Source organism: Molothrus aeneus, chromosome 32 (assembly GCF_037042795.1).
Source record: "Molothrus aeneus isolate 106 chromosome 32, BPBGC_Maene_1.0, whole genome shotgun sequence".
NCBI classification, from domain to species: Eukaryota; Metazoa; Chordata; class Aves; order Passeriformes; family Icteridae; genus Molothrus; species Molothrus aeneus.
The window spans coordinates 939,639-1,011,061 of NC_089677.1; the positions used below are offsets into that span (position 1 = coordinate 939,639).

Below are 71,423 nucleotides of genomic sequence, written 5' to 3' on the forward strand. Positions count from 1 at the left end.
AGCTACACACATCATCAACACATTTCCACAATGCTGCATACAATAATGTCTAACAGGTGAGTGTGAGGGTAGGAGTCAGGATCCTGTTTTATGGAAAACAGGAATCCTGGAGGAATAACTGAACTCCTGTGTTGGAGAGGTTGTCCTGCTGCTTCACAAGGAGAATCACAGTCTAAAGATAAAATTCATTCCCTCCGCTCTTTCTTTTCAGAATTATGTTTTGCTCACAAACCAAAGAAATACTTAATGGAGAATAATAACTTTTCTCTTTTTTTTTTTAAATTACACAATCTTAAATCACTACATACTCAGATAGAGTGGTTATTAGAAATGAAAGGACTCAGTTTCCAGTAAAGCCTTCATTAAATTTGGCTCATCTCAGTTTCCCTCTGAAATGGATAGCAAAAATTACGGAAGCTAAAAGAGCCCAGGTGATAAAGAGAGGCATTGGCACAGATCATAAACCAACTGAAAATGGTCCCTTCAAACCCACTGTGAGGTGACTGCCAAGGGATAAAAATCAGACCATTGGTCACCCTTTTGTGACATTTTAAATTGGCTACTTGCATCACTTTCATTGACTTTCTTTTCGGGTGCCATCACCCCCACTGATTCACTAAGTGTCATTAATTCAGGGAATGAGGTTTGGCTGCAAAAAGACCCACCTCAGAAACAGATTAGTCATGAGAATTTGCAGGAAATAACCGCAGGAAGGAACAACCCAATAAAAGGCAAAGGAAAATTACATTGTGAGACATAAACTTTAAAGAATTTAGGGATTTTAAAGGAGCTGAGGTTTTAGTTAGAGATAAGCTTTATTGGAGTTAATCAAAATAAATGGGTAGGTCGTGATGAAGTTAAGAGTAGTTAACTAATAATTGACTGCTTGTCAACATAATGTTTGGTTAGCTGGGTTTATAATGAAGAATATAGAAACTGATAAATAGCTTTTAGGAACATAAGACAATTGTAGGCCTCCTCTGTTCTGAAACTACTGAAGATGGGGAATGGGAGTTCTACCAATGGGTTTATTTGTCATATTTGCATTGAAAAGGTAGAATGGCCAGAACTAGGAAGACTTCATTTACTTCCTCATTTTGGGACCCCTCCCCATGAAAGGGACCACTGACCCATTTCAAGGAACAAACTATGCATGCTTAATAGCTTTTGAACTAATTTCCATATGAAGCGGGGAATGGGATGTACCAAAATTATGAATATGTATTTGTATTTTGGGTATTCAATACTTGTATAGATAAAAGGACTCTGTAATCACCTGTAAATCACAGTGTGTATCTGGGAGCTATCCCACACGCTGCCTGGCATTGCAATAAACATACACTTTCTAATTTTGAACTGTTAGAGTCTTTGTCCATCACAGTTGGATACGGTACTAGATCAATATCCATATTTTTAATAAATCAATTGCACACTGACTCTGGGTGTACAAAACTATGCAAATCTATCTAATGCAGTGGCTGTTGGTCACATAGGAGCCTTAACTCCCCTAAGACCATTAACTTTTGCATGTACATTTGATAAGGAAAGATTTATTTTTAAACAGTTTTAATCACTGACATTTGTTTCATTTTTATGATATAATTTAGGAAGTGCAGAGAAAAGGTTCCTAATATAGATGTTTTTCTATTAAAACATGTCCATCAAGATCTTCCATCCTGCCAACTGCTACTTTTGTAGCAATTAGTCCTAGTGATTTCCTAGCAGTAAAGGAAATCACTTCAAAATATGTACATACCAGAGCATATGTAGTTAAAATATTAATAAGCAATATATTATTGTAATTATTGCATATAATAAATATATGCCAATAATAGAATGTGTATAAAGATATGATATGCAAGATCCCCAGAGGGAACAGATAGAATTATTTTCCTTGATTTTGAATTCCTAGATTTCACATTTCATAATACAGATATTAGATAATTATGATAAAGAGCATCTGGTCAAATTGCAACAAATTTCCTTTTCATTTCTTTGGGAAATATTAAAAATCACAACTAGGACAGCAAGCAAAGAAACTTGGCCTAAAATAATGTATTTTAGCTAAAACTAAGATCAACTTTTCAACAGAATCTGGAAATTAAAATAATGTAATCTAAATGATTAAAAACAAATAAAAAGCAAAAAGGCAAAAGAGAAATATGTTTCTTTCCCTTTCGGCCTAGTAAAACCAGCCATGGGTTGTTCCAGAACTAGACAAGGGGAAGATGAACCCAGATATGTCTTTGCTTTTATTTGAGCAAAACTCAAGAGAAAGTTACTTTTTGTTAGCAGAGGTGATTTTCCTAGGCTGTATTCCTCCACAGACTCTGAAACACCCAAAATCTGGCTGCAAATTTGGAAGAGAATTACAAACTTTCTTGGAAAGACCACCAGACTTTGAGACTTGCTGACAGTGGACACTAGAATTCCAGAAATAAAACCCATTGATAAAACTTCCAAATCCTACCCAGTGTTAGGGTGGAAAATGAAGCTTCTTTGTTATGCTGTTCCACAGGGTGTCCTGCCAAGCTCTTCCAGCTTAATGCCACTGACAACTCTAAGTAAAATATGAGGATTGAGCAGGAATGACAAGTGGCATTCACAGGGCACTGCCTCCTACTCCAGACACTGCCCACTTCGACCTTCAGAAGTCTACTGGAGTTGTCCTTATCTACAGCAGCTAAGTCCTCTTACGTGCTATTTAAATAGCAATAAAATCCCTTTTTTCACATTTTGCATTTATCCCAAGGAAAGAAATCACAGTTGATTAAAAAAAAAATCAACAAAACAATGAAAACCACATGGAAATATGCTAGGAGTTTCCTCATCCTCGAAACTTGACAATAAGCATATTTGAAACACTCATGTTGTTGCTGGGAAGGAAAGAGTGGTTTAGCCAATATTAAAGAAATGTTTCAAATCTGAACAGAATAAAGAGGGTTTGTAGCCATGGTAACTTCCACAATCATTTATTAAAAAACTATAATATCCCTGAAGAGTTGTGACATGATGCAGCAACCATGTCACATTGTGTGGGCTGATGTTACGTCTTGAAAGCCTGAATGACTTCATGTGACCTGGCATGATGCTATGGATATTTGAAATTTTTCAAGGGAAATTCCAGTTCTAGTGGTAGGTAGAAAGAAACAAATTTTCACAGGGGGTTGGAAAAGGACACACACAAATGACAATCATAAATTATTCCTTAAAATTTGTGCACTTGCAGAGTAATTTCACAACATGGAAAGTGAAGGATAACAGAACATTGTGGCTACACAGGAAAAACTTCTTATCTGGAGTAAGTAGGCAGTGTCTTATTTTTGGTAAGCATAAAGACACCGTTACTATAAAAGTGTATTACAAATTCAAATGTAACCACTGGAAAGAGATTATACTTTGGATTGTTTTTTCTATTTAGACAGTGACATTTGGAACTTTAGAGCACTAATTTAAAATCACAGCATAAAATCTTTGTGCTTTGACATATTTTTCCTATTTTGAATGAAAATTAAGACTTGAAAATAATTTTTGAGCATCTGATCATAAAAAAAAAATCCTTTCTGCCATTATTACAGCTTCAGACAGTGGATCAGACTGTTCTTTTAATGTTCAGAACAAGCACAATATGTGAGATCAGGTGATTGCCACTTGAAAAAGTGGATAAAGTTCAGGACTGATCTGACGCCAGTAGGAGAGGAAGAGGATTCCATGGATTATTACACTCATGCATTGCAATGAGACATCTCTGACAGAGATGTAGTATTCCCAAAATAGCATTTGTCACCACATCAGAGCAGGCAATGGCTTGGTGCAGAACACTTTCTTTTAACTTAGTATTTTTTAAGTTGCCTGAGAAGTATCAAGGAATGTGAGATCATTTGAAGCCAGTGTACTTATTAACAAAATAGTGGTGAAAATCAAAAACATTGCTGCAGCACTCTCAGAACAGCTTTCTCTCCCTAAATAGAGGTACATCAGTTTTAAGAGGACTGTTTTATAAGAGAGCTCCAAGAAACTCCCCTTGAAATCTGTCTTTCTTAGAAATTTCTGTCTTAGCAAAAGTTTGACAAAATATATTTAGAAAAGCATTCTGCATGGAAGAGTCTTCACTGGCTCTGAAAGGATAATGATGATTTATTCCTTGGAGAGGTATGACTTTGAGAGTGTGTATCTATCAAATAACGGTTAGGAAAGATCATCCACTGCAGTATTGTTGGACTGGGTCCCAAAGGCCTGAGTTATCTCCATCACATCCAGGGACATTATTCTCTCTGCCCCTGAGATGAGCTCCCGGCCTGTGCAATGTGTTCTCTTCATTGCAAACAGGCTGCAGAGCCAGAGCAGCTGGAAGTCACAATAAACTTTATTTCTCTTATGGACAAGTTGCCTTGTCCCAGATACTTGTCACCAGAATCACTTATGAATGTTCAATGTAGCTCAATCCATATTTGTGCTCTGGACCACCATGGGCTCATGCACAACTGGTTGGAGAATGGTGAATGAACTAATGAGTCTTTTCTTCTTTCACAAACCTCAGTCACAGTGATTTCTCTCAGGATCTGCCAGAAAATGTTTAGATCACCCACTGGCAATCGGCTCTGCCTTAACTGTCTAAGCGCTTGACCACTCCATAAACTAAAGGCAGATTTCCACTCAATAGACTTTAATAGCTAATATTTGCTTGGAGACCTTTTGTCTGCCCTCCACACACAGGACCTGCTTCGTTTTGGAGATAAGTCATAAAGAGATGAGCCATAACTGAGACAGAATCTGTCCATTTAAATTTCTTCTCTTCAACATGCGGAACTGTCTAGAACATGCCACATGCTCACAGACACTGACAGAGATTTGAAACCCAGAAAGATGAAGAGAGAATATTGGCCTGGCTTGGAAGGACCTTAAAGATCATCTTGTCCCAACCTCCTGCTGTGGGCAAGGACAACTTTCACATCCTGGCCTTGGACAATTCCCGGGATGGAGCAGCCACAGCTTCTCTGAGAAACTTGTTCCAAGGCCTCGCCACCCTCACAGGAAACAATTTCTTCCGAATATCCAATCTAAATCTCCTCTGTCAGTGTGAAGCCATTGCCCCTTGTCCTGTCACTCTAGGCCCTTGCCAAGAGTCTCTCTTCCTCTTTCCTGTGGGCTCCCTTCAGGCATCAGAAGGCCACAGTGAGGTCACCCCAAAGCCTTCTCTTCTCCAGGCTGAACAATCCCAATTCCCTCAGCCTTTCCTCCCAGCAGAGCTGCTCCATCCCTCTGATCCCCTTGGTGTCCCTGCTCTGGCCTGGCTCCAGCAGCTCCCTGTCCTTCCTGTGCTGGGCCCAGGGCTGGTTACAGCTCTGCAGGTTACAGCAGAGAGGGGCAAAGAGACAGAATCACATCCCTTGATCCCCTAACTCTTCACCTACTGTGTACTGAACCAACTCACTCATCTGACTGCAGCGCTGTTTCACCATTTTAAAACCAATAAATGTTTATTCTACTGTATTTTGTTTGATCTGGTTTGCAACAAATAAACCAGTTAAGTTTTATGATATGCCCTTTGAGATGTTATTTTTCTTTGGAACCTAAATTTAATGTAAATCAGTCTCTGGTCCCACCAATGACAAATATTTAAAAATGCTGCCAGCCATGCCTTTTAGACTGTTGTCTCCCCTTTATAATTATTGATGTTGGCATTATACCAAGAACCCTTTTCTTGGTGTTTCAATAGAGTTGTGTTTATTTTGACATTTTACTTGCTGAATAAAAAACTGGTCTCAGTCACGGCATAAGTTTCAATGGGTGCTTTCAAGCATCAGAATCCAGCATTTCTGTGCTTTAACAGCATTTTATTTCCCTGATATCATTTAGAAAATCATTCAATAATTCTACACTAAATGATATCCAGGAGGCAGGAGCTTATTTGCAATAGAGCACATTACACTGAAAGGCTGTGTCAGGTGCATGAAGGAAATGTCCTCACCCCTATCACTGGGCTAATGAGAAGGGGAGTGCTATCCCTGTAGGAAACTACACCCTCCTGACCTTTAAACGTTTTGGCCTCATAGCCCTGCTGTCTTCCCCAGGGCCTGCTCCACACCAAGCTGCTTCCAGATGCTGTAAGTTACTGAACCCCGATGAAAATTAGGCTTTCAGTCTTGTTCTTATCTGAATGCACACCTTAAAGTGTGAGATAAATGTCTGGTTTTGTCTCATGTATGGTGATGCAGTCTTTCTGCCACAGCCACCTTCAGGACATGAATTATTCACTAGAAATAATAAGAAGACTGTTACTCAATAAAAACTTGTCAGGTTTCCAGGTCCCATTCAGAGGCTAACACTAGCTTTCATCTTACAAATAATACATATTCAAATTCATTTGCTAACCTGTTATTCGGCAAAGGAACCACAGGTCACATTACAGTTAATTTATGAAATCACTTAAGTGAAACCCTACACCTGCCTTTACCTTTCACTTCTGCAGAACATTAGCAGGTTGTATCACATATCATTGCAAATGTTTTTCATTAGAACCAGCAACAAAGGTGTCTAAAGTGAAGCATAACAGCTGGATTTAAGAAAAGTAAGTCTTGGTCAACTTAATTGCAAAGGCCTTTGAAATTGGACTTTGCCATCTCAGCGCTAATTCCAGAGTCATGGTGTGTGCATTTGCATGGTGTGTGCATTTGCATGTTAGAAACCTGCTTGGAAGGCATTGCAATACCTCATCATATCAAATATTGAAGAAACATGATCAGCTTGTGCTGCAGCATGGCCGTACCACTGAACTAACCAATTCCTCCTGTTATCTGTTTGTATTAAAATCAGGAGGCTGGAAATGTGGAAGTGTTTCTCTAAAACAATAACCACAACTTTCCTGAAGTTCATGATCATGTTCAGTCAACGTGTAAGGAAATATGAACAGGCTCCTGTGACCACAGAGACCTGCATACTCTCATTATTCCTGCACACATAGTGAAAAGTCAGAAACATCCTCAGAAAAAAAGACTGTCAAAATAGAGCAGAAAATTTGCTCTGATTTTCCTCAGCATAGCTTTCATATTTCCATTAAGTGGGTAGACAGGCAAGAACTGACAGTTTGCAAGTATTTTTAACTTCCCCTTCTGTTTCTACATTTGCTGAGGGAAATTTGTCACTTTCCCCCTTTTAAGATTTTTACCTCCAGCTTTGGCAAGCTTCAAGTATAGAAAGAGGGTTTTTTTCCCTCTTCATTCAAGGGAGTTCCAGATATTTATGGGCTTTCATGCTTCTCCTAGGGTCGTAGACAGTTAGTACTCATGAAAGAGGTTAGGATCATTCTACGTTATTAGATATGTCATATTTATCAGCAAAGTTACCTGCACACTCTTCTTCTTGCTGATGTCCAACCTGAAACTCTCCTGGCACAGCTCTCGTCCTGTCCCCTGTTCCCCGGGAGCAGAGCCCAATCCCCCCCAGCTGTCCCCTCCTGTCAGGGAGTTGTGCAGAGCCAGAAGGGCCCCCCTGAGCCTCCTTTTCTCCAGGCTGAGCCCCCCCAGCTCCCTCAGCCCCTCCTGCTGCTCCAGCCCCTTCCCCAGCTCCGTTCCCTTCTCTGGACACACTCCAGCCCCTCAATGTCCATTTCTTGTCCTGAGGTTCCCAGAAGTGCCCCAGGATCTGAGGAGTGGCCCCAGCAGTGCCAGCCCAGGGGACAGTCACCGCCCTGGCCCTGCTGCCACACCATGGCTGGCACAGCCCAGGTGCCATTGGCCTCCTGCCCCCCTGGGCACACCTGGCTCCTGTCCAGCCGCTGTCCCCAGCACCCCCAGGGCCTTTCCCAGCTTTCCAGACCCTCTGCCCCAGCCCGGAGCTGCAAGGGGTTGGTGTGACCCAAGGCAGGACCGGGCCCTTGGCCTTGTGGAATCTCAGAGCACTGGCCTGGGCCCATGGATCCAGCCTATAAATCTCAAAATAAATTTACACCTGATGATGACATTGCTGGTAGTGACCAAAAGCCCACCATGCTGTGCCTTTCAGTAGCAGAAACATCACTACTAACCTGTCCCATATTTGAAATATCTCTGAGTTACCTTTTGGCCTCCAAACTGTCACTCAATCTCCCATGGCACAATAACATGAAGTGATCTGTGATACTTTGTGCTGCCTCACCCTAAAGAATTCTGAGGACCAGTACATGACTGAGAAAGGCTCATGTGTCCTCTCAGATCCACTGCCACAGGTTCAGTGTCTCCACCTACACTGCTCACTAATTCTGAACAGAGAATTAAAAAAAATTGGGAGGTAGAATGCCTCCTTTGGTGCTTTCTCAGCAAGTACAGATTGCTTGCTTTTCACAAGGCAAATACAACCCTAAGGTTCCCTAATTTCTGGCCAGTTTTCTATTTCTTGATCTAAAGTTGAATTTGCTCTCCAATTTTAAATGATTGCCAAGCCTGGAATGGGCTGCCCAGAGGGTGGTGGAGTCCCCATCCCTGGAGGTGTTCAAGAACGGACTGGATGTGGCAGTCTGTGCTCTGGTTTAGTTGACAAGGTCAGAAGTTGGCCTTGATATCTTGGAGGTCTTTTCCAACCTTAATGATTCCATGATTCTCTGGTTCTGTGGAGGGGACCTTAAGGACGGTTCTTTAAAGAAGTCATGTATCAAAATGCCAAACCAAACCAACCACAACCAAATTACCAACCAAAACCCCACCACTAACCCAAAACTCAGGAAACAGAGAAAAGTCTCACTCAGGAAAGTCTCCCTGTAGGGTCACTGGAAGTCTGATACTGTACTTGTACAATATTAGATTAAACATTAAGTAATAATAAATATATTAGACACAAAGTAATCCATAATTGACTGATTTCTTCAGATACACATTTTCTCTGAAATTTTCTCCAAACTTTCTTTAGATACACATTTAATTCTGAAAGTCTTTCCTCTCAAGTGCACAAAAGAAGAAGAATGAGACTAAATCCCAGATGAAAATCTGCCTTCCTCACCCTGAAGTGAAGAACACTTTGGTAGTGAACCACAGTAGAACTTGCAGCAGAGACAACATTGCTTTGTCACAGTGCAACCCAGATGAAATTGGGAAGAGAGAAGATGGCTACAAAGAGGTTGTGCAATAGAGAACTGTTAAAACAAGCTGTTAATATTCTGGAAAAGCAATAGCAATGTGCCTGTGAATTACTTATCCATAAAAAGAGATATAATTTTAAGTAAATCTACTTGAAGTGATTTTTGTTGAATATTCTCTCCCAGGAGAAGAATTCACCCTGCCTCAACTCCACTTCCCAAACCTTAATTTTCTGAAACATACAGGAAGATTAGTGCATAAAGGAGAGACCATCTGTTTCCTTTCATCACTAAACTAAAGATGGTTTCCTCTGTGCAGAAGATTGCAGCCCGTAAAATCTTGAGACTGAAAGCGTTTGTATTTAAACGCAAGCAAGGCAGGAATCCAACAGGTCATTATTTCCTTTTAAAATGAGGGAGGGAAGTTGCATCATCAATCATTATCTCACATTATTTCAGTCTTATCTCTTTTCTGGCTTTAAGAGGCAACCTCAGGCACATGGCCAGCAGTTCAGTTTCAACCAGGATTTTGTTTTGTTTTCCTCCTGGAATACCTGGGTGACTCCTGGTATTGAGACACATTTTTAACAGACACACATGGGAACCACTGGAAAAATCCTGTTGGAAGCAAATCTGTGTTTGGTACATACTATTATGTACCAAATAACCATACATACTATTTATATGGTTGCAGATGATGAGCTCTTTCCTTTCCATGGGATTGGTGCTGTTAGAATAGATAATTAACACACACTCAGGAGCTAGTCTCCTTGAGATTTGATGTTCTCAACTCTCACACTACTTAATTTCATCTACAAGAAATAATGGGGTTTTGTCTCCTTGGATTGATCCATTTTTATGGCCAACATGTTTTGTAGACATGGGAAAGGCTTTTAAACATGGGCAAGCAGAAGTTGGAGCTGTCCCTCTCATGGATTGATTTCTGCAGCTGGGGAGTTGAAGGTGCTCAATGCCTAAAGTGTATGATTGAACCCATGTATCCAAGGTCCATTGAAATTTATGATGTCACTATCTGGAATTCACTGCTTCAGCCCAGAAAATAATATTTCCCTTCTTATCCATAGCTATCCCAGAACCACCAAAACTGTTTTACACATTGAAACATTGCAAATTTGAAAAGCTACACCTGAGGCCTACATGTAATATAATTTTGTCTTCAAAATCCATCCAAATCAGGGGACTTGGAGGAGGAAGGAATGATATGACTCCACATGGGCCAAAAAAGTCTGCTTACAGTGACCTGATTGCAAGCTAAAGTCTCAGAGGAAAATAAGCAGAACCATCTTACATTCCAGCTATTGCTACTGGGTACCCATTTTACAAAGTGAATTTGGCAACTATTTATAACAAAAAAAGCCTCAAAAATACCCCAAAACCAGTCACCAGACTATTAGAAAGATATCAGTCCAGCTGTATGCTTAGCCTGATTGCAGGTTCCTTTCTTTACACTCAGCTGGACACTCTGAGAATGATGAGCACCTCTGTGATTACAGCTCTCCCGTGTGTTTTCCACCTATTTCACTGAGGAATAAAAACACTACAAGTGAGTCATTCCAGATTTCCTATCATTATGTTATCTGACTATCATGCCTCTTCCTAATAATTATTTTTGTATCCTGTACCCATGCAGATCTTCCTTTCAGTGGCATCCCTGAAGTCTCAGAGAGCAGAAGTCAATGTCCCTCATCCTCTTATTTTTGTCTGCCTTTCTCATTGTATTCCCAACTTTGCACCCTTCCTATTTATCTCATGTACCCATTAGGGTCTGTATTCCCTCCATCCACTTTCAGATTAATAATATTTTAACTATTTATCTCCCAGGATTATACAGAACCTTCCTTCTCCAGCCCACGGCTGCCCTCATGGTGGGGATTTCACCCTCACAGAGGAAACCAAATAAAAAAGGAGTGTTGCCTTTGCCAAGAGCCACTTCTGCAGATACCATTTGGAGGGCCCTGCTATCCCACAGAACTTAAATTGGAAGCTCATTGGAACCTTTCAGCAGCTCATGATTTTACTTGAAAGAGAAGAAAAAAAAAAAACAACACAGAGCTGTTGAGAGAAGTTTCCCAAGTGAAACTCAAGTCTCAGAAGGCAAGGAAAGGAGGTTCATTTTAAAACATAAACTGCTATAAACTATAGCACTATAAACTGCTGCTCTGGAATTGGGATAAATTTAGTATGGATTCATCACTGAGAAGTAACTTCTCCTGGTATGTGAGTTATCTGTGATCTTCTGAAGCTGTCTTCACTGGACTTTACAGAGGAATAAACAGGCTGGCAAATCTCACTGTGTACATGCTCTTGCATGGGAAAATCCAATTTAATCCCTGGAATTTCAGCTTTCCCTGTTCTGTTCTTAGCCAGGCAGCTGCTTTTAGGAAAATCTTTTATCTTCAGCAAGACAAGGAGCAAACAGTATGGACTGCATGTGATTAGAAGCAAAATTTCTACTGCAAACACAACTGCTTTGAGCTGTTTCAAACACCTGACTTATGCTAAAGAGTGTTGTGGGAGCAAAGGACAGCAGACAAGACAAAAAGGAATCAGAAATTAGAGGGCTAATTAGAGATCTAATAATAACCTAATAATAACCTTTTTTTTTTGGTCACAAATTCTTAAAAAGTTATTTTGGTTTTCAAGTTTGAAGACCCCATATAGGAAAAAACATCTCCTTTGGGAGATCAACTCAGTGAGTCAAGAACTTTATATTTGCAATTTTTGTTTCCCATCTTTCAGTACTCTGCTGGCTGTCAAAGCAATGCACATTTCACGGAGCATGAAGAGAATCACTGTAGAGAAAGGGGAAAGAGCCACTGAGGTCACTGATGTGAGGGCAGATTTTGGGGTTGTAAGGTCAAGCTTTCATCATGTGGTGAGTGGTTCAATCTCTTTGGCCTGGAATCTTCTCCCACTCACCTGATGTGAACTGAGTGGACTTATCTGTAGACCAGCACTTAAACTTCTCTAAGTGTGACAAATGAAGAAAAAAGTCCTTACTTTTGCACTTTGATTGAGTGAAATTTTGTGGTCTTTCACACTCATCTTGCATTTGCATATCATCAGATAAGTGTTAGGGTGGAGAACAGTCTAAATTTAAAATGTGTGGGGAAAAAAAAAAAAAAAAAGAACTGTTGGGCCACCTTAAGCACCAGACATTAGAAGGGAACCGGGATCATTCAATCTAACTTTTACAGCCAGAGATGGAAAGATTAATTTCCTAAACTTCTGATCAAATAAAGAACAATCCACAGAGACAGAGGCTCTTCATGGGACACAATAATCTGGCAAAGTACTCAATCAGATAAAAAAAATATATTTTTCTTATATTTTAAGAAGAAAGGATAAGTAGTTACAACCAAGAGAAAAAAATCCCATATTTTGAAGGACATTAGGAAGGGTGAGGCCAGAATATCTTACCAATTTACCCAAGTTCAGAGACTAGGTTTTTGGGAAAGTTGGAGGTTTGGGAGATGATGGAGCTTTCGTAAAAAACGTTCACTATCAGAGGTCTGCCCTGGTGCCAGGCTGTTTAAACCTTAAACTACCTAAAGGAATGAGATTCAATCATACAATTTTATCTTAATTTATCTATAGCAAAGGCATTTCTGTGCCTCATTTTGTGACTAAGATAAATTCTCTGACTTGTTGCAACTCCAAATAACATGAGATCCAAACTGGATCAATGCTACTGAAAGAAAATTGTATTATTTCCCTGAGTTATGTTCTGTGGAATCTGAGATATCAAAATAAAATTTCAAGTACTGATAAAAACCTTAATCTCGGTTAAGCTTTTCTGGCAACAGAGAAACAAACACAAGGCCTGTAGCACCAGGCTGAAGCACAACAGAGCTGTTACCTCAGTAGGGCTGGTATTTTTAAAATCCTATTCATTGTTCTTAAGTCTCTCACAAGCATCAGCTGCTCCATACTTTTCTTCCTTGTATGATTAAATTGACAAACACACTTTGAGATATGGGCTCTCATTTCAGGTATGTGAAAAACAACTGCTCACTTTGAAAATTTGAAAAGGTTTATTAAACCTTAACAAAAATAGAACAAAAGGACTACATAATGAAAAATTTGCAATGCAGGGAACTGGCCTCATGGCCGGTTCATCTTCAACATGGATGCTCAGTGTTTTATACCCCTGGGCGGTGCATCAGCCAGCCCTGGCCCCTCCCAAAGTCTGTCAGTCAGCTCTTCTTTGCCATTTATCAGTGGAGACTGCTTTCTTGTAACTTGGTTGGAGGTCAGGTGTTGCCATACTGCCCCCCCAGGCACCAAGTTTTTCCATTCCCAGCTGCACCATGCAAGGGACACATGTGCAGCCTTCTTTGTACCTGTCCTAGACAACCCAGGCTGTCTGATGGCAACAATACAGGGGGGGGAAAGGGAACCATGGGGAGAACAGAGGACATCTAAACTACAATAACATAACTATACACCACTAAAGCTTTTCTTAATATTCACACAATAGTTTTCCCTCAATTACAAGAGCAAATAATCTCATTATCCAACTATAACAGGTATATCTGGAAGGAAGATTGTCATTTCAAGAATGGAGATTAGAAATATAAAACTACCCTCCTCACAGATTATTCTTCATATTTTCACATCACTCTTTCAGCACAGGGTTGTGTTTAGTGCAGGACCTGTTTTCCCACAGCTTCCAATGGATTGCTAGAGGTGTTTTGGGAGTACAAGGACAGAGACAAGCTCACAAACAGGCTGATGGGAATCCTGGATGGGAGCCACAGAACCATGACCACATACATCAGACCAGATCATCCTCTACAGTCAGATAAATTCACACTTTATTTATTGTCAGTTTTTATCTTGATCACCAATGTGGTTTTCTCAGCCTTTAACTCCCTGGAAAATGGGAAGTGTCTAATGGATTTTGAGCAAAAATGGAGCTAGTGGATAAAGTTATAAGAATGTTATGCTGGATAACATGGTTTAGGTGACTGGAAACATCTCATCCAGAGCAATAAAGATTTGTTTCACCTTCTTGTCTGTTTTCTATGACACTTTCTACAAATAATATTATTCAGAGGTAACCATAATTTCCTATATATTCTATTCATGGCACTCTGTGCCATTTCAGCTAGGACAAAAATTGCTGGTTTATGAAACATTTCAGTTTGAGCTTTTGAAATTTTCAGTTATTTCCATTAAGTACTTTTACTTCTAAATTTGGGACAAAATGTAAGGGGGAAAATAGAAAAAAGAGAACTAGAAAAAACAGAAATTCTTCCTTCAACATTAAAAAAAATTTTTTTAAGTGTTGGAACAAGTGACAATCTATAAACTGCTCTTATGCATCAAGCTACATCAAGAGAAAGCCAGAAGTATTTCTGAAAACAGTTTGTGTTTTATGTCGCACACACTTTGGTGTGCCTCACAATCATAAATTTATGTTGGAACAGAGCTGAGGTCTTTGTATTATTTCTAGACTCTTTTAAAAAGTGGTTACACTGCTAATGTGGCCTTTGAGTGAAGTTGATTTATTGACATTTCTTTCAGAAATGTCACAAAAACTGCTCTCATGCCATGGCTACCTGAGACAAAAGAGGGATGGAAATTTCCTGCACATCCTGCAGCTTTTTCACTGGAGATATTACCATCAGAATCCTGTTTAGAGATATCACCATCACTTCAGTCAGGCCCTTTAGTGAAAGGAAAAGCCTGATGAAATCACTTCACCCCATGAAAGAAAGATAACACTGTGCTGGCATCAGCCTGTTAAAATTCACTGGGATCAGTAGCCATGGAATCAATTGGTCACCGAATCCTAGTCGTTGCAGATTTTCCTTCTTTTCCCTTTTCTTATGTGCAGTTGTTCTGTGACTAACAGAGACACATTTCCAGCACAAAGCAGATAGGATAATGGTGAAGGAGCAGAAATGGGGAGTGATTTTCACTTCATCCCATCCTCATATCTTGGGAGGTTTAAGCTGGTCACCAAGGGCTGTTCTCACTTGCTTGAGTACTCTCTTCGGGAGAATAATTTCACTGAATTTTTGGAGCTTCAGGGTTTGGTATTTTTCCTAAGCCATTCCCTATTACTTTCTTCCCTCCTGTACAACCTTCTTTCCCAAAGCCTTTCATACCTTCCTTATAAGGCTGTTCGCAGCCTATTCCTTTAGGAATTTGGTACATTTATTGGCTAAGATCGATCTTTGGGGCTGACTTGTACACAGAGGAAGAGAGGTTGTGTAGCCTGGAAACAACTTCCACTTAATCAAAGCACCTTCCTGTGTCCAAGGGGAGAATAAGAGAATAATCTTACCTTATTTTCACATGATTCACCTGCTTATCAGCAATTCCATCTTCTTGGCCTGGAGCCATGGCAAAAGAATTCATTATTTTTCCATGTCCCATCCATTCTCTTATAGTGTTTCTGCTTTTCCTTGGACTATATCTCTCCAGAGAATGATTTCCTCTCATGCCTATCCTCAAACTATGGGTACCATAAAAAAGATGAACATTCTTTCACCACACAACCACTTGTAAAGACCCTTCTAGGCTTGAGGTTTTTTTTTTGAGGGTGAGTCAGGAGATACTTAGCTAGGTTTTATTCTTAGAACCTTCTTATATCATGAATAAAGTAAGTTGTGAGAAGAAATTTTTATTCAGATTCATATCAGTGCAAACACAGAGAATGGCAAAGCTTACCATGGAGTTCTGAAGTGCTCATCTCAGGGAAGGGAAGTTTTACCAACAATTCATATGGACAGAGCCAGGGAAATCAGAGTTTTAGCTGTCACATTTACTCAGCTCCACTAGTCTGGATGGTCAGTTTTAAAAACTGCCATTAACTGTTGCCTGTCCCTTTCTTTTTTCCACCAGCTCTTGCTCATATTCCTCACAGAAAACCTATTAGATGATCAAAGGTAAGTGATAAAAGCTGCCTTTCTGCACTGCATTCTGGTGTATCAAAGTGCTTTAAACACACCTTATTAAAAAAAAAGAAAAAGAAAAAAAAATTATTTTATATTAGAGTTTTTTCTTCCAGAATCTCAAACCTTGCCTAGCAAAACACCAATTTAAGTGAAGAAAAGTTGGGACAGCGATGGACTCTTGGACTCATTCCCTTCATAGTTATTTGTACTTCAAAGCTTTTCAGTATGGGCTTTATTTGTGGCAATTTCCCAATGAGGCTGAGCAGGGAGTGCCACTTTGGCAAAACAGGGCAAAAAAAGCTACTGAGGAAACAATGTCCTTCACATTTAAAGATCTGTACTCTTCCTTCTATGTCTAACAAATATGTGCTGGGAGCAGCCTGGTTTTTTGTCACACTAATGAGCACAAAAAGAATGGAAAAATCAAGGAAAGTTAAAGCAACCCAGAAATTACCCTGGGTGTGGTGTTGAGCCCGGAAAATCTCCACCTCTCCACCTGCATAGCCAGGCAGTGCCAGTGGGGCTCAGGGATGCATGATAAAGGATGAAGAATGGCATTGGGAAGGCTCTGAAAGGAGAATTTTGATCTCTAGTCCATCATTCTCCTAGCATAAGAGCAAAGTATACCTGAGCAAAGGTAGCAATTTCTGTAAACAGACAGGAAGGGGTTTGCTCTTACACCCTATTCGCCTGTCAGCCTGAGCTGTGCAGGGTCAATGAGAGAAAGAGTTGAAAGAAACTTGCTCAGAGATGTTTCTGTGGCTGCCCCATCCCAGGAAAAGTCCAACGCCAGGTTAGATAGGGCTCTGAGCAACCTAGTGGAAAGTGTCCCCCATGGCAGGGGGTTGGAACTGGATGGGCTTTAAGGCTTCCAACCAAAGCCATCCCATGATTCTGTGAAACTCATGGAATACCAGGGTATGGAATAGCAATCAGGAGGTTTTGTGCAAATTCTTCACTGACAGATGGGATTTCTTTTCCCCCACAGTCTTGTTTGTGACTCTCTGCTGAGGTGCTCACACGGGTATCTTGGTTCCACACTGTTGGAGTGAGTTGTCCTGTTTAAGCCAATCCAAATAATTGGTTATCCTCCAGAGAGGTTTGTAACCTCCAAGCAGATGAGGGATGATAGCTGTGCTCCATTTATAAAATAGTCCTTAGCCAACACACAAACTGCACTAAGGCTGCTGGTGCCCCTTCCGTCCCCAAAGGCTGCTCCGCTCATTCCTCACCCTCTGACACTTCTCCTTCCCTGAGCGTTAGAATCCCTGTTCAGATGTCCTGGAGGATGGCCTGTGGCAGAGAAAGGAGCACTCTGCTGTGCTTCCTGAGCAAGAAGAGAAGCAGTCACACCTCATTAGCTACTGAAGCACACATCTGTGCCCAGCTTCCACACTGGCATCCATCTCATCAATGGACAGGAATGAGGCAGACCTCAGAGTGAGCAGAGGAAAATTAATTTGTGCCTTCTATCCCATCTTCTTCCCAAAAGCTGCTTTGAGCTTTGCTCTTTAATGACAGAAACTACTGGCCCTTGACTCAGCCAGGATTCAGCATGGTTTAATAAGGTCACAGAATGGTTTGGATTGGAATGGACCTTAAAGACCACCTCATTCCAACCTCCTGGCCTGAGCAGGGACACCTTCCACCAGACCAGGTTGCTCAAGATACTTATTCCTTCCTTCTCCTGGTTTGCAGAGAGGGGATAAGGGAATACTCTCCCTAGATGACCCCTCAGTAGCAGCACTGATCCTGACACTGCTAAAGAGACTGATTTTGGCCAGTCATGTGCAAAAAAGCTCCCACCCAGCCACATTCCCCCCAGCATATTAACTTAGCCTCACTCCGAACACCAGGTTCAACTCTGGCCTGAAAGGCACTTTTATACCCAGAAGCACATGAGCACAGAGCTCCTCTGCCCTGGCTTTGTGTGTGAGGCAGGTTCAGGGCCTGGTTGAAAGATTTGACTACACCTGAAGTTGAAGCAGGATGCTCACTGCAGCACTGGACCTGCTAATCTCTGCCACTAGGAAAATCTGCCTGACCCTGTCTAGAATCTATTCAATATTTTCTTCCTTTGCCTTCTGCAAATTGCATAAGTGGGGAGCCCCTTGGAAGCAGAAAAGAGGGGCTGTGGTGGCAGCTGCTGCTCCCTAGGAAGGAAAGAAAAGGGAGCAGTGAGTGGAAAGGGACTGTCACAACCAGAGTGGCTTTCCTGCAAGTAAAGGCTCTCCAGCTGGGACTGCGTGGGAGGGAGCAGAGATTCTGCCAGCAAGCAGAAAGGTGGAGGATTTGTCTTGATGTGATTATGTTGGTTTTTTTTAAGCACGAACTAGTTTTATTTCTCCTGTGGCCCCTTCCTCCTGCAGAGCTCTCGAAGGTAAGAGTTCACAGCTCTTGAGACAGACTGGGCAGACAGGGCTTGCATCAACAACCGAGAATTTTAAACCAAGAGCAAAGAATCCAGCCAAAAGTATCCCCTCTCTATCACCAACAAAACATTTTTGGTTATTATCAGATTTCTCATCTTACGACAGCTCTTGTGTCCTATCCACAGAGACAAGTGTGTGTGGGTCCATGCATGAGAGACAGCAAAATGACAGCTGAGATCCTTTGAAAGTTGTCAAAATCCAACATAATTTCAAAACGATGTTTTGGGGGGAAAGAATAATAAAAATACCCCTAACAAGTTGAACTCTTCGTGCTTCTTTCCCACCGTCAGTTTGTCAGCACTCTGAACAGGGTGAGAACAGCTCTCTCAGAGCACATAATTAATATTTTCTGCCTGCATCTGCTGTACCCAGGCAAAAACTGCTTCCAGCCCTGCTCCAGCCTCACATCTCCCAGTGCAGTTAATGTGCTGAGAGGCACTGTTTTGCCCTAGTAATCTTGTTTACACATTTCCTCTGCATTTTATTTTCTGTAATCTCATTTGCCAGCCTGAAAAGTAAAAACAAACAGAATGAGCTACTAAGAACAAAAAAGAAAAGGAAGGAGGCTTTCAGGAATGCCCCAGCTCATCTCACGTAGGCAGGAATGTGCTTTTCCACTGCTGCCATGTGAGGAATGGCACCTCTGTCTCAGTGTTCCTGGGTCCTGCCTGAATTCCCGAGTGGGCAGCACAAAGTGCAGGGATTTGCGGGCAGTTAATTCAGATAATTGTATTTTCCTGCTGCCTGTGGAACGGAAACACCGGAGCTCTGGGGGCAGAGGATTCCACGTGCGCTCGCCTGCCGTATGTAGTGCACCAAATGCCTGCAGCTGCCCTCCCCTGATCCCATCTGTTGGAGATTGATGTTGATTTTGCTCATCTTGCGTCCTGAAAAGCCAGCAATAATAATGAATGAACTCAGCATTCAGCAGAGTGTTGACAGACAAATCAGGCTGATGGCAGGCACATTCTCTGCAAGGTTCTTTTGCTGCAAACATGCTCACAAGGGGATGGGACTGGATCCTGGGATTAAGAATCCGGTCCTAGACAGATTTTTGCACCACCTTCACCTTGGTGGATTTCAGTCCATCACTCATCATTAGGTGGCTTCTGTTGTGTTTACCTTGGATCTTTTTTCCTGTAACTACAGGCACAAAGTTCAAGCACAGAGCTAGGTGCTGGTTAAGAACAGTCAACTTCTAAGCAAAATCCCCTTTTCAGGTTGAAGATATTTTCATCTAAATTTAATCTTTTATTGCAAATTAAAAGCTGATAAATAGAATAAAAATTATTTGATTAGCCTAGTCTGAAACTCAAGCTTATTAAACCATTGACTTGCTTCCTATGCTCTAATAATAACAAGGAGAAGCTGAAAAGAAATTAATGAATGTGCTTTTGGCAAAACAGCAGCAGTAGCTCACCTAAAGAAGATGCCTTATTAATAGAAACCTTAATTAGAAGCCAGCCCCAGCTGTTTGTTTACAGGAACAAATCTTGTTTCTGATTGGAGATGTCTAGATGTGTATACTATGCCTCCAGGATGAGAGAGGAATCAGGAGCTGTCATTCTGGTGGACATGAGAAAATAGAGCTCCACTCAGTTCAGTGATGGAGGTGTAGGTAGGTCAGAGAAGCCACCTGTCCCCATCACCACTGTCACCACTCACAATCCTCAGGCTTCTCCCAGGAGGTCCTATTGCCCGTTCCCTGTGTTAAATAGCCCACAGCTTGAGTTGGTTCAGCCTTTGTTCTATTTAAATTGGACATTTTGCAATTTGTATGATGTAAAATCCTGAACAGAGGCTTGGCATACAGCATTAAACAGACAAGGACCAGAAATGTCCTTCTCTCTTTGCTTTGTAAACAGTTGTATTTGATGGAGTCTTACTTGCAGCAAGGACATGTTCCCAACACACTGAAAATGACAGAAAATTTCCCACTGACTTCACTAAACCTTTGAGACCCAAAGGAATATTGCAGTAATAAAAAACCAGCATTGTACAATGGTCTCAAGTTTCTACTGGCACTGAATGTCTTTTCCAAAGAAAAAGCCAAAAAAAGCTGAATCTCCCCAAAGCAGGAGAGGCACTGAATGGTTTCATGCCCTTGCTCTGAGGGACTTTAATGTCCATGAATGCTCAGAGCACTCAGAATTTTGATAAGTTGACTCTAAGATCAAAGCCTGTTTCCAGACTCAGAAATCTCCTCATTAAAGCCTCAGTCCTGCATCCATTTGTGCATCTGTTCACGTCAGTCAAGACTATGCCTCAGCACAGAACTGAGCACCTCACTGGATCTATCCAGCAAAAGAAAATCAGGGGAGTTGCAAGGAATGGGAAGATCCACATGACAAGGATGAAGTTCTCTAGTTAAAGGCCTAAGGCTTCCATCAGCCCACAGATCTCCCAGGTCATGGTACTCTTTTCCTGAGTAGAGAGGGTTAAAAAAAAACCCAAACAAATTCCTTTAAAAAGTTTGTGATTCACAGAAACAAGTTGCATTTAAATGCAGGTAAACTCTGAGGCGTTCAGTGAGCAAAACCAGAAGATCTCCACTAATGTCAAGGAAATGAGGCTTGTTCATGCCAGCTGGGAATCTGCCTAAAGGACTCTCACAAGGCAGGGCCAGGTCCTACAGCATCCAGTTCCAAGAGCTGCACAGGGAAGTACTGGTGAAATGGGTGACACTCCACTGATTCATGTAATATCAGTTCTAAATTTAGCCATGGATGAGAACTGAAATAAAGAAGATAAACCTTTATGGAGCAGGAAAATCTACCTTTCAAGTCCAAAAAGACTTATGAAGAATTATTCCTGAGCTGAGCTTACCACTTGCTGGTAATTTTTCACCGTCTCAAATCCCACATCAGAAGATTTTCAGGCTGTGACAGACACATATAGACATAGAAATAGATATAAATATAGATTAGCACATTTAAAATTATCAGTCATTATTATTCAGAAACTGTTATCACTGTCACGCACACGGGGCATGGTTCTGAAGAATGCGGACATTATTTTATTGAGTTAGAGAGATGGGAAACAGGCATAAAGAATTCAGGTAATGAACATATTTGAAATAGCAATATAAACATAAACAGAAAAATGTTCAAGTCAAAGTCACATGAAAAATTAGACTAATCTTCAGATGCATTCTAGACTTGTATGTACAGCATTTTTATGGTAAAAGTAGAAATACAAACTCCAGAGATGCAGCACATCTCAAGAATACAAAATAAATAAAGATGAGCGCCAATAAAAGAAAGAGAACAAACACTTGAATCTTCTTCCAGAATTATGAGAAAGTTTGATATGTAAGAAGCAGGGGATAAGATGCCCAATCTATGACAAGAACTCAATTTATTTCCAAACAAAAGCTCAAATGATAAAGTCTTGTGCCTAGGAGTGAGTCCTAAAGCATTTAAACTTTTCTCACTCCTGTTGTGAAGCTGAAGTATTCTTCTATGAGAGAAACTTTGGAGCAGACCAGTGTTTCAGCAATCCCAGTGAAGGAATCCAATTCTGGGGATGATGGGGACATCACAGTTATTTATCCAGAAGGAAGTTTTTCAGCAGCTTCTAACCCAAGATGACTTGAGAACAAGGAATAGGCTGGTTTGGTTTCAGACTCTGCAGCAGTGTCTTCCTAATGGTCAGTGTCTGCAGGAGGAAGGCAATCAGGACAGTGTCATGCAAAAAGCTGCATTGATTAAGGAGGAAAAACCATTAGGCTCTACACTGGACACAAAATTATGGCTTAGAACAAAGTGGAAGGTGTCCTTTCCCATGGTGGGGGGTTGGAACTAGAGGATCTTTAAGGTCCTTTCCCACCCAGGCCATTCCATGATTCTCCGATTCTCTGAAAGATTCACCATTATTTCACTTCCCTTTCAAGAGTGTTACAATTAATTGAGTGACACTGAGCACCATCAACAGTTTTCCTGCTGGAAGTTTCTCCCTCATCAATTTGTTTGCATAACCAAATATCCTAGAGACAAAAAAAAACCAGCCCTGTTTCCACTCCCACAATCCTTGCAAATTAGATTTTTATGGTAGATTTTTCCTCTCCAGAAAAATAGGTCAGTTCCCCTGCAGTAATGCACACAGTCTGAGGCCCATGTTTCTGCTTGGAATGAGCACACATGGAATGCAAGTGCCCCTTGAAGCTGGGCATCTGCACATGCCACCCTCTCCTTTAACTGGTCAAGTAACTATTTGCAGATTTCCCCTGCCTTCAGAGCTGAAGCAAGGCCTAAATACTTAAGCCTTTTTCTACTTCCAATCTCCCTCCCTGAAAATATGGACCATAAATATCCTCTCCCAGGAGATTAGTCCTGGAACCTTATTGGGCTTAAAGTTACATTTGAACAATGTCCTAATAAAAACAAATAGTAAATAAAGTGTGTTCCAAGGACATCAAATCATGATTACAATGACTTCCATTTTTGTAGAACTTCCAAAATAAATCTTTCTTTCTTTATGCCTTGGAAAATAAAAAAGACTTGGTATGCGGGAATAAGTTAAATAGATGGAAATATAAAGTAAAAAATAACAGGAGATTGCTTAAGAAGAATATTTAAGAAAAGTTATTCCCAAGCAGCTTCCCAGGCAGCTTCTGTAAGACAAAATAGAAAAGAAAGAAGTAGAAACAAAGGGATTTTTCAGCTCAGTGGGATGAAAGAAGTTGGTTTCAATGGGGTCTGAAAGGGAGCAAGGACAACTGTGGCCATAACTGCACACCTGAACCACATGATTTTACACATACACACATCCCCCTTAAATCCATCATAATTGAACAGTGACTTCTTTCAGCGTGTGTGCAAACACTTCACTTCATAAAGCATCCCTGAAAGGGCAAAGAGGAGAGAGAGCCCTACAAATATTGGTCATTCACCCTGTGGGTCCTGCAGCATGGGGACCACACAGCCACATCCCTGCCTGTCTCAGAAGGCTGTTCCCCAGTTTTGGTAAAGTTTTACAGTCTTGAAAGTGAACTTAAGCCCAAAGGTGACATACATGAAAAAAAAAGAAACAACAACAACAAAAAAAAAAGCAGCAAAACTAAATCCTTTGGAAAGGTTTTGAAGTGAATCTGTGTGAAATGAAATAAACAGTTCTCCCCACTCTGAAATACCAAAGGCAGTTTCTGTCAGAAGAGCTCCCCACATGTTAATCTGCAGTGAAGCCTCAGTGCCAGAGTTGGCACCCTTTGAAGTTAAAGGAAAAGCTCCTCCTGTCTTTATGGTGCCCAGATTCCTTGCTGGATTGAAAAATATCAGAGGTTTCCTAGGCTCCCAAGAGCTCTCTGAAGATCACTGTCCAGTGATTAGAGGAAATGTCAAGGGGACTGGGTTAGAAATCTCACAGTGGCTGAGCTGGAAATGCTCCCTAGAAGGGATCCTGATTTGGTTGTGAATGATCTCGGAACTAGGCTTATCAAATCTGATGGCAGATTTGAGTAGAAAAAGAGAGATTCACATCTCAAAATAAAATATTTGGTGCTTTCTTTTTTTAATTTTATTTTACCAATTCTACTTTTCTTCCTTTTTTCCCCCTACTGATTTATGTTAGCTAGAATCAAACTTGAGTATTATGTGGGTTTTTCATGGTATTTTCATACTCTTCTCCTTTCTTTTCTCCTTTTGAAGGAAGAAGGAGAGGAAAAAAAAAGGTTGGAAAATGAAATGGACTTCAGTAATTTAAATTTTGAATAAATAATTTTTTTCAGGTGATGTCAAACTAACTGAAATTGACATTTAATTAACTGAAATTTACATTTCCATGTAAACATGAAAAATATGAATGTAGCGTTTTGACGCTCTTTGATTACGTATTTTCTACAGCAGGAAAGGAATGTCGTGATTAAGAATTTTCAGCCAACTTGAGGCACGAGTATTAGGAGTCCCTGCAATCTGGCATCCTGAGCCATAATCTTTCTGAGTAGCACAGAGGGATCTGTTTTGAGCAGCAGAGCATCTACACTACAGCGGAGTGCTGCCTGTAATACAAGCGAGGATAACACAGGGCAGGAGATTAATATTCTGCATCACACTGGGCTCTGTTATTTTTATCCTGCTGTTTCCTTCACTCACCATCTCATGACTCACACCCTCCCCACACTGGAATTTCTGCCTCAATCTCGTGGCTCACTGGTGTCTTAGGGAAGCCGTGGAGAGCTGTCTGGAGAACATCATTACTGCCTGAGCTCCAGGTCACTCTGGAGAACACAGAGAGGCAGCAGAATTTACTGGTTTATCACACACCTCCTCTGGCTGTTGCAAACTGTCTTCAGCACTTGTAAGGGTTGCAGTTCTTCCTTGTTTTTACAGCCTTAGTGACATGTCTGGATGCAAGTCCCAGTTCCAGACATTCTCATGGATAGCTGGCACTGCACTAGCCTTTAGTAAAAGTTCAGGACTCAACCTGTGAGGGGGGAAAGGGCTCTTGAGAGACAGGTGAATGTAATTCAAGATGAGTAAAAGAGCTGCTCCTTACATGTTTCTTGGTTATCACCTCAGGGATATGGTCCTCGATGCCACACTAGCAGGGTTGATGCTTCCTGAGGCAAAACCACAATTCCCTGATGTGGGATGGGAAGGCCAGGTCACAGGAGGAACTGGATGTTGAAATCCTTACTAGTTGCACATACAGCTATGGTGATCCCAAATGCAGAATATCAAAACCCCAGTGCAGTCTCCTGCTGTAGAATCCTGCACTCTCATTTCCCAGGGGATTCAGTTCCCCAGGTGCCTGGACTCTGGCTTCTCTTTAAATCCAGAAGTAACACGGAGTTTGCCAGTTAGGAACCTAAATTCTACCTCCTCCCAGAAATGAGGCTGATCAGAGAAAGCATAATTATTTTTTCTTACCTCCTCATGGAGTGATGACAGCCCCTGCTCAAGAATCCAAATTCCCTCCTTTCCCTCTATCTGAACTTCCATCTCTATCTTCCTGAGGGCATTTCCAAACCAGTTGGAAGCCAACAGCACAGAAGGTTCGCTCTTTATGTGAACAAGCAAATATTCTCTAGGCTAGAGGGAGTACTTCAAGCAGCAATTGGACACCATATCATTCTTCAAAAAAAAAAATTCATACTAGAAAATAACAGACAAATCTCACTCTAAATGTTTCTTCCTCTTTTGCCCTGCCACTTTCAAAAAATGAGCTTTATTGAAAGGTGCCAAAGAAGCCTTGTCCACAGAATATTTACAAAAAAAAAGGCATTTATCTGGGGAAAGGGGAATAAAATCCTAACTCAGCTGTGGAAATTCTACTCAGTAGCAAGATTCCCTTCACACAGGTACTGAAGCAATGGGCTCTCCAGTACCTTTGAGTGTATCTAGCCAAAGTAATGCCCTTTTTTGCTGAGAAGGTAGGTAGGTATCAGCCTGGTTCTAGAGTCAGTTTAGCAGAAGGATCATTTGTGATCCATAGTGTTATTCCAGCTTTCCCAGGAAAAGGTAGCAAAGGATGTCAAAGAGCCCTTTCTCACAAGCTTTTAGATCCCCTGGCCTCCTGCTTTTTCTTTTTGCTCCCATCTGGCTCTCCAGGTAACACTGGAAAACATAAAGCATGTTTTATTTCTGTGGATGTTTTGTTCTCCAGATTTGTCCTGGGGCAAACTTCCTACCCCCTCACATCAACTCAAGTCCTTCTCGTGGACTGTTGATGATGACTCAGAACAGTCAATGAGCCTTTTGTTGGTGACACAGCCTCATCCGGCAGAGACTTTGTTGCTCAGAACCCAAACACCAGCTCAAGTCACCCATCACATGCCCTGCCCTCTCCTCTTGTCCCTCCCCAGCATAACTGGCTGCCCGGAGGGGGACAGATGAGCATGATGGAGCAGGAAGGCTGACAGCTTGCACACCCACACCACATCCAAATGCCAGGTCTCCCCAGAATCCAAAGGGCAGAAGCTTCCCTCAGTCCACCCTCAGTCTAGAAATGTGACCGCAACACAACAGTCATGCCCTTCCTCTCAGACAATTCTTCCAGCTGGAGGATGATCAATGTGAGAGCCCCAGGAGAGGCTGAGGAGGATGTGATTACTGACCTGAAATGAAGCCTGTGCACACTGCAGGAGAAGCTTCCACTAAAATCTCTTCCACTGGAACACTGGAATCAGCACCTCAGGACAACAAATGCTGCTGCAGTTTGAAAGATGATTACCAAAAAAAAAAAAAGCTAAAGGGAATTGGAGCAGCCAGAGAAAATCTTGTTAATGCAGCAGTATCCTGCTGTGAGCTTTCTGTTTAACAGAGAGGCTCCTTGGTACTAAAGTTTTTGCTGTCAAACACCTGTCAGCAGTCCTTTAAAGTAAGGTTTGTCCTGAGCTGCAACCTCCTGTCTTGAACCTGTCTTTGTCTGCAGCTGTTCTAAGCAGACTCTATGAATCCAGAGAAACCCTTTCCATATCTTACTTCTCAGCTCTGTCTTATCACCTGAGGTGCACAGAAGGTCAGGAAAGGACGTAAAAATATCTCAAAGAGGATGTCAAGAGGACGGTGCCAGGCTCTCTTCAGTGGTGCTCAATGACAGGACAGGGAGCAATGGCCATAAACTAAACACAAGTTCCAACTCAGCAGAAGGAAGAATTTCTTTCCACTGAGGGTGGCAGAGCACTGGAACAGCTGCCCAGGAAGGGCCTGGAGTTCCCCCTCTGGAGACATTCCCAACCTGCCTGGATGTGTTCCTATGTCGCCTGCTCTGGGTGACCCTGCCTGGGCAGGGGGGTTGGACTGGATGAGCTCCAGACGTCCCTTCCAGCCCTAAGGATTCTGTGAAAGACATCACTCAGAACAGTCGGGAAATGACTTGCAAAGAGCAGCTTTTCATTCACGTGGAGCTGGTCTCTGCACTTCCTCCCAGTCTTTTCCAAACACAAGGAAAAGAATATGCAGGGACACTTTTGTCAAATGGAATAGAGCAAAGCAAGGGACTTTCTCCATTAACTGTTTTTTTCTGGAGGGTGTTAGGTGCTTGGAAGATACATTTTTCATGGAAACATTTCTGATTCAATCCTGAGTTCTCTGGCAGAGGTTTCCTCAATCATATGGGAGATGAACTCTTTGCCACCTCTCACAGATGGTAACCTGCACTTCCTACAAGCTAGAGCAGGGGGGTTCATTTTAAACAAGATTTTTAATATTTCAGGAAAAAAAAAACCAACAAACTAGTGTGATTTCCTTCTAATGATTCAGAAGAAGGGTTCTGCAATCCAGAGGGTAAACTAACTACTAAAATGCATATAATCACTATGATTTCCAGAGAGCAATGATCAAAATTGCCTCACATCTATACACTGCATTCCTGGAACTCAATCTTCATGGCAAATGAATGCCTACCATTGGATAAAAATGTCATCTGGCACTGAAAACAACAAAGAAGGATGGTAGTTCCTCGCTCAGAGCATCACTGAAAAGCACTTAAAATTATTGATGTAAGATTAAAGCCTTAAAAATAAAACCACATCATTAGAGAGCAGGAATTTTGCCTTGAACACAACGTGTCACCAGTTTCAAGACAAGTATAGTTCTATATTTAGAACAAGAATCAATGGGAAAGGAATCTGAAAAACCAAAATATCACTACTCGATATTTTGTCATAAGAAACATGTGAGATGTTTCTCCATCTCACAAAGAGTTTCTGTCCTAAGAGGAAAGGTTCACAGTTTGCTTTTTCAAGAAACTACAAATTTTGTACTTTCTAGTATTAACTGATTTATGCAAATTTTATACTTATCCTGTCCATAAATTAATGAGTTGCCAATCTTGCTGTATTTTAAGTCAGATCAGCACCAGATGGAGAGCAGAATTGCTTAATAAGGGGTTTTATCAAAAGAGTAATTAAGCAAATATACATCTGAAATCCAGTGTCAATACTGACAAGTCTAACAAACTTTCCTAAGGAACTACCTGATTCTGTGGTGGCTGGATTTAGTTTTAAGTTCTTGGCAGAGATCAGTATCCTACACTTGAACTATGCTATCCAAAATGTCTAAACTGAGCCCTGAGCTCAGTTCTGACCCCTGTGAAAAAGAAAAAATAAGAGACCACCAACCAAGTGTTTTCTACTGTGTCAGGACTGGGACTTACTGGTTTTGAGTAAGATATTGGCAAATACCTAAAGTGCACCCTTTGGCTGCCATGGCAAGGCCTAGATTAACTCTTTCACCTCCAGCTTAATTAGACCAGCCTTGGTATGTTCAGCAGTATCAGAGCAATGTTTCTGTGGCATTGTCTTTCCTCTGTTCCTACTCCCACACAGGCTGTGTGAGCACAGACTTTTGCTCTGTGAACTAGGAATGTAGACCAGGAGCACCTTGCCATCAGAAAAACACAGGCTTTATTGAAACAACAGCAACTCCCCTCATGAAATGCAGCATCGGGTCGGGTTTGCCTATGACAAAGGCAAATTTAGGCTGGCACAAGGCAGTGTTGAGTCTGACAGTGTGTGACTTCCACAGGTGCTGCTAGAGCTTGTGGGAGGTGTTGCTGTGACTCATGGAGGCTAGCAGAACTAACAGGGCAGCATGGTGAGACAGCCTTGTTAATGACTCTGGTGGCTGTAGGAAGAACCAGGCCATTCACAAACTGAAAAGGGACAAAAGATTTTTCAGGAAAGTGCATGGGAGCAGCCACAGCTTCTATGGGCAACTGTGCCAGGGCCTCACCATCCTCACAGGCAACAATTTCTTCCTAACAGCCAATCTAAACCTGCTCTCTGTCAGTGTGAAGCCATTTTCCCTTGTTCTGACACTACATATGTAAAAAATTTCTCTCCATCTTTGTCCCTTCATGTACTGGAACAGATTTGTTCCTGTGAAGCCTGCAACTGCTTCAAGAAAGGCTGAATGTCCCCTCTCTGTGACACACCTGGTGTAATCATGGTAGAAGACCAGGCAAGTCCCCCTGGTGCTTGTGTTCCACTGAATATTTTAATTTTCTTTGGAAAGATAGAAATGAGACAAAGTAGTCTACCAATGATCAATTCATTTACAGTAGTTAGGATAAAAGGAATGTTGAGATTCTTCAGAGAAAGAGGAAAAAGCTGGGTGAACATGCAGCAAAACGGCCAGTTGAATTTGCAGCTGCATAACCTGTTAGAAAAAATCCTCACATATATCACAGAGATCTAAATTTTTGTCTGAGTTCTGAACAAACACATTCTGGGTATTTATAGTGATGCTGGTTAAAAAGAAGCCAGCCCAGATTTAAATCTGAATCAGGCTAAAACTTAACCAACAGTGAATATTCAAGAGACCTGGCTGCCACCACTTAGAATTTAGAGTCAGTGCTCTAAATTCCACCTATGAGAGACCACCAGTAAAGAGTTTCACTACCTGCAAAGTGAAGGCTTGAGTTCACTACACAGGGTGCAGTCACAGCTGTAATGGTGACAGGATGCATGAGAAAAAGAGAGTGAAAGTGAAAATATCATCTTTACAGTAATCTGTGGATCAGCCCATTTTAGGATCCAGCTTTAGGTGCTGGAGCTTAAAGCTGGCTAAGAAGCCTTACAGGAGATGTGTGAATGATCCACAGCAGAAAATTTAAAAGCAGGTAAAGGAATTACTTTCTAACAAAAGATGTAATTAGGCTACGGAACTTAGTGACAGAGGTAATCAGAGAAGCCAAAAACTGAACTGGATTCCAAAGGGCCAGGACACTGAAGGAAATATGCAGATTATAAATTACAAAAAATAAAAACATGGAATAGATTGCTATTCCAGATATCTTTTCAAATAGTAAGCACTAATCTGGCATGCCGTGAATCTACAGAAGGTCTTTACGCGTCAGTTCAGCACTTGCAACCCTTTCCTTAAGGAAAGTACAAAAGTGCCATTTGCCTAGATTGTTTCCACCTTCTCCAGCTCCATTTTTCCCAGTTTAAGCATTATGGACTGGCAGTGATACCCAGCCTTATATAAGAGACCACAGAAACAGATTGATTCATAATTTAGGCTCCAAGCTGACAGTGGGGAATAACTGCCTCATCCTGATCCTTTTCAAAAGTGATTTTTGCCACCAGTTCAAAAAACAGGGCTCAGACAAACCCTTGCTCCATCCAACCAGCAGTGGGAAAGTTTACCAAAATCAGTACCAGTGCTATTTCATCCTCTCTCTGTCTGCTGAAGCCAGTTGCAAAACATCCATTCAATTCTACAGCAGATTAGGTCTTCAGAGTCGAAACACAATTTGAATCAAGTAAGGGTGGAGTGGGCATCTCTCTGGCCCAAATTCCAGTCACAGAATCACAGAATGGTTTGGGTTGGTAAAGATCATCCAGTTCCAACCCCCTGCCATGGGCAGGGACTCCTTCCACTAGCCCAGGTTGCTCCAAACCCCACCCAGCCTGTCCTTGAACACTTCCAGGGATGGGGCAGCCACAGTTTCTTCTCTGGGAAATTTGTGCCAGGGCCTCACCATCTTCACAGGGAACAATTTTTTCCCGATATCCAATCTAAACCTGCTCTCTGCCAGTGTGAACCCATTGTCCCTTGTCCTGTCAGTCCAGGCCCTTGTCAAGAGTCTCTCTCCATCTTTCCTGTGGGCTTCCTTCAGGTCCTGGAAGGCCACAGTGAGGTCACCCCAAAGCCTTCTCTTCTCCAGGCTGAACAACCCCAATTTTCTCAGCCTTTTTGTATGGATGTTAATCATCCCCCTACTGGATTGATCCCAGGGGTTAGTGCTCTGCAGTTAAGAATGGGAAAGGTTTTTTCATCCCTTCAAGGATTAAGTTATTCTTCATTCAATGCCTATGAAATTTGGCAACAGCTATGAAACAAGTGGTGTTGAGCAGCACAGGTCACTCTCAGTGCCACCTGTACTTCACCATGGGTGATACCAATGGCCCTCAACACTCACAGCTGATAAAAGGAATGCAGCTCATCAAAAAAATGTTGCTCAGCACCTTGTTGAAGTGTTCCCTTGTGCGGACAACAAATCATGGAGATGGCATGTCTGTTTGCAATGACTTCAGTGTCCTCCCTGACTTCTGAGATGACATTTAAAAATGGGGACTGTCTACCAAGGAAAAAGCCATGTTTGCCCTGGTTAGTCCCTGCACAGCAATTCTTCTTTAAAATAATAGAGATTAAATTTGTTTTGGTATTCCAAAGTGGACTAAGTTACACATAAATCAGGCCTACCCTTATTCCACATGTGATTATCCACAAAGGTGTGTGCAACATTTTGAGTCATTGTAATTAACAACTATATTTTTCTGATTCCCATTCAGATCATGCTTCCCAAGTGTTCCCATCTAGGTGAAGCCTTATGAATTTAGAAAAAAAAAACCTCTCCAATCTCCGGTCATTCTCTAGAGAAGAAAAATTGCTGCAAATTCTTGCCTGTACAATCTGAAGAGCCACAGTAATGTCCCTTTTACATTCACTGCAATTTCCACAAACAAATGTAGCAGGAGCAAAATAGGTCAAAATTCTGCAACAGGAACTACAAGATGATTTTCAGAACATACATGTGTTGTGGCAAAGCCCCAGATACACTTCTGTTCCCAAATTTGATTTATCATGTAGTTATAACAAAAGGTAAGGCTCAGTTATGGTGGATTTTGCCTTTTCTTTTTTCTATTTTCTTTTTTTTTCCATTTCCTTTTTTTTTTCTTTTTATTTTTTTTTCCTTTTCTGGAAGATATGCTTTTGTAAGACATTTCTTGCTTTTAGCCTGTGTTCTTATAGCATTATTTTGAAAAGCCACTGGGCAGATGGTCCCCAAATGTGAGTTAATCACTTGTAGGTAGCTTTTGGGGAAGCTTTTTGAAATCCCTTCATGCAAAATGATTTCACAAACTGCCTGCATGCCATTCTTTAGCTATTTGAACCGACTATTTCAAAATGGTCAAGATAAAAATGGAAGATTACATTCTATTTGTTTTGCAGCAGGTGGCTACACTTATTTCACCATGGTGAAAGAACATAAAGGGAAAATAAAGCACATACATGGCTTTCACTGAACATTTTTCTAGATGTGTAAGCCATGACAGACTTCAAGGTGAGGATGTTTGGGCCTCTGCCTCTCTTCTGCAGCAGTTCCCACCTTTCAAAATCAGGTTGGTTTTTGAGAGAGGCTGAATGTTCAACACAGGCTGAGTGTTCAACAGTCATGACTCAGACTGCACAGCATTGTAAGAATAATGTAAAAATCGGATTTCAAACAGGATGCTCTTCTTCTTCCCCACTGATTTGGTACAGAAACCGTGTGCTTTGCATAACATAAAGTCAGAAGTGTTGATTTTTTCTGGTCTAGTGAGCATTTCATCACTGGTTTTGAACAGATTTCACCAGAAATCCATCACTGACAAAATTCTGCAGCCTTTCTTAACAATGGCAGCAAATCAAATGCCTTCTGATCCTCACCCAGATTTGCCTGTGTGTGAACCAATCAAGGATGACTGCCCCTCTCTCCAGGGTGATTCATAGCTTTAAAAAATAGAACAAAAAATAGACTATTTTCAGTTGGAAAGGCCCAACTATCTGAGCACTCCTCTCCCAGTGTATATTGCCCAGCATTCCCCTGTTCCAGGCACAGAATCCAGCATTTGTTATTGTTAAATTTCACCCCATGGCTCACAGACCAAATTTCCAACCTCTCAAAGCCTCCTGGCCCTGTAGAAAGTCAATAGCACCTTCCAGTTTGGTGCCACCAGCAAATTTCTCATGGTGTGTTCAAATGCTGCATCCAGGTCACTGATAAATAACTGAACAGGACTGGCCCTAGACTTGAGCCCTCAAGAAACAAGGCCCAAGGTATAAAAAGCCATCAGCTCAGAGCCCCAAACTGATACTTAAAGCAATTGGTGTTTTTCCCTCAAGCACAGCAAACCCTCACACCTTAAGGGACCAGGAAGTGACACTTCCTTCAGGGGCCAAAGTTTTGAGGACAAAGGACAGCTCTGAGATGCACTTTCCTTTCAGAAGTCACACATTGCTCATAGATATGCACCTATATTTTCTTTTTAAAACACCCATCTGCTTCACTGCTCACAGAGAGAAAATACATGAGGGCTACGAGCCACGTTTTATATGACATCACTGGAAGGGTCTAATCCAGAAACTCCATGATGGCCACAGCCTAAAAATGTAAACAAAGATCCATTCTTATGAACTCTTCCCTGGAAAAGCCTCCCCTCTCTTCCTCCTGCCCCTTCAAGCTTACCACTGCAGTGCAGCAGAAAAGGATACGAGCTTTAAGCACAAGGTTTTCTTTCCTCAACATTTAAAGGATGGAGGGAAGGAAGGAGGGAGGAAGGAAGTGTCGGAAGGAAATGTTGGAACGAAGTGTCGGAAGGAAGGAAGGAAGGAAGGAAGGAAGGAAGGAAGGAAGGAAGGAAGGAAGGAAGGAAGGAAGGAAGGAAGGAAGGAAGGAAGGAAGGAAGGAAGGAAGGAAGGAAGGAAGGAAGGAAGGAAGGAAGGAAGGAAGGAAGGAAGGAAGGAAGGAAGGAAGGAAGGAAGGAAGGAAGGAAGGAAGGAAGGAAGGAAGGAAGGAAGGAAGGAAGGAAGGAAGGAAGGAAGGAAGGAAGGAAGGAACTCTTCCTCAAGATACAAGGCACCGTTTGCCTTATTTCTCAGCACAACTCTGCTTCTTGCTGTTACCCTGTAAATCCCATCTAATTGGCATTTGTAGCACTTCAGAGAAGTCTGTGAACATACCATGGTCTCTCCTGTGTTGAGAGAGCAACAGTTTAGGACAGGTCATGCCACAGCTTTTTCCTAAGAGAAGCAGTTTTAATTCCAGTCTTTCTTTCCCCAAGCAGCCAGCTACCTTTTCAAAAGCTGTAAAAAGAAGAAGCCTTAGCTTCTTCAAGGCCAGTGTCCTTTTGTCAAAGCTGGTTGCAAGTGGCTAACAAGTCCAAAAGCTACTGAACAAAAGAGTGACTAAAAACCCACCAAACCCTTCTCCACACCAAACCCAGCTCAGTCCACTGCTGTCTGCAGAGCTGATATAAACTTATTTCTGCAGTGTTCCGCAGAGCCAACTGTATGTGAAAATAGCTGTACCCAAATTTGCTGCTAAGGCCACCACTAAGCCACGGTGTCCTTGTGTGGGGAACTGTCCCCAGCACAAGCCAAGCCTGGGAGCCCTACTGGGGCCAGAACATGTACTCCATGGCACATACTGGCATCACCAGCAACCCTGCTGAAGGGTGCTTTCAACTCTTGCATCCAGGTGGTTGATAAATATGTTGAAGACGACTGTTCAATAAGGAGCACCAGGCACAGCCCCATCCACTCAGCCTGGAGCATGGAAATCAGCAGGGAGATGATGATGAGGCAGAGCCTGCTGAGCCTGCAGAAGAGAGAAAGGGATGTGTGCTGGGATGACTTTATGATGCTCATATTCCCATTTGTCTGTTTAGCCCAGAAATGAGTTTTGCACCTTTTAGACTGATTCTGAGAGCAAAGGGGGAAGAGAAGAAGTGCATAGTTTGTTTTCAGGAACTGCACTTGCTCCCCTGCATCCTTCTCCTGGACTGTGCAGCACGGACAGACAGCAGGACAGAGCTCTCCTTTGCTTTTAGTTAGTGTTTAGCTAGCTGAGGCAGAGAAGTTCCCTGGACTGTTCTTGGGAACTGTTCTTGGAACTGTTTAAACCTGCTCTGGACTGAAAACCCAGAAGAGCACTGGCAGCTCGCACCTGTGGCCCATGGGGCCAGGCTGAGCCATGGCATTTCCAGCACCGGAGGGACTGATAAGAGACTGAGTGAGCTGAGCTACAGCCCACCAAAGGGGACTGTCTGAGTTTGTCATGTCTTCAGATTGGCAAGATGTTTTATTTTTTAATATTGTACAGGTTTTTTTGTGCTGGTGAATGCTTTGCCTGTTAAAAAAACAGAGTTCTTCCACTTTTCTCCAAGGAAATATTTTCCTGAACTGTCTGGACAAGTGGCTGCTTGAATTTGCTTTCTAGAAGAACCCCCTTGGACGTTTCCTCGCAAATTTGCCCTAAACCAGGACAGGATGGGAGAAGGATGGTGTGCACAAAAGCATCCTGCCACTGTCCTTGGGATGGCTGATGTGCCCACCAAGCTGGAGGAGAGCTGTGCTGGCTCTCTGGAGCACCCAGCCAGGGCTACCTCAGCACATTCTGATCCTGCCAGGCAGCAGGGCAGGCTCAGCACAGAGCTGCTCCCTGAGCACTGGCCTCAGCGGAGAGCAGCAGCTCCAGGCTCCCACCGAGACCCAGAGCCAGCAGCTCAGTGGGGGCTGCCTGCAGCCCTGGCTGGAGATGGAGCCGTCTGTCTGCAGCGAGCTGATGCTGCGCCCTCAGTGCCCGCCCTGCACTGCCCTAGCCCCTGTGCCACCCCCTGCTAGCTCAGTGTGAGCCTGCCACCTGCCAACAAGGCATTTGCTCTGATGAGGCAGCAAACACCAGCCCTCCACAAAGCCTATAAAAATTGCTGACATTCGCAGCACCACGAATCAGCTGCACTCATCCTCCAAATTCCACCAGCTCACCAGGAATTAGAAAGCTGCAGGTTTGGCTCACAGCAAGCCAGCTCAGCTCTAAGCTGTCCTGTCCCAGTCATGTCAGTACCAAACTAGAAGGAACAGCCACAGGTCAAGCAGATTTGTTTGCACCACTTCACAGCTCAACCTTGGAAAATCCATTTTTTGCCAGGAACTTCTCTGGTCATTGTACCTCCCTCTGGGAAAGATGCTAACTGGCTGTTTGTCATCTGATCAGAAAGGGGAATTGAATATTGCCTGGCTGAGTCACAGCCTGCTGAAATTAATTTCTGCCCTCTCTTTAAATTGAGAAGGCATGTCTGGCACACACCTGAGCAAGACACTTTATGAGCAAGGCTTCTTTTCAGTACAGGTACCTGGCTCATGGTTCCTCTCCAACAGAGACTAAGACTTCACAAAATCAGCCATTGGCAGCACTCCCAGGATATTTTTCCATTCGCACATATTTCTAAAAATGTCAACTCCAGTCTAACCATTCTCATCTGGGGAGTCTGACATCAGATGTACATTAGCCCAGGAAAAAAATTACCCAAAATGCAAGCCCCTTCTAAAAAGGAAAACAAATTCTAAATATGTTATACTGGCTCCTCCTCTGGGCTCTCTGCAAATGAGAGGAGGAAATTTTACAGTGTGATTTTACAGCCATGATGATTCAATTAGAAAATCAGACAAGGGAATGGGGATGGATTTTACAGGGATGAGAAGTGGATGATATGTGATATTCCTGTTCAGGCCTGACTTCCTGTTTATTTGGGTTTGCTACCCAACATCAGACAAAAAAAGTCTCAGGCAGGACCTTAAGAGCCACGTGCAGTCCTGGAATGAAATCCAGACTGCTAAGCAACACTGCATCTGGCTGTGGGAGAGCTTCCCTAGGGAGAAAGCATTTTGGCTTGAGCATTTTGTTCCAGTCATCAGTCTCTGATTATTTTCTCTTCCAAATTTGGACCCTTCACACCCCTCCCCAGCATCACCTGCCTTGCCTGAGGGACGAATGTAGCCAGGACATCATGCTGCAATTTGGCCACACTGAGGCCAGGCAAGAAGTGATATTGTTTCCACACTGTGCCCACAGCACGGTGGAATGCCGTCAGCATTCCCTCACTGCTAAGAGAGATCTCTGTTTAATTTGGGCTGTCAGGAGTCAAGGAAAACAAAGGATGTGACTGCAGAGCTCAAGTCTATCTGAGCAGGATTCCTGGAATGGAATCCAGTTGCCTTCAGTAGGACTAATCTGCAGCTACAGAGTGAACAGAGTGCAGGGTGTGCTTCTGAGATATTTCAAATAAAAGTTTTGATGAATGCTGCAAAAATGGCTTTGCAACTGCTGTACTTCTGGGAAATAATTAGAAAGCCCTCCTCTCTTTACTGGCTCTGATGATGATTGCATCTGCTCGCCTCCAGGATGTGCTTGGCATCCGAATTACACTTTTGCTTTCTTGCAAATCTTCATGTTTTCTACATACACATTTTCACCATGTGTCCTGTCTCTAAATATTAACACATAAATACAATAAACAGAGTTTTCAGCCTTACTTGATGAAACAGACCTCAAGGAGTGATTCCCTGGCACAAAAAGTTCCATCACTTTTTCTAGGTGGTGTACCTCAGCATTCTAACCTCCACATTCTGTTGGTCTTTTCTATATCACACCCACACTAAACCATGTGCCCACATATCCGCTGAAGGAAAAATCCCATCAATAAGTTCACTTGTCCTTAGTGGTCCCTTCAGAGTGATTTACTTCTCAACATCTTCTTAGGGTGGTTGACAGCACTGACATCTTAAACTATTGTAGTTAGAGCTGTCAAGACCCAAGAATACAGGAAAGATTTTAAATGGAAGTTTATTTCTACTTTAGCAGAAGGAATTAGGAACTTTGCTTTTTCTTCTCCCTCTGACTGAATTAGACTCATGTTTCATTCTCTGGGGACCACTGGCATGTAGGCTCACCTTGAAGCCACAGAAGAATTCTAATGCTGGCCCACTTTCTGCCTGTGCTGAGTGGTCCTTGGTTTCTTCAGCACTAGAATGCAGAGTGTCCCCACCCTTTTTTGTTTGTTTGTTTGTTTGTTTTTTAATTTCCAGTAATTTTGTGATGCACCCTGCTGGACAGCAAGACCAGGGGATATGCATGGCCACCAGGGCCTCAACTGGAATGCTAAGCAGAGTTAGAAGATGCAGTGACTGAAAAACAAGATGCAGCCTACACTAGGGCCAGGCAAACAGGAAAATCCGCCAAAAACCAAAGCAACAGTATCCCATTCCCACTGTCAGATCCACTTGTGCTCCTCTGTGTGTGTCTGGAATAGTGTGGTGATTTTTAGTTAAAGTTGCATATAGACGAGTGCAGGTGGAAGCAGAATTAGAGAGAAAAGATTTTGGCAGGAATAGCTGTTCTCAGTGAATAGAGACTGATTATTGTTTAAGAATGTGCCAATAGGGGGAAATGTGTAAAGCTTTTAAGTTACCCCAAAAATTACCTGAGGGCAAGAGGCATCAAAGCAGGGCTGTATTTACACCTGCCACCTCCAGAGTTTGAGGGAATGTTCCCAAGCAATTAATCACAATCAACTACACTTCAAGGCTCCTGGCCATGCTGGTAAGTCTGTACCCAAGCACTCTCTTGGGTAGTGCTTGGGTACAGACTTATACTTCCTAGGCACGATGTGGGCATGAGCAGAGGTCAGGAAGGGAGCCCAGCAGGCTGAGTGCCGAACACCTTGTTTCAGAGTGAGCCTCTGGCAGCAGGAGCTCAGCCTGTCTCCTGCCAGCTGGCCTCAGTGCCAGGGAATGGTCCTGGGCACATTTCGTTTTCTAATATAGATGTAGTCAGGATGTCTATGAGAATTTGTATCTCCCCCTCAGTGGAATATCCAGCTTCCTTTTTAAGAACAGAGCTACTCCGTTTTCCACTAGCAAGAAGCAGTGCAAATGCTATTTTGAAATACCCAGCGTTTCCAAGCTTTCCAGAGAGACTTCTCTCTCGTGCTTCAGAATTCTGCACTTCTCAGACTCTGCTCCATTGTATGGATGTATCACTGAGATGGAGATACTCTGGGAGACAAGTGGGAATCTGACCCAAATTTTGTTGGTCACTGGAATTTACTCTGCCAGGCCTGCAGGAAGATGCCAGTGCCTGCCTTAGATCCACACTTCAGCACATTCTCCTGAAGGCAGGTACCTGTATCCTTTCAATGAACTGGGCAGACTTTTAAAACATGATCCTGAGAGATACTGTGCAGGTATTTTGCCCAGTGGCTGAAATCTCTCCCCCAGAAACAACTGTGGGAGCCAGTCAAATGTTTGCATAGCTCAGCTGTGGATTCCTGCTATTCCTTTTGCTTCCTCTGTGGCTAAAGGAACGCTCTCTCCTTCAGAGCACAGAGGCTAAGCTTAAACTAGAGGGCATTCCTTCCCAGAACAAGCTTTGTCACCCTCCAGACTCCCTGCTTCTTTGCACCATTCCCTTGCATAATAAAACACCATATATTTTCACAATAGCCCCCTTGTGCAGCACTGCCTTGAAAATTACTGTTTTCTGAACTGAGAAACTCATGCAATTTGCTCTGCAAATTCCTGTTAAATGAATCGCATTCAATCACACCCCATTAGATTTTCAAATAATTTTAAACAAGACAGAAAAAAGAATTATAAGTTTATGTTGCTTAAATAATTCAAATAATTTTTCACCTTTCCAATCACAGGCATTTCTACCTATACTTAAGCAGGGAGGAGGAAGAGGAAGAATTTTTAAATGTGTTGAACTTGCTTGAGAGCATTAAGTATGGTATAATGTAACCAATCTCTACTGACTGAAGAGAGCAAAGCAAGCCCTGGTATGGATTTTGTGATATTTTGTAGGGGGATTACTGTGTGCTAGGACACCATCACTGGAGTGAAATCATGCAAAGGAAGAAATTTTACCTGCTTCTTGTACATATTACACCCTCAGACCAATGTAGTCCATTTAAATCCCATCTTTTCCTCCAGCATCTTCATGGAAACATCAACCCTGACATGAGTATTTATTATGCAGCTGTACTGTCATGAGAAGAGCTGCAAGGTTCCATTGCATTCCTCACCCACAGGAGTGAGGAAACCACCATTCCTGGCCAGGGTTGGACATGAGATTTAAGAGAAGAGACCTTATATTTCAACATTTATGTCCAAACTGCCTTTATCAGAAGATGGGAGAAGGTCAGTCAACCACTGTCTTGAGAGGGAAATTATTACCTGTTTTCATCCAAGGTGATTCTCCAGCAACATTCTTTCCAATGTCAATTTTAAGACAGTCACAGCTGTTTTCCAGAATATTGCAAATTACAATCTCCATGGCACACCAAAATTGAAGCACAGAAATAAGATATATCTTTCTTTTTTCTCTTCTTTCTGTCAATCAAGTGTTAAAACTGATTTATTTGGAAATATCCCCCTAATGACTGTGAATTATTTATAGAGAAGACAACTTGCAGTTGACTTTGGTAAATTTTAAATTCTATCTGGAAAATTATTAATTCTGCGGTAACCATAAAGACTGTGCGCTAGGAAGCCTAAGCTTTAATGAAAACACTTTGTTGCCTTCTATTAGATCAGGTAATTTCTGGGGCATCCACAGCTCCTCTGGGCAACCTGTGCCAGGGCCTCACCACCCTCATAGGGAAAAAATTCTGCCTAATATCCAATTTAAACCTACTTTCTGTCTGTCTAAAGCCTTCTTTTTCTTTAAATAAGTTGATATTTCTCTTCAAAACTTCTAATTCCAATTAATTCCTTATCAGCTTTATTTTTTTCCTATTCCAATTACATAAAAGTTTTTATTTCACATTATCTCAATGGCTACTATAACCACATTTTTCACAATATTTCATCATACAAATATTAGGTATGTTCTGGTCAATGGGCCCACAGAGTTACTGGAGAAATTCGGTATAATGAGCTGACACACTGATGTCAGGTGGCATGACCGAGGTCCACTGTAGGGTGCCAGCACCCTGAAGTCCCAAATTTAGGTCAGAGAAACAGAACTTTAACAATCTGATCAGAAGAACTAGGGACCAGTTAATGCATACAGAAAGAAAGTAAAAAAAAAAAAAAAAAAGCAAAAAACAACCAAAACAAGCAAACTTCAAACAAAGCAACCAAAAACCAAACATTACAGAACCTGTGAAAAGACTAAATGGCACAATCTAAAAAAATATTTAGTAGTGCCGCATATAGCAAAAGTCATGGCGGAATAATTTTGGAACAATGATTTTAATTGGTCATAGGTTAGATTATTATAAAGACCTTTTCTATTTCATTTTTTGGACATTTGTAGCTGTGGAGTGAGGCTGCTAGTCATTTAGTGACATGGCTAAAGCTGAACCAAAGGCAGGCAGATGCTGTTAGAGCTTCATCTCCCTGTTTCCCTGCTGCCCCTCTGTCCTGCAGGGGAATCAGCCTCATTATTTCTGAGCCTTCCCCCACACCCTGCCTGCCACACAACATTCCGATCCCGATCCCACCGCCAAGTGGCAAGGCCAAAGTCTTGATGAGGTGCTTAAAGCCCTCCTTCTGTCATTCCCTAAATATGGCAGCAACCACCCTAAGGCCCCTGCCAAATTCCACTCCTGTTCATGGCATCTTGCTAAATGGCTGGATCAGATGTCATCAAGGCATCTCGTCCCTCACCACAGCTCAGTGGCACTGTCACATGCCACTAAATGCTCTCCTCATTTGACCTCAGCACCAGCTTCTCTAACACTGACCAGGAAGAAGAATTTCTTCACAGGTTGTCAGGCATTGGAATGAGCTGCCCAGGGAGGTGGTGGAGTCACCATACTCAAAGGCATTCAAGAAGCAACTGGACATGGCACTCAGTGCTCTGGTTCAGTTGACAAAGTGGTGATCTGACACAGGTCGGACTTACTGACCTTTGAGGTCTTTTCCAACCTCAGTGATTCTGGGATAGGTTTCAGAAGAGCCAGACTTTTTGTGCACGCAAGTGTCTCCCTCTGAGAGTGCTCTGACATGTGCTTTGCTCCTTAACAGGAGGTGAAGGGCAATGCCTGGCGAATGTCTCAGTACCACCTCCACCAGACCAGCAGTGTCTGCAGCTGGAGAGGCCAGGGAACAGCCAGCAGGAGTGCCATGCTCTCCTTACAGAGCCCAAATGAAAAGAGCACACAAAAGAGGGATTTGTTTGTGCTGCTCAGAGCAGCATAAAGTCCCCTCTGTGTGCAGTGACCCCACCAGATGGATCATGGTGCACAGCTGCTGGCATCCAGTCCTTGCCTGCAGAGCCACCCAGAGTCATGCAAGAGACCACAGGGGGAATCTCTCTTCCCTGAGATCCACATTTTAGACCTCTCAGTCCAGCGAAACCCACTCCTATTTGTGCCTCTCTGAGCCCCGTCCCCCTTTGAAAGGCTTGGACTTCCCCTCCCCATCCTTTTCTTTACCCTGCACCACAGAGCGTGGTACAATTGTTCATAGAGCGCTGGGAGATGAATGGTGTTATATAACTGCTTGGTACTATTTTATCGTTTCTTAGGATGATGGAAAAGTAAAAGGGAAATGTGGACTCCCCTTGGGGTCAGGCTAAGCAAATTAAACTTACATTACTGGTGACCCAAATGAACATTCACTTCAGCTCTCCCAAGAATGCATTTTAGTGCACAGTGTCCCACATGAGAGGACAAGCCATTAATAACTACAGCATGTGTGGGGTGAGGGAGCTTTTCTTTTGCAGCTCCTAGCCAAAAGAGTTTACAAAACAGTGTTGGTTTGTTGTTTGGCTGGGTTTGTTTGGGGTTTTGATGTCTGCCATGATCTGCTATTCATTAAGTTCTGACATCTTGATGCCTTTGATATGGCAAAGAGGTCTGATTCAGCCTGCTGTTCATTGCAGGTCAGTTAACATAAATTAATAGTGGTTAGGTTGTATTTCCTTCTTGTGATGGGCCTGGAAGAGAAAACTCTCTTCCTGTCTCACATTTCCAGGAGCCTTCTTGGAGGGATTCATTTCTCTCTTATACTCTTCTGCAGCACAAATCTGCATCAGCAGATTAGGTGACTGTAACATGTACCCACATATTTACCCCAAAATCCAAGGGCAATCCATGGCTTCAAGGTTTCAGTCCTGTTTATAACTTATCTTTAAATAACCATCAGAGAATCAAAGAATACCTGGATCTAGAAGGGACCCACAAGGAACATCCAAGTCCAACTCAGGATCTCAAACCTCAAAATCATAAAAATCAGTGAATCTAAAACACCTGCTGAAAATTGTGTTGGTTTAAGCATGTGTCTGTGCTAAATGCTCTGTTGAACTGGGTTCAGACCATGTTCCTGGTCACATTACTCAGTGCTTGGCAGCAGTACCTGTGATTAGAAAGCAAATCCTTTACTGCCCTATAAGCCAATAGAAATCATGTATTTATTTGTAAAGGTGTCAATACCAAATTTGCCTGAACTGTGCTTAACATGTTAGAAACCCAAGCCAAGCAAATTTTTTTAACCATACTTTGAGAATGATTTCTTTTCTTTCTATTGGAAAGTTCTGTTGTTTTGTTATGGAAAAACACAGCATATTCAAACAGAAGGCTGAATTTAATTTCCTATCAGATGAGTGAGCTCAGGCAGCCACAGGAAGAGAAGGCAGCACTTGAACTTGAGTTCACTTACTTCCATGAGGAGAGAACCAGTTCAGTGAAAGCAACAAAAAGACACAAGGTGGGAAGAAAAGTAAAAAAGGAGGGGGAAAACCAGGCCTTCCCTTTGTGTCACCAAGATCAGCTTGACCCATGCCCCATAGCCCTGATCTATTTCACCTTTATCAGCTTGCTGCACTTTGGAGATGTAATCTAGAACCGTAAAATCCTTACGCAGGATTCCAAACAAGTGGCTGTGTGGACACAATGCCCCTCCTCCGAGGAGCCAACAGCCCAATCCAACATAACACACAGTTGGAAGACCAAATTCTGGTGGTCAGGCAGGTAAGGGTAGTAGTTTCAGAAAGACCACCTCAAAACTTTATCCCGAAAGACTCACTGCGGTTGTTTGGTGCTTATTCAGGCCAGTCAGATGGATGTGATCACTGAGAGCAAAGCAAAGCACTTGAGCAGTCTGAGCAAAAAGCCTTACTCTAAGTCCATCAGTGACCTAGGTCTCAGCACGTGCAGCAGAGTTACACCACTTTGTTTCATCTGAGATTCAGCCTCACCAAAGAGCTGATTCTTCATTTCCCTTTGGTGCAACAGCTCCCACCAAGGCAAACTGGAGATCTCCCCAAGTCTGTAGTGCAGCTGCACTGGATGCTTTTCCTGTTAGTCTTGTTTTAGACAGCTCCTCAGCACATTACAGCCTCATTCCACATCTAGCTAAACAAGCAAACCAACTAAGAAACCGACATCTAAAATTCTAAAATTAATGTGAAAGATGCTGTTCTCTGTTATGAGATTCAAATTCCTTCCCCTCAGCCCTGGGTTTTGGGCTGAGCATTCTGTTAATGAAACGTATGACTTGCTTGACAGTTATTTTACTGACTAGGAGAGAAAAAAACATCATGCATTTGGGCATTATCATTAAAGTGCAAGGTCAGGGACAGGAAAGCAGCATTTGTGTCTGGGGGAGAGAATGTCAGAGTGCTGCCCTGCAAAGCTGATCCCAATTTATCTCAGGACATAGATGAGGTACTTGAATAAATTATAATCCCAACTGAGCACTTATTTATATTAGAAAATTTTTTAGAAACAAACCTTGAGCGATGTTGACAATCAAGCCTTCTCTTCTCTGCTACTCTTGCCGTGCCACAGGATGTGGGAAAGGCATGGACCATCCTTCAGCAATACAACAGAAGTTGGAGGGGGAAACAGAGATGTCCTTTGCAAGAGAAATTTTAAGAAAACTCTTTGAGCTAAAGAGCAACTTTTTGTCGGTCTTCAAAGTTAGCTGTGATCCTGATGAAGGCAAGGTGTCACTCATCTCTCAACACCTCAACTGTAAAATCCACAGCACTGAGAAGGTTTTGTTTGGAAATACAAGAAACCAGGGGTGTGTTTTGATGAAAAGATGGTGCTTTTCATCCGTGTCCAAGAGAAAAGCCACACGACGGTTGTTGAAGCAGCACAGCACGCCACGTTCAACTCCTGAAGTGCCATCCACTCCCAGTCTTAGAGAACTAAAACCAGAGAACTGTGTACACAAATGGTGTGTGCATACATAAAGGTGACTGATACACATGCTCAAGCAATCTGGAGTGTACAATGAAAACAGTTCTGCAGATATTACACTCAGTATTCTACTTTCTCATTGTGTCTATCCACTCCCTCATGTTTTTGATCTGTTGTGCACTTGAAAATCTGTTCAGATCACTTTAGATTTGTTGTGCACTAGATTTAAACCAGTAACAGCAGAAGAGTGTATTTTTTTTCCTTTAGGTCTCAACAATATAACAAAGATAAAAAACTGTAAAACCACAAAAAAAAAAAAAAACCCAGAAAAAGAAAAGTTGCACATACTTTTTTGAGTGAGGCCAGTAAGCACATGACTGAATGACTTAGAAATTCTGAAACAGGAAGGTAACTAATAAATTTATAAAGAAGTATATCTATAATATTTAATAATTTAAGGCTCACAAGAAACTAACATATCAATGACAACAGAAGTTTTCTGCTCTAGGGTTCAAAGCACCAAATTCACTTCACGTACAAGATAACCAGATCTGTGCTGATCACTACTGGAAAACTCAGAAAGTGCTGATTTGCTAATGTTCCTAGTGCTTTAATGCTATCATATTTCACAGGAATAAGAAATTTCCTTTCAACCATAAATACAGTCATACAGATACAAAATATATTTGAATAATTCCAATTTGAAACTGTAATACAAAACCCCTCCACCTCCTCCCTCCCATCCCCAATCCATTCATTCTCCACACACACATCCCCCCAGTTCATTACACTAAACTCGGAGCAACTGAATTGGTTACAAATTACCCATTCGAAACCAATGACCATTTGCTAAAATAAGTTTCTAAAAATTAGATTTTTCTCTGTCATAATTTACCAGCTCCTGCATCATGGAGTGTAGCTTATTCTTAGTCTATTTTAAAAATAGGTGACCCTTTGTGTCATGGAAAAAAACCACAAAAACATGTATTCCTGGAGGACTGCTCAGGATAGTGATCAATTTATAAAATACAGCCTTATTGACTTTTTTATGACTTAAAAAACTAATTGGTACTAAAAGAGTAATTGGAGTAGCAAGTTTCTGACACCAGAAAATCCTTCTGCCCCTCTGAACTCTAACCGTCTCCTCTCCTCACAGGTCTGTTTCCCTGCTGGTGTCCAGACAGAGAGCATAGAGGGATTTTCTGAGATCTACATTACTTTTTGCTTTGATATTTGCTTTCTCTAAGGAGCTGGTGCCATTGTTGAACTCCTCACTGTTTTCCAAGTGCACAACAGATTTGTTCAGAGAGTTTTTGCTGGGTCTTCTCTTCACTTCTCCCCCTGCAGTGCTGCCCTGAACACTACTGTGTTCATCTTTGAGGATAGCCTGCTCTTCGTGGTCAGTCTCTCGGTGGTAGAAGTAGTTGAAGTTGGACACAATGACAGGGACAGGGAGGGCAATGGTGAGCACACCAGCGATGGCACACAAGGAGCCCACAATCTTGCCCCCTACAGTGACAGGTCTCATGTCCCCATAGCCCACAGTAGTCATGGTTACCACAGCCCACCAGAAAGCATCAGGGATGCTGGAGAAATGAGACTCGGGGTCATCAGCCTCAGCAAAGTAGACAGCACTGGAGAAGAGGATCACCCCAATGAAGAGGAAGAAGATGAGGAGGCCCAGCTCCCTCATGCTGGCTTTCAAAGTCTGTCCCAAGATCTGCAGCCCCTTGGAGTGCCTGGAGAGCTTGAAGATCCTGAAGACTCTGACCAGGCGGATGACTCTGAGGATGGCCAGGGACATGGCTTGCTGCTGGCCCCCACCCCCATTGCTACTGCCAGCCCCGGGCTGCTGCTGCTCGTGGGCCAGCTCGGTGCCCAGGGTGATGAAGTAGGGGATGATGGCCACGATGTCGATGATGTTCATGATGTTGCGGGAGAACTCGGGCTTGCTGGGGCAGGCGAAGAAGCGTACAAGGAGCTCAAAGGTGAACCAGATCACACAGGTGGTCTCGATGATGAAGAAGGGGTCAGCCAGGCTACTGGGTGGCTGCATGGGTGGGGAGTCCCCGGGCGTGCCATTCAAACCTCCACCTTGTGGGGGCAGAGGTACGGGCATCTCCCTCTCGTCTCTGAACTCGGGCAGGGTCTCCAGGCAGAAGGTGATGATGGAGATGAGGATCACCAGCACGGAGACGATGGCGATGGCCCGGGCTGAGCTGGAGCTCTCGGGGTACTCAAAGATGAGCCAGACCTGGCGCTGGAACTCATTGCGGGGCAGGGGCTTCTCCTCCTCTTTGATGAAGCCCTCGTCCTCCCGGAAGCGCTCCATGGCCTCCTCACCCAGCTGGTAGAAACGGATCTCGTCGGCGAAGACGTCGATGGAGACATTGACGGGCCGGCGGAGCTTGCCCCCCGACTGGTAGAAGTAGAGGATCCCGTCGAAGCTGGGCCGGTTGCGGTCGAAGAAGTACTCGTTGCGGAGCGGGTCGAAGTAGCGAATGCGCTTGTCGGGGTCCCCCAGCAGCGTATCGGGGAACTGGTTGAGAGTGCCCAGCTGCGTCTCGAAGCGCAGCCCCGAGATGTTGATCAGCACCCGCTGATGGTGCATGGCGCCCGGGTTGGCCGCCGCCGCGTCCTCCTCCTCGTCGCCCGCCGCAGCCATGGCCATGCCCCGGCGGTGTCCCCCTTCCTCGGACGGCCCCATGTCCACGGCGGGGCGCGGGGCGCGGGGCGGCGGCCGCGGCGGCGGCGTGAGGGCTGCGCGGAGCTCCGCCGGCCGCTCGTCGGGGCCGCTCGCGCCGCCGCTGCCTCCTGCGCGGGGACCCGGCGGGGGCCGCTCCCGCTCCTCGTCCCCCGCGGGCGGCGGCGGCGGCGGAGGGGCGTTCTCCTTGCCGTCGCTCAGCTGCGGCGAGCCGGCGAGGTGAAGCAAGTTGCCCCGCCAGCGCGCCCGGCCGCCGGTGGTCGCGGCATCGTCGCCGGCCGCGATGGCCGTGGTGCCGCCGTTCTCCAAAGTCACCAGCGCGATCTCCATGGGCAGCAGCAGCAGCAGCTTCGGCGGCGGCGGGAGGCAGGCGCGTCTGAGGCGGCGGGCATGCTGCGCTCGCCGCCCCGGTGCCGCTGCCGCCGCCGGCCACCTCCGGGCGGCCCCGCTGCCCTGCCTTGCCCTGCCCTGCCCTGGCCGACCCGCCTCCCCTCACTGCGCCGCCGAGCGCGGCCGAGCGCGGCCCGGGGGAGCCGCCCGGGGACCCGGATATGAACGAGCGATCATTATATTATGGTCGCTTGACGTCAAAGAGGATCCCTTCTGCTCCGCGCTCCCGCGCAGGCAGCGGCAGCATCCCCCAGGGAGCTGGGATCCCGCATCCCCCCGCGCCCGCCCCGCCCCGCCCCGCCGAGGGGCTGCGCGTCGGGGCGCGGACGCGCTGGAGCAGCGGGGCCCGGCGGTGGGGATACCCACAGGTGCCCGGGCGAGGGATGCGCGGCGGGGGCACCGCTCCGGAGGTGCGGGAGGCCGGGCGCCGGCCGTACGTGCGCTCGGGCAGGGGGCTGGAGCTGCCCTCCGGGCCGGGGGTGCGGGGCACAGCGCTCTCCGCTCCGCATCCCGCGCCCCCGCGGAGCCGGGGGATTACGGGGCGGCCCCCGCGCGTGGATTTGCTCGCCGCGAGCGCTTCTGGCTGCACACCCCCTCTCGCCTCTAATGAAAATCAAACTGAAAGCCCCGGGGATTCCGGGCTCCTCTTGGCGTGTGTCCCCCCCTCCCCATTCCCCAGCGGAATAAGAACAATGGAAGGGATTGCTTTGCGTTTGCTCTCCCCGTTTCTGCTCCCTCGCGTTTCTCGCTGAATTAGTGCGGTTCCAAAAGGTGCTTCCCAAGCCAGCAAACGACATTTCTGCCGGGCTGTTTTCATGTTAACATTTGCAAACACTTTTCCCATTGATGCATTCTTAAACCCACATCCAAGGCTAAAACATTTCAGTAGATGCACATTTTATTAAAGAGAAGCGAGCAGCTTTACACAATGATACAATTTCAGTTCAGTAATACAGTCGGTGCTAAGATCCTACTTGCTATATTCAAGACATGAACTCATGTATTCTACTTAAGGTCTGCAGGGAAATACACTAAATATGTATATAAATATTGTAGGATTAGAACCTATAGGTATATATACTCTTGTGGAGTTCCTGGTTTTCTAACCAAATTGATTGTGACCATTTTGCCTTCCAGTTGGCATCACAGTGACATTTTTTCTTAAATCCTTATGTTACCACTCATAGCTCCATCAAACACTTCACCTAGATTCACTGTGACTAGTGGCTTCCCCCTAATTTAAAACATTACCTCTGTGTATGAAATCTGCCCAAAGATATTAAAAGCAGTGCCAAAATAGAAAACCATAATTGTATTAAATGGTTTCTGTAAGTGGTGGCTTGCATTTTATCTCCGAGAACTGAGCACAGAATTGCCAACCTGTTTTGCCAGTGTGCCAGTGAATAAACGACAGCTTTACACACACCAGTAACTTCTAGAAGCAAAATTATGTAGAAGATAAATTTTTCTTTCAAAATAATGGCCCTTTGATTTACAGTTATTTAATGGGATAACATATTAAACCTGCAAAATATAGGATAACACCCTCTGGGACTAGCAAAACCCATGATAAATACAGACACACCACAGACACAGCTGTGCACCCCAATAAGGAGTGGCTGATCTGCTACCAGTGCATATCAGGGATTACAACCAGAGTAGGGCTTGCACACTCGAAAACTATTCTGGTTTTCCAGCTCTGTCAGCAGGGCATTTTCCCTCCAAACATTGCCTCAGGAATAACCATTTATTATTTCAGGAGAAAACATCCTCAGACATCTGTGATGGTAGGCACCACTCAGAGCAGAATAAAGTGTACAGAAGAGCAATAACTTGCTGCCTCTCAGATGTTTGTATCCATTCTGCCATTCCTTTATCAATAGCAGGGAATGCCTGGAAGGGACCATACCAAATTTAAGTTCTAGTTCAAGTTTCTAGCTTTTCTAAGTATCAAGTTGCAGTGTTCACATCCTGAATTTGAAGGCAGATGGGATTATGCTAAAGTGCAAAGAAAACTAAAGACTTGCCCAAATTCACTTGGATTAAAGCCTTGCAGAAAACCCTATGAAGAAAATGTACATTATTAATTGACAGATCAGAAAAATGCAGCTGCTTGTACAGCATTTGAGTAACTTGTAGCTACTTTCTTTGCAGCTTTAAAAGGTCTGAGAATCTATTAAGGTGTCTGTATGTGTGGGTACAAAAGAAGAGCAGAGAAAAGGGACAAGAGAAAGTGGGAGGATGATGTTAAAGGGGAAGGAACATCTACTCCAAGCAGGAATTTTAAAGGACAATTTTTATTTAATAGCCCTCATTTTTTCAGCTTAGTGTAAAGACAAACTCTTGAAGAGCAGCAGAAAGCCAAGGTACTGGAGAGAAAGGATGACAGGCAGACTAGAGAATAGTACTGAGATGTGCTACTAATGTTTTAACCAGGCAGTCCCTGAAAAGAATTTATTTGTCAACATTTGTATTTGTGATTTAGCCAGAAGTTGAACACAGGAAATCAGTCCTTTACAATCCTGCACAACAAAAACCTAGCATTCACTGCAGCACCCACTGTGCCATTCACATAGAAGGTGTGGCTGCTGGGAGCTGTCCTTCAGTGTCCCACAGCAAGATGAAGGACCCATCCCACGGAGAGGTCCCATATGCTGAGAAATGAGCCGTGGGGACTGTCTGCAAGGGCTGCATTCACCTACCCACACCCAAACTCACTCATACACACACAACACTCTCTGGTACCTTGACCGAGGACACCCTGGGGACATCAGTCTTCTCACAAATACTACCTCTTGGGCCATCCCTGTCACTGACAGGGAGTGGCAGCATAACAAAAATGAAAAAATGATGCTGAGCAGTGAAGAGGGGCACACCAAGCTCTTAAGGCTGCTCACAGCCCTCCTCCTCCTCAGTGCTGATGGGAATCCATGTGCCTCCCTCCGCACATTTTGTGGGTACAGGGACCCCAGGGTGACATGGGTGACTCCCTTTTTTCCTTTTCCATATGTTGACTAAAAAAGGCGAGGTTGTGGCAGATGGTTAGGAAATCATCTGAAGCTGAGAGGAAACCGAAAGGGTTAAAGGCAAATCTGTGCCTCTGCCACTTGGTTAATTCCTCGGCAGCCTCATCCAGTGCTGAGAGGATTGAGGCCAGAGGGAGGCACTGCCACAGTCCCAAGGGGAGACCCTAGAGAAAGGGTTTCCTGTCCAGGAGGATTAAGTACCAGGCCATTGACAAATCACAATAAACATCTGGATGGAGATCTCCATCTATCAAGCCCTAATCCATGAAGCTATTTATTAATGAATTCAGCACATTCACACTGTTCTATATATAGGGCTGGCTATCTTTCTAAATGTTTGGCTTCTAGGTGGTTTACATCTGTATCAACAGATTTTTATTTTTTGGGTGAAGCAATCTACTGTATTCTGCTTTTGCTTGTTTAATTGTTTAGAGTAATTCTTTTGCCTTAAAACAAACAAACAAACAAACAAACAAACAAACAAACAAACAACACAGCCATGTTTTCTAATAGTATATAAAAAAATCCAATAGCTAAAACCCAACCATGTCCCTGCATTTTATATTGCTTTGCAATTTTAAGCCCAAGTTCCTCTAGAAACTTTCCATCACACAGGGATGGAAAAAACATTAAATAGTAATTGATTTTCTTTTCTGTATTTTGTTTTGATTAAAATGAGAATCCCTCTCATTTATCTTCAGAGAGAAAGTAAGCACAGAGTAAATGGTCTGCTTAATTCAAAAGTAATTTGATTAGAACATCCATAATTTACATTGACTGGAACAGCAGGAAAGATGCTGAGCACAACCAGATATCAAGCTAATTCATTTCAGCAGCCTACTTGCACTATGCTTTACATCTTGTTCATGTAAACTGCTCGACGAACATCTAATGACCCACAGTTTGTGAGAGGGAGACTTACACACCACCGTGCCCTCAAAAGTCATCTGTTTGTAGGATTGAATAACACTCCTGCCCCCAGCAAACATGGCTGTGGAGCTGAGTGTGCTGCTTTCCACACAGCTGTGTCAGCCTCATCTGCATCCTGAGTTGCTCCAGCCTTTGTCACTCAAATTGGTAGAACCAGCATTTGGCCCAGAGGTTTTTCACAAATCCAGCTGTGACAGGGTATTTTCAACCCATCCTCAAAGCTTTGGACTCTACCAGACAGCATGAGCCATCCAAGCTTGCAATTTATAATTTCCTGCCCCTTTTGACTTCCATTGCTTTTCTGTGGTGTAATATTTAATTCCAGGGACTTGATTTTAGAGGGGAAATCCCATTTGGTGCCTTTACTCTCTGTTAAATTCCAGGAGCACATAGCTGTGCTTTCAGGTTTTTTGTTACAACGAGATTGCTCAGGTGGACAGTTCCAATTAGGACAACCCAATTTTAAAACAGGAGAACAAAGACAAACAAGGGCAATCTGAAGGAGTAACCTGCAGAGCCTCTCAGCTGTACCACTGCACATTTTACTTCACTGCCTGTGCAAATAACCTAACAAGTTAATTTTGCTTGCATCAATGCTTCTGTAACAGCTGTGCTCCATGCCATGCTTTCCATACAGTTTCTGTATGGAAAGCATGGTGTTTCTGGGCAAAATCAATCCCTCCTTATCATTTGACTGAAAATACTTCATTTTCATCCTGTGCCATCAAAGTCACACCAACAAAAAGCTCTTACTCATTCAAGATCAGGCCATTCACTCAGGCTGTGAGGAAGAGGAACAGGAATAAATCAAAGGTTTCATGTCTAGAACAAGTGGTGACAGTGGTGTCTGAATTGGGTGATCAGTCACTTCAAGCTGTCAGGTGACAGATTTGTACTTTCATGTTTTGTTACCACCTATGTGGCCAGTGACACTCCAGAAACCATTGCTTTGTCATACATGGACACAAATTAACCTGCATAGGCTGCATTAAAAAAGATAAATGGCGTGTTTACAAATTCATGTATTTTAAGAGTGGAAAAGCAAGGATTAACCTCATTCAGATTCCGTGCTCATTTCCAATTTTTAAGCAGTCATGAATCAAGGAAAATCAAAATATGTGATGGTTAGTCTGGTATAAAATTATGAGTGAACTTAGTTACTACATTCTGAAAACATTATAGTGAGGGGAAAACTGAGGTTGAAACCTACTCATGTATAGGAAAAAGAGCATTAGATTGCTTTGTGAGCACAGAAAATTTAGCCAGCTGCAGGAAATGCTCTACCACAAAACTAGGGGGCCAAAGGTACTGATGGTTTAAGCAGGAGAGTGTAGCATTGTGTGTTTTAAACAGGTTTTGTTGTAAAGTTGGTTATTTTTTGTAAGTCAAGATTATGGTTTTGTGAGGAATGAAATCCTGGAGATGAGAACTCTTTTTCAGAGTAGTAATTGGTAGTTGATGTTAGTGAAGTTGATAAAGTCTTAATTTGAAGTGTTGGTCTGTTGTTAAACATTGAATGTTAAAGTTCAAGGACTTGCCTTTAGTTGCCGTTGTTAAATGTTACCATTTTACCCTGTATTTGTATCTCTCCTCATCATACTCTGTATTTGTACCCTGTGTTAGTCTGTTGTTAAACATTGAATGTTAGAATTCTAAGACTTGCCTTTAGTTGCCGTTGTTAAATGTTACCATTTTACCCTGTATTTGCATCTCTCCCCATCATACTCTGCATTTGTACCCCTTTCTGTCTCACCCATTGGGAACCACTTCCCCTGCTCCCCTGCTCCCAGGAGGCCTTGCACCTGGACTGAATTCAAATGAGAGGCTGTGAGAACTATATGAACCCTCTCAAAACAACAAACCAGCACATAAACTTTGACTTTAACCCACCAGAACCACACTAAGTCACCCACTCTTGACCAGAGCCGGATTCCGTCCTGTCACCATAACTTTGATAGGACCCAGCTTGGAGGATACCCCTGGGCTACGAGCCAATATTGCAGCCCTGGCTCTGCTGTGAGACAAAGCTGCACTTCTCCTCCTCAGCATCATCTAGTGGGAGCAGCGGCAGTGTGCGCGACCCCTCAGGTTCCCCACCCAGAGCTGTTTTTAATAAAAGCCTTTTATAGGAGCTGGTCTCCTGGCCCTATTTATGACAGCTTGGGGACCCGTCCGGGATAGCCACACCTGAAGAGGACTGAGGATGGGATGGCCGCCTGCCCTATTGGGCCTCCAGGGAACAGCTGGCTATGCCGGACCTTGGAAGGCAGCCTGGGACTAGCGATGGAGCACCGGGACCTGGTAAGAATTGGTGGCAGGAGTTGGAGGGGAGTGAGTGAGACGGGGGCAGGCAGCTCGGACCCCCAAAGCGAGTGAGGGCCCCCTAGTACTGCGTTTCTGGACTCCCGCGAGGGGGCTGGCCAGGAACAGGGGGAAGTGAGTGGAATTGGTGCCTCCAAAAGGGGTAGGACCCCCCCCTCTCCTTGGTAGGAGGGGTGCAAGGGAGGGGCAGAGGGAGCTCCAGTGGGACCTAACCCCAGGCAAGTGAGAGAGTTGAGCCCGTGAGTGTAGGTGAGATTCCCCTCCTTTTCCCGAGTGTGTGAGTAAATTCCCCATACTTACCAGTGTGAAAGTGAATGAATGCTTGAACAGTAAAAGAATATTAAGTGTTGTTTTGCCCATCAGTAGTTTTCGTTTGGGTAGGGGCACCTTAAGATTTCAGTTAAGAACCAAATTAGAGTCAGTATGAGAAAGTGTTTGAGTAAAAGAAGAAGATTTGGAAGGGAAGATGAGAAAACAGAGAAGAATATTCCCCCTGATAGTCGTCTTGGGCAGATGCTTGATCAATGGGACACTCAGGAGGCCACAAAAGGCTTAGACAAAATAAAAATGATTCACTATTGTATGGAAGTCTGGCCTAAGTTAAACCTGCAGGGGGAGTGGCCGTGGTACGGGACAAGAGATTCATGGATGTGTTCCCAATTAAACCAACACCTGAAAACCTGAGAGAGTCCCAGTCTTGAGCAGTTAACATATGCTGCATGTTGGCAGAGGGATATCACCGGCAATGAGGTTATAAAAATCTGTAAACTACAAAAACAGGAGGAAAAGAATGAGGGGAGAGAAGAGGTTAGTGTTAAGTGAGACCCCCTTGATTACTTACCTCCTCCTCCGTTCCCTCTTATTTACCCAGCTATGCCCCAGGCTCCTCTCCCAGATCCCCCAATTTTACCTCTGGCCTCTCCATCCCCACAACCAGCAGCCATTCTGATCCCATTACCACCGCTGATTAACACCCCTGTGGTTAATACCCCTACCCTGACTTCAACTCCCTTACCTGCTCCAGTTTGACCTTCGGTTTCCCCCATGTTCCTCCCTCACAATAGTTTGTCCCTGAGTTGTTTGTCCCTTGTTTTCCCACCAGCGACCTGTCTGTTAAGGTGACCGATCCCCTAGTCCTTCCCCTTATATCCTTATAAGTTTATCTCCTCCCTCCTGGTGCTGCCCAGTTTCCCTGTCCATCACTGTAACCACCCCCCTTTATTTGGAAAAATTTCTGTGTCAGTTATCCCTTACTTAGGATATGATTTGCCTCTTGAGCCTTTTCCCTCCCCTATGCAATACTTCTTGGTTCAGTTGTGTCCCTTGCTCCTCCCCTGGGCTTCGTTTATTGGTTCCCTCGTGTCTCCTCCTGTCGCGCCCATCCCCTTTATCAGTGCCTTCCCAACGGTCCTTCCCTGACACCGTCACTGGTTGCGCCTGGGACAATAAAGCACCTTGGCATCCACACGAGTATCTGCTCTCTCCTTCCTTTGCCTCAGTGCTTCATAGTCCCACTCTCGCCTGCGCCACCCACGCCGCAGACGGCACCACTACCCGGGGTTCTTGAGAAGAACCTGGGAGTGGTGGAATCCTGTTGTAGTGCGTTTTTATATTTTGTAATATTTTGAAGTAGTTTTGTTTTGTATTCCAATATTTTTCCCAAATGGTTTATCCCAGACTGTACTCCCCTCCCTTTATCTGTGTTATCCCTCTCCCAGGATGAGATCATCCCTAAACCCCCACCCTGGCTCTCTGTCAATCACTCAGCATCCCATCCCCCCCATCCAGAAGTTTCGGTCCAAGTTGTCGAGTGATTTGCCAGAGGCCAGGGGTCAGCCCCCCAGGCCTAGTCCCATACGCTGCCCTATATGTCTATCCCCCAGTTCCCATCCCTCAGAGATACCTATTGGTTGGTAAAATGTTATCTACTTTTGGTTTCCTGCTCCCTTGAAATGTGACCTTCGGAGATCTCCTGGGGCGCTCGGCAGGAGGCCCCCTGAGGCGCAGGAGCTCCTTTGGGATCTGAATAAAACCATGGACTAACCCCTGCTAAGAGTCGGCCCTTTATCTTCTACCGATGTCTCTGGTGTCTCTTGTGCTGCACAGGCGCCCAGCCCAGGTGCCCTCAGTACCCTCGGGGCACAGACAGTGTCTCCCTGCTGTCGGCCGTGCCGGGGCTGCCCTCCCCGGTGTCTGCCGACTCGAGACTGGCCCAGGGTTCCTGAGAGGCTCGCAGAGAGACCGGGACAGAATCCGTGGTCTCCTCCGGCCACACACCAGGAGCGGCTAGCCGGCACACGTCAGCTCCTGTGGCTGCGGGTCGAGACTGCAGGAGAGGGCCGTAAATGAATCATTAGGTGGACAAGAGTAATGAAACAGCTTTACTTGCACTGAGTCTTCAGCTCTGGAGGGCTCCCAGGGGAAACCCTCCACATGAATATGTTAGATACACAGTAGATCCCGTTTTCCTGTCTTTCCAAACAAAGGGAGGAATGAAAGACCTATCCAGGGATTTCCTAGTTAAAATTCTGACAGAAGAACTCCAGTATTTGAAAGTGTCACTATTTATTAATTTATTTGCATGGAAAAATAGTTGACAGGAAGAAAACCAAGGTGGTAGATTCCTCTTCCCCAGCACGGATGCAGTGATTCTTATACTCACCAGTCACAACCAGAAGAGAGACTGATCAAATCAAAGGAAGGACACTGATGATGTGACCTTGTGACAGTGTGAACAAGTCCTTAGTGGCTGTGTGTGAAGGGGAGGAGGGTGAAGAATGGCAGAATATTGTTTTATCTTCCGCATGTGTGTGGAAGGGCTGAAGGAAAGGATTGGGGTACGAGCACAGAGCAGCGAAGAACAAGTTGAATTTATTTTTTGTAGCCACTCGACTCCAGATTGGTGAAGGGCACACAGGTCTTTTGGGGTACATCCATTTGCTGTTCAGGCCAGATCTAGTCCTCTGGACATTCCCAGTGGAGTTGGACTTTTTTATATTTGAGATGGATTTGGCTTGGCAGTGGCAGTGCATCATGTCACTAATTCCAATCCTCTCCTTCAACACCAGTGTTTCACAAAATACCACCACTCTGTAGTACCAGTTTTAATCAGCTGAGCAGGATTCAATCAATAATTACCACTTTGTAGTTTAATTAGGATCTTCAAAGTACTATCACATCAGAACTTTAACAGTATTTAACAGTCTGCAGATGAATATAAGTGTCAAATTCTAGTTGTAGTTGATTTAGGAGCAGAAAAAAGAAGCCAGTTAGTGATATCTTAAAATCAATGGAGCTATGCAGCTTTGCACTATCCAATGAATTGATTTTATACATTTTATATTAATTCTTATACAATTAGGTAGTGGAGGTGGTTGCTTATGGTGTTGCTAAACTCTTTATGTTTGACAAGAAGCAAAATTTAAAAATAAAAGTATTAAAAATAATAACAAATTGGAGAAAACAGTTATGAAAATGGAACATCAATCTATTCTTTCTAGTTCAATTATGGCATCTACAAGGAGCAATACCAAGTATCTTCATGCATTAAAATCCTCTATTGGTATGAGAGCAACCAAAAGGAAATGAGCATTCCAGAAAGTGGGACATGGTGACTCTTACTGCACTGGTTTCTTATTAGGATGAAAGTGCTAATAATGCCTTCTTTAGCTTCAGGACAGTGAAGACACCTGTTCAGCCAGACAACCTAATGTCCAATTTCCTTGCTGCTTATACTGATAAGAAGTTAAACCATCAGGACCACCCCAGGCCTAGTAGGAGCTTCCTTAGCAGGATGGGTGGGATGCAGTGTACATCCTGCAGTCCCTGTGATTCCTGGCTGCTGCTGCTACCTGGACATTGATTTCCAGGCTGGAGGCACATGACCCTGCCTGACCTACAACAACAAGCTGAGATAGTTCTGTGGAAGCAAAGAAACCCTCTACAGCCTAAGAAATGAGGCAGGGAGTTGTAGCTGGCTGCTAGACCTTGGACACCAAGTTAAAGATGGAAGGGAAAAAGACCTTATCTTGCAAGTGTCCCAAAGCCTGCTATGCTTGTGACTACTTGGCTTAGCTTGGCGTCAGCTTAATTGTGCCTCCTCAGTTCCTTAATCCCTGAGTTTACATCATTCCTTTCTTCTCCCTCACCTGGGATATTTGAAGGCTAGACATGAGCCTCATACACACTCCCCAGATACATTTCCTTCCTGGAACCATGTCACAAGCAGCAGAGAATGCTCATGTTCATCAGGCTGCGCTCTCTGTCCTCTTTGATTTCCTTCAAGTCAGCTTTTCCCGCTTTCCCCTGACGTAGGTCTGATAGTAGAAGCGTAGGAAGAGAGCCAGGAGGCTGAGGATGTAGAGGAAGACTGCGGTGTTGAAGCCATCAGGGAATGGGCACTCTGTGAAGAGGTTGTAGGAAGAATGAGCAGCAATGGCCACAAACTGGCACTGGAAAAAAGAAGCAGCCAGATTAGGGAACCTACATGAGATACACCTCAGCTGGCCATTGAGACCATCACAGCTATCACAACATCCTAGCAGTGTCCTCAACCCACAGGATCACCTGCTTGCCTCTCCTGACATCCCTGGGAACCTTCCTTTCAAGTTTAGCAGTGTTTTCCCACCAGGAAAGATGTCCACTGAACCTGAAGGTTTAACCAATCCTGTCGCTCCTGCCCTTGGCCCATTTCTCTGCCATAGTGCAGTAACTGAGATGCTGGAATATGAAAAGTGAAGGTGGTAGATTCCTCTTCCCCAGTGGTAATCAGGTTGTTATACCCATAATTACTTTAATTTGTATTTTAACTTGCAGAGAGGAAATGCAGATACTACCTTTATTCATTTAAACATTCAACGTTAACATTTTTTTTGTATTTTACTAAGTTACCTGTCTCAATACCCTGAATCAATGAGTTCTACCTACCAAAGAGTTATTAAATATTTTTTTCCTTTGCCATAATATGCATTAGAAATACCTTTTTATTTCATGCAATGCTTTCTTGTTCTGTTTTGCCATGCAGGCTAAGTAAGAATTCTGGAGCAGTCTTCACTGCACCAGTGTTTTACACATATCCTCTTCCTCTTCCCTTGTAACTGCATACTTATGGTTTGCAAAGCCTCTCTTTGAGTGGAAAAATCTCTCCTACAACCATTGTCCTTGTTTGGACCATTGCATTTATGCTGTATCTTTAAAAAACACAGGGTTTTCCAGATTTGTAACTTCATCAGAGATGAGGGAAAGAAAATCCAAAGGAATTTTCTAGAGAAAGAGTAAAATTCACATATTTCTCTTTAACTTGCCTGTTTGCCTGTAGCTAGAGACCCCCTTCCTTTCTGAAGGAACTGAATCAAGGCTCCCTAGTCAGCTGCCTTATTGAGAATCCAGTTTCCCATAATCACTGTCTCTACCTCTCCACATCAAGCTCTGTTTTCACTGCTCCATATACAACATAAAAAGGAGAAATCCAATTGTTAATTTTTCTCTTCCCTTCCCATTACAAAGCTGTGGATACTTAGTTTGAGATGGTCACTGAAAGCCTCTGATAGTCTTGTGAAAGCATTTGAAGCAGGTCACCCATGGCTTCACCTCTCAGAGTGGCACATGAGGGCACCTGGGGATGTGCTGCCCTCCATGGACAGCAAGCAAATGGAGCCAGTGAGTAGACAGACAGCAGAGGCCATCACACCTGAGCCATGGGAGGGCAGGGGTGAACACCTGGAGCTAATTACCAGCTGCAGGATGGTCAGGTAACGCTTCCACCACAGGTGCTGGCGCATCTGCGGTCCCAGGCTGGCCAGGGCATAGTAGCCGTACATGAAGATGTGGACGAAGGAGTTCAGCATCCCAACAAAGAAGGCTGAGGAGTGAGAAAGTGAGGGTGAACAAGGCACACAACCCATTCCAGGATAACCCTGTGAAGGCCTCACAGCCATTCTGATGATGCTTCCAAAACACACCACACCCACCTCTGTGCATGAACATTCCACCTGGGATCTCATACCTCCCATGCAAAACCAGGACACTGTGGAAGCACATCAGCTTTTCCCTTCCTTCAGCATCCAGAGTCATTGCATGGGTTGGGTCGGAAGGGACCTTAAAGGCCATCAGCTCCAACCCCCAGGGCACATCTCCCACTAGAGTTGCCCCAAAGCCCCATCTCATCTGGCCTTAAACACTGCCAAGGTTGGGGTATCCATGATATACCCATCCCATATCAAGTATTCAGAGAGAAGGGCTTCAAAGGCAGAGGAGAGACTTTGATTGTCTGACCTAAGCATTTCACACCATTTTGGTGTCAAGGCTGTGTAGCCAAAATGACTTCCCAAAAAAATGCCCCAGCATCTTGTATAAGGCCTACCTGGAGTACCCAGATGCTTCTCTTCCAGTTGAGCAGAAAGGGGCAGTGTTCTGGATACAGCCCAGAAATGGGCACGGCCACAGCGGGAAACAGACCCAGAACCTGGCCTGCTGCCCCAGGGCCTCTGAGTGGAGAGAGAGGGAGCACTGCTCTGGGAGGAGATATACAGTGACCTTTTGTGGGTTGTTATTTTTTTCTGTTTGGACCTGCTCTGATGGCACACTCTTATTCTGGTTGAGGCAGTGAACAGGGCAGCCTAAACAGCCCCAAAAGCTGAGCAGATGGGATCATCTAGAATGCACATGTTTTTCTCACCTTTGGAAGTAGATGAGCTTCCTACCTGCCAGTCAGCCCATCTGCACTGTAAATGCTACCTCCATTGCCCAAAAAAGCTGTGAGAAACACAAGGTTTTCTTGCAGCAGCATTTCTTACAAGCATACCTTGTCCTCCAGGCACGTATTTGACCCCTGACCACCAGTTGAAGAGCATAGAGCCATGATGGTACACATGCAGAAAAGTCACCTGCTCTTGTTTCTTGCGCAGAATTAAGAAAACCTGAAAGAAGCCAGGCAAAGGAAAACCTTGAGTTGATGTGTCTTGACAAAAATTTCACAGTAAAAAGTTATAAAAATAGCTAATTACGAGTCTGAATCTCCCAAACCCATTTCCTCTGCTGTTGACAAAAACTGGTGAAACACAATAGAACTTGTAGGGGGAGTTAGAAGACAGAATTTCTTCCACAAAGCCCCAGATATTTTTATGTCTGGATTCAGGGCCCAAAGTCCAAAGAGGATACATCTAAGACTCTGACTGAGCTTCCATACAATTCACAGCTGCTTGGATCTGCTCCTTTTCAGGGCATAGCTTGTATATTTACTGCTACCAGACAATAACCCATAGAAAATCCACTGTGTTGAATGGCCAAACCTTCCTGGAATTTGCATTAGTAAACAGAAGGGTTTTGCCAGATGAATACATGTCAGCTCACTGCATTTCTGCATGCACATTCATACACACACAACAAAAAGTGAATCTGCTTTTCAGGCACTCAGGACTGGCAAAAAGCTGCTTTTGTTGCTGAAACAAACAGAAGGGATCGGCCAAAACCCTGGCAATAGGCCTAGGAAGGATCCACATGTTTATTCACATTTCAGTAGGTTGTCAGCTTACACCCCAGAGAGCTGAGAAATTTCAGGCTAGGACACAGCTGTCTTCTGCTGGCTAAGCAGAGGCCTTGTCCAGTCACTTAGTTCATTTACAGTGCAGAAGGACACCTGACAACAAGCTGTAAAGAGGTGGACTTTAAATTCCCCCAGGACACAAACCTTTAGTGCAGAGCCCTGGGAAAATCCATGGCAGCAGAGATGCCAGGACTTGTCCAGCTCCTTTTCATCTCCACTGTTAATCAGCCAGACAGGCAATAGCAGAACCTGTGTGGCACCAGCAGCTAAAATTTTGGGGAGCCACCTGGCAGCAGCCAGGGGTAAAGCCTCTCCCCTAGCACTGTGTCCAGCCTCAGGAAGGGTGCTGGGGAGGGAATGTGTGCAGCCAAGGGACGGAGACAGGCAGCGAATCAATATGTGATCAACCCAGGACATCAGTTCTGGCATGCTGCCCCTTTCTGCCAAAGAAGTATCTGTGTCCAGCCCCGGTCCCGCTGAGGAGCTGAGCCCTCCTTACCGTATCTAGCAGCTCGATGACTTTGGAGAAGAAGAACCACCAACACACTCTTGCCATCTGCTGGGCAGCACAAGGCACGGCGGTTAAAGCTTTACCCCAAATCAACACATTTTCAACCACGCTGTATCCCTGCCCACCCGGGGTCTGCAGGAAGGGGGGAAAATTAAGGGGTCTTTTTTTTTTTTTTTTTGTCCAGAGGGCAAGACTCTGAAAAACTGAGAAAAAACTCATGCAGCATTTTTGGAAAGCTGATGTGGTGAGACCCAAACCCCTGTGATGACCAAGAAATAGTTTTAGCTAAACCCCCCTGCTAAAAGAAGGGTTAAGTGAGATTTCTGTCATACAAGGCAGAGGATATAAAAATCAGTTTTCTTGTTGGAAAGAGATCACCCAGAATCCTTATAATCCATGCAAAGAATCACGTCTATTTCAAAAATTGATTTGCAATATTGATACTTCAGCTGGTAAGATCACCCTCTCTGCAGTGGTCAAAGAGCAAACTTGGATGGCTGGGCTGACTGAGATGATTAATTTTAGAGAACTAAAGCAAAGCACAACAACTGTTGAAGGAGACAATTTAGTGGAATAGATTTACAGGCAACAACAAACTGGAGTCAAAGCCTTCTTAGCCATGCAAATTACTATTTATGAGCAAAAGAATCTGCCTAGAAATGGGAGGGCAGGGCCTAAGGCAAGCTTTCTCCAGAACTGTACCCTCATTCCCAGCTCACTCCGGCTGTAATCCACTGGCTGACACAGGTAGCTGTAGTTGGCCAAGACTGAAGTGACCAGAAACTGAAACAAACAAAAAGCAAATAGAAATCAGTTTTCTGTTCAATGCCATCTGTTCCAAAAAAGATGGACATATTAATGCTATGGTAGTGAGGTTTCAGTCTTATAGTACTGACAGAAAATCCATGGACAAATAGTAAAAACCTAAAACAAAGTACTTCACATCCTGGTTGAAATCTCAAAAAATGCAAATTGGGCCTGGGAAGATTTGTAACTCTTTGTGTAATCACTGGAGGGCTCAAAACTACTTCAGCGGGAATACTGAATTCTAGGCTTCTAAGTCTCTCTGAGAGACTCTGCTCTCTTTTGCAAAGATCTTTCTGTTCTGTTCTGGTAGGTTGCATTTACTTGTTCATTGGAAAGCCAAAAACTGGACCAAATAACCAGTAGAACTGAACAATCAAGTGCAGAAAAGCAATTTGCACACCTGTCCTAAGATGGAGCAGCATTTGTTTAAAAAAAACCAAAAGTGATTGTGTTTTTATAGTGTTTATGTATTATAGTGTTAAATGTAACACATTATAGTGTTGATGTAACACTTGTAATACAAATTAAAAGGGCATATTTGTTGTCAACAGAATGTTTTTGAAACCTATTTGGCCATGTTCCCTCAAAGAGTTTTCAGTGGCCTACATAAACTTGGGAGGAAAGACTTGTAGAAAGGCTTATGCATTAAGAACAAGCAGAAAAATAAGTTCTTAACATTCTCAGCAGCAGGAAGACAGAGAGTGCTTGGCACTCCTGGAGAGAACTGCCAACTTTGGAAAATCAGATTGTTCAAAGGGACCTTAAAGATCACCTAGTTCCAAACCCCTGCCTTTGGCAGGGACACCTTCCACTAGTCCAGTAGTTCTCATCCTCAGAGATGGATCCATCACCAGCCAGACTCGAGACAAAATGAGACCATTCCACTTTCTCCACACAATCTGTGCCTAATGAGGAATTCTCAACCTGCAACTCATTCATTCAGGATGAATGAAATTCCATGTTAATTTCATGAATGGCAGGGATATTGAGAACTGGGAGGAAATCAAGCACAGCAGGACAATACAGCCCCTCTTGTGGCAAAACATGGGACATGTCCAAGACAGCTCCCACTCCCTTCAGCAGAGTCCATCAGCAAAAGCTGTTCAAACCCTGGAATCTGGAGGCTCTGGAATTCAAGCCCTTCTCAGGTGCTTACCTAGGAGCCAATCCTGCCTCCTCACCTCATAAAACATGTAGCTGGATAATGCCACCATGGCCAGGTTGTAGGTGAGTAGCAGAGCCCTCAGCTCCAGCCGCTGCCGCTGCCGCATGCAGTACGGTCCCAGTGCCACTATGAAGAGGTAGGAGGTGAAGACCAGGATGACTGGAAGTGGGGAGTAAACCAGTGGCCACGGGTCTGTCCTCAGATCTGAGAAGAAAGACACACAGCCACAGCTGGCACCTCCACACAGCATGGGGCGGATGTATTTAATTGTATTTCAATACTTCCCTTTGGTGCACTCGCTGCAGAAAGAAAATTGGTGTCTTTGTGTCTTTGCAAAGCTGCACCTCAGTCCTGCTCTGACTCTGCCAAAAGGATTTAGCACAAAGGTTTTAGCCCCGTTTTTGGGTATGGACTGCCGTCCTGGAAGGCAGATCTTTACTGGGATGAGTTGGAGCCCTCCCTGGGTGAAAGAAGTGATCCCAGACACTGTGCAGGGAAGCACAGGAGCAGCCAAAGCAACAGTGGCTCCTCAGGGAGTGTAAATTTACAATTTTATAATAAATGTGTTTCAATCCTTGGTGTTACTTCCTTACAATCCTCAGGATATCTAAAATTCTCCACTCCTTCGTTTTTATATCTGCTCTTACAGTGGGCTCTCTTAAGAAGCATGAATTCACTCAGAAATACCAAAACACTTATTCCTGCTGAAACAGCTCTTCGGTCCTACAGCAAAGGGAAACTGAAGAGATTTTCTGTCATGCCACCTCCTCCTAATCCTGCTGTCACCCAGGATATATTACATCAGCAAAAACATCCCAGGTACCATTCATGCTTTCCTTTGCTGTGTGATCACTGCTCTGTCAACCCCTTTCATTTTTTTATAAATGCCATACCAGTCTGGACAACTCTGTTAATCCCTCTCCCTTCTAAACCTTCCAGTTCTTTATGATGGCTGTTATGGGCTGTGTTAGGAGCTCTTTGACATTCCATTTCTAGATTTAGCAGTTCATCAGAAGTCCTGAATCACAATTTACACTTTCTTGTGAAATTTAAGTCCTGAAACATTTACTGAGCATTATGTAAAGTCTAAGCATTATGCCTCATGTCTTCCTCCTGCAAGCCTGCTGTTCTACCTTCATGGCATTTTGTGGCTTTTCTTTACATCCAGAGATACATCACAGCCCTTAGGGACCAAATTGAGCCTTTAACTAATGAAAATCTGATGTCTCCTCACTGCAAGCTGTCAAATCTCAGGCATTGAAGAGTGGTTACTGCCAATATTTCATTTGATAACAGGTCTTCCTGGCATCACAAAGATGCCAAAGGTATTAACTCTTTGGTCAACTAAGCTTTCCCATGACACATGAATATGCATTTAAAAAAATCACTTCCTTTAGTACTCCAGACTCAACAATCTCAGGCATTTATTGCTCCTTGCCCACTGGGAAATTCCTAGTCACTTCATTCCTTACTGTGATCCAACTGGAGGGTCAATGAGATATATTTCAAGACTTAAGGGAAGTTTGTGATCATGGAGAAGGAAAAGTGGAAATCTTCTTAGTTAGGAAAATGTGGGCTAGTGTAAGGATTAAATTCCTTCTAGGTTTGGTTTTCATGATCATGCTGTTGATGCAGAAACTCCCATTTTAGACAGCATCTCTACCTACCTCCACTTTCAAGAATCCAGTTGTAGAATTCCTGAGTTTTCTGCCAAGTTGAAGCCATCTCAAGTTCTGGAAAGAAATTAACTTGACTGAGTCAGGAATGAGGAGGCTCTTTAGACAAAGAACTACAGCTAATGAAAGGATAATAGTTTGCTTTCTAAAAAATTAACTTTTAGACCAGGATTAAAGTCCCCTTTAAAAAGGGAAGAAAGAGAAGCCCCCCCCCCCTCCCCTGCAATGATTAGCTACTTCCAGATTTTATTTATTTATAAATTTTAATAATTTATTATTTAATTTCCGGATTTTGATATTGCATGGAGTTTTCACCTCTAAAAAATGCTCTGAGCAGTTGCATGTGATCTGCCAGATCCAGGAGGGAACTGCCAGTACCACTGGGAAATCAGTCACATGGCATTTTTCATGGCATTTTTTCCTAAAGCAGTGTGGGCACAACATTCACATGAGGACAAACACCAAGTGTCATAACTGCATCTTTCCACAGGTAGTATTAGATATTCCCAGTGCTGGAAGGCAGCTGGGGATTCATTCAGCACTGCTGCAGCTCCAGAGGTATTAACAGAGCTGGTTATTTGGTTTTTCTGAGCCCCAGTTTATACATTAATTTTGTTTTATCTGGTATAGATTCTGTTATATAGTGTATAAAGTAGAATACATATTATGATGATCCTTCTCTTCCCTTCTTTCCTTTAGTAGGGAGATGTTTTCAAAGGAACTTGGAAGTTCTCCTAGAAAACACTTCTGCAGTTAGTTTCAACAGCTTGAGCTACCTGATCCAGTTCTCTCCATTAACAAATACACAGGGGCAGCTTCCTCCAGGCTCATCTCCTGCTGGCATTGAGAAAAGTACATTTTCTCCTTTGACCCCTCCTGACAGACTGTGACACCCACGCCCAACATTGTGTCAGTGACAGACACCCCCAAATTTCTCTCCTGCAGTTAATCCTTACAGTCAACCTCCTTCTTGGGGTGTTCCTCTGACACAAAGCCAGAGACCCCTGGGAGATGTCACACCTATCCTGACCCAGAGCCACATGCCCTTGTTATCCGGGTGGACTCTGCCAGCACCCAGCTTAGTCGGCGATTATCAGCCAGCTCAGAGTCAATCCCTCAGGGATTCCACACGGTTACAAGTCCCCAAAAAACCCACATGCACTCCAGCTCACTCCCCTTCCTTCCCCCCAAATCCGTCGGGAAAAGGCAGGAAGGAGGAGCAGACTCACCACAGCAGTGCAAGTGGCTCCAAACGTCCCTTTCTCCAGGGCTGTCCCCAGCTGCTCATGGCGCAGGTGGGGCCAGCAAGACAAGGAGCTGCAGCCTTCCTCTCCACAAAGGAGGTGAGTACATCCCCTGCGAGGTCTCCCACAGCCGTGGTGAATCTTCAGGCCATCTTCTTCAGTCTCCTAGCGGTGGCCACCAAAACCCCACTGCCAGCCGCAGGCACCGTGGTGTTATTGCACAACTTAGCCAGAATAAGAGGTTACATCACATACTCCTCCCCCCCCTCTTGCCTCTCCCCACACAGTTTATCTGATTAGGGGACTGGAAAGAAGAGAAAAACAAATGAAGATTCCTGGGATTCCACAGGAGTGAACCACTGACCTTTAGTGCCGTGCTCAGGAGCCCAGCCTGGCCAGGTGGGACCCAGGCCAGCATTTCTTCTGCAGGTTTCTTCAGGACATGCCACGACAGCTTTGCAGACAGTAAAAGATGAGGGATCACAGCTGGAAAGCAGTCTGTTTGGAGCACTTCTTTAGACCAGCACAAGGGGCTGGCAGCAAGCCTTTTGAGTGCTCAAAATAAGTCCAGACCACCAAATGAGGGATAGAGAACAATGAGAACACTTTCACTCACTCACTCACTCACTCACTCACTCACTCACTCACTCACTCACTCACTCACTCACTCACTCACACTCACTCTTGCTCTCACTCAGTCTCAGTCACTCAAGGCAGGGAAAACTCAGCTGGAGTCATCCCCTCATATCCAGCCTGTGTCCCTGGGGGAGTCACTGTTTTTAATGACAGGAGAATATTTGGAGGGGTGTGACAGAGACACCAAGTGATCTCCAGCAACTGCATCAAGGGAAAATGCAGAGAGCTGCAGTGATTCAATCCCACGTGGGGGGACCAATGCAGAACTAGGACCCTGGACCCCCACCCTCCAAGAAACAGCCCAAAGCCAAGTGATGGGGTTCGGCTTGGTCACCTGGGGCCACCTGGGGTGTGGATACATCCTCTTCTTTTTCCAGTGGGCACAGATCATTAGCAAACTCCAAATAAACTAGAGGGTAGTACCATTTCTCATACCACTGCGTTGTGTCTGTCACCAGATCCATAACAAACCTTTTTGAAGGGCAAAACACCAAAGATTAGCTTTTCAAAGCAGCTTTAGGAATTAGGCAGATCATGTGTTGGGAGTTTTTCATTGAAAGATATCACGTGCTGATGCTGTTGGACAGCTACTGCATTTCTGTGATTTATGGAAACCATGTAAGTATTTAAACAAATATTTTTGGGAGAGGTGATTTAGGATGAAGATTTTGAATTTGGGGGGTCAGGGTGTTAGAAGGGCAATCCAGTCTAGAAGAGAGTTTGACTGACCTTTGGTAGCATACTGGGTTTTTGTTGACCCAGGGTCAGGGAGACAATTATTGTGGACTTTACAATTATAGTGAACTTTACAATCATAGTGAACTTTATACACTTTTTTTTTGGTGTTTTTTTTTTTTTTTTCTTTCTTGAAGAGCTTTCTATTAAGACCTTTCCTTGAAGTTTTCTAATTGCTCATGAACCAGCAGGTTTCATTTCTATATTTTTGGTGCCCCAGTCCTAAAAAGGGTTCAATGATTTATCTGTGTGAATCAATGGAAGTGATAAATCAGATCAGTCCTTTCTGTCTGTCACATGTAGATGGGACTATGTTTTATTATATCCATCAGTTAGTTTAAGTAATGTTTGTTGAGTTATTTATACTGATGTATAAGACTCAGAATTACAGACACAAAACTTTTCTATCAAATATTTTTTACTCTGGTGAAAAAATAATTACCTGCAGTGAATTTTCACAAATTTCATTTGGGGCAAACTATTTCATTGTTCACATAAACTGGATTTTTTATTTTTAATATCATGAAATATATTTTATTTTTTTAAAACCTTCCCTTCTCCTGAAGTATTCCCAGTGGTGCTGTTGCAGATGTTCACTAGCACGGCTGGCAGATGGAGAGATGTCCTCAACAATGTGGTACTTTTACACTCCGGCAATAGGTGTGCTATGATGAATTTTAGCACAACTGTGAGGGCAGCTCTGCAGGGACTGCACACAAAGCCTCAGAACTTTTACTTTCAGCAAGAACTCAGTAGAAAAATGACCCCCAACATTGCTCCTTCACTGAAATAGTATTAGGGGAGCTCTTAGTGCCAAAGTGAATTGGGTTTTTCATTCAGTGATTTGGCAAGAAAAAAGGGGATTGCAGGGACATGAATGACAGGCACAGTAATAAGGAACTCAGTTATGTAGAATGTGTGACAGCTCAGACAACTCCATCCAGATGAAAAAATATATTAACCAGTGAAAAACCTGACTATCTCCAGCATAGTTTAGAGGTGATTGCCACAAAATCATTATCAATAGCAAGTATCAGCAGGAAAACAATCCTGAGGGCTTCTAGACTGTGCAGCTTTTGCTCTTTGGTCCTGTGATTGCTGTTGCTTCCAACCAGAACTGTACTAAAAGGACAAATTACCAAAGAAGACCTGTTCTAATGCTTGAGAAAGGCAAGGAGCAGGGGGCCACTCTCATCTGGATACACAGGCTATGTCATGGTGCTGCTCTGAACCCCACAGCAGAGACTTGGCAGATAACAAAACCACAAAATGGTTTGGGTTGGAAAAGACCTTAAAGATCATCCAGTTCCACCCCCTACCATGGGAAGGGACACCTTCCACTGGCCCAGCTTCCTCAGAGCCTCATCCAGCCTAGTCTTGGACACTTCCAGGGATGGGGCAAAAAACTTGCACATACCTGGCCCTTGGAACTCCTGAATGGCATCAAATTCGCTTCCTATGCAATTCAAGTGGATCAAGCTGCTCAAGTGTTTGATGCATACAGATATTCAGATGTAGTGTATTTTATGCAGATAATAAAAAATACTGGTAACTTATGTATGGAACTGGCTTCAATGAGAGGTAAATATCAGAGCTGAGGATGGCACAGAACAGGAAGGAAGGTGACAAACCCACAGATCTCTTCCTCAGCTCATATCTAGATCTGGACTCTTGCTAAACAAACTGCTTATGGGATAACACATTTACGAGTCAGGAGAAGTTCAAGGATCGTATTGTCAACACTTCCAGCAGATGAAGCTCTACCTTGCTCCTTGGCAAATGTCCTCCAGAACAAGCTCTGAACTCCTGAAATGATATCTTTGTGAATATATTGCCAAGGGAGGTTCATGTCATCTCCTCTAATTCGTGCTTTTAAACAACCATCTCATCTCTCAATTGCTTGCAACAGAAATAAATGACAGTTGACTTTATGAGTACTCTCTCAACAATGGGGAAAACAATAATAGATGTTTTCAAAGCTATAGAATTTCCCACAGAATAATAATTGAATGGCTGAGTTAGTTTTACTAATATGCAATTACCAGTTTATATATGCTTCTGGGGAAATACAGTGGTTTCAGGTGACAATCAGCCAACACAAAAACACTCTGAAGACCTCACCAAACTTTCCAGTACATCTGTGTCTAATCCACAAAGCTCTTGTGCATGAAAAAATCCAAACTCACAGCAAAAAAGAAGCCTTTAAGAGGCCCAGTGAAGCAGCTGAAGATGCTTCTGGCACAGGGATTCTGTTTCTTGATTGCCTTGCTTATGCTCCATGCAACCAACTGCACAGACCTGGAAAGGTTTAGAAAAGATTACAGGAAGGGATTTTTGGCAGAGCTACTGAGCAGACTGTCTCTGTGCATAGGACTGGGAGACTGCATCAACTCTTGTGTAAATTACGGTCAGACTTATCTTAAGGCAGCATCTCCAGTGGCACTGGACACCTACCTATGTATAGGCATCTGAATTGAGTCCTCTTTGCTTCTAGACCCACCTTTTGACAGCCTTGCCTACTTACTTGATCATTTCTTTGAGATAAGAACGTTCTCTCGTGATGTGCTTTTATGGCCAAGCATCAGTCTTGGTTGTGGGAGCCTGAAACAGCCCTGTCTCCAAAAATGCATTCTCAAGTAACTCCTAGGCCAAGAGAACTCAGAAACCTTTGGCTTTCATC

General features: G+C 43.7%; 2 protein-coding genes, 1 long non-coding RNA gene and 1 other non-coding gene across 5 annotated transcripts; all 4 read right to left on the bottom strand.

Annotated features, from left to right (window-relative positions):
- Positions 1–21,400: 21,400 nt before the first annotated feature.
- LOC136568438 (uncharacterized) lies at positions 21,401–45,334 on the bottom strand. Its single transcript, XR_010785213.1, has 2 exons — positions 44,641–45,334; positions 21,401–22,067 (listed from the first exon to the last, which is right to left on the bottom strand). It is a non-coding gene; the product is annotated as an uncharacterized lncRNA (long non-coding RNA).
- On the bottom strand, positions 41,548–41,622 carry LOC136568457 (small nucleolar RNA SNORD66). The gene has a single exon (XR_010785218.1). It is a non-coding gene; the product is annotated as a small nucleolar RNA SNORD66 (small nucleolar RNA).
- Positions 45,335–45,470: 136 nt separating the features above from the next.
- KCNA5 (potassium voltage-gated channel subfamily A member 5) lies at positions 45,471–48,088 on the bottom strand. The gene has a single exon (XM_066568414.1). It carries the CDS (start codon positions 48,086–48,088, stop codon positions 46,205–46,207), a length of 1,884 nt encoding a protein of 627 aa, XP_066424511.1. The 3' UTR covers positions 45,471–46,204.
- An 8,886-nt stretch (positions 48,089–56,974) lies between these two features.
- On the bottom strand, positions 56,975–68,060 carry LOC136568419 (very long chain fatty acid elongase 4-like). Of its 2 annotated transcripts, XM_066568412.1 has the most exons (8): positions 67,358–68,060; positions 66,120–66,185; positions 64,469–64,656; positions 63,183–63,263; positions 62,469–62,612; positions 61,229–61,343; positions 60,159–60,286; positions 56,975–58,877 (listed from the first exon to the last, which is right to left on the bottom strand). In XM_066568412.1, the coding sequence occupies exons 2-8, from the start codon at positions 66,175–66,177 to the stop codon at positions 58,707–58,709; spliced, it is 885 nt and encodes a 294-aa protein (XP_066424509.1). In that variant the 5' UTR covers positions 66,178–66,185; positions 67,358–68,060; the 3' UTR covers positions 56,975–58,706. The 2 variants fall into 2 exon arrangements, with proteins under 2 accessions (XP_066424509.1, XP_066424510.1); XM_066568413.1 differs by lacking the exon at positions 67,358–68,060 and having other exon boundaries at positions 62,469–62,525; positions 66,120–66,286.
- Between the last annotated feature and the right edge of the window lie 3,363 nt (positions 68,061–71,423).

Excerpts from the sequence above, each read along its gene's own strand:
- KCNA5 (XM_066568414.1), bottom strand. The coding sequence starts at position 48,088 with ATGGAGATCGCGCTGGTGACTTTGGAGAACGGCGGCACCACGGCCATC.
- LOC136568419 (XM_066568412.1), bottom strand. The coding sequence starts at position 66,177 with ATGGCTTCAACTTGGCAGAAAACTCAGGAATTCTACAACTGGATTCTT. Across the intron at positions 64,657-66,119 it reads CTGGATTCTTGAAAGTGGAG|ATCTGAGGACAGACCCGTGG; the intron begins GTAGGTAGAGAT and ends CTTTCTTCTCAG. Across the intron at positions 60,287-61,228 it reads ATACGTGCCTGGAGGACAAG|CCTTCTTTGTTGGGATGCTG; the intron begins GTATGCTTGTAA and ends CTCACTCCTCAG.